Source organism: Lissotriton vulgaris, chromosome 8, assembly GCF_964263255.1.
Source record: "Lissotriton vulgaris chromosome 8, aLisVul1.2, whole genome shotgun sequence".
In the NCBI taxonomy this organism is placed as follows: Eukaryota; Metazoa; Chordata; class Amphibia; order Caudata; family Salamandridae; genus Lissotriton; species Lissotriton vulgaris.
Genome location: NC_141696.1, coordinates 588832109 through 588904197, shown reverse-complemented (window position 1 = coordinate 588904197; position 72089 = coordinate 588832109).

The window sequence follows — 72089 nt, the reverse complement described above, 5'->3', positions numbered from 1 at the left end:
GTGATGAGTCTATAAAACTCAAAAAGAGGTTCTGTGGGAGAAGTTTTCTTTTCCCTTGGGGGATGGTAAGCATAATGGGGTTGTTATTCTTTTCCACAAATCCCTATCTATTAAAATATTATCACATTGTACTGATCAAATAGGTAGATGGGAGTTTGTAAATTTTATGTTGGACAACACTCCAGTTTCTCTATTGAATATTTATGCCCCTACAACTGGTGACCCCTCCTTTTGAACCTCATTGACCCAACAAATTACGCATTGCTAAGATGATAATTTTATTCTCAAAGGCGATTATAATGACACCTTTGACCCCTTTTTAGACCGCAATTTATTGACCCCCTTTGTACCTCACAGATCTCACAAATCATTTGTACATACTATAAAACAACATAAACTCATTGACCCTTGGAGACTTTGCAACCCTGAGTTACAGGAATATTCCTTTTACTATCCAGCACATCACACACAGTCACGTTTAGATTATATTTTTGTTTCTCATAATATTGCTCAATCATTGATGAAGGCGGATATTGGCTCCATTCTGATTTTCGACCATGCCCCTGTTGCCATATATTTGGATGTTTTGCAAAAACCTAATTTACCTCGTAAATGGTGCTTTAATAACGCTCTCCTCTTAGATACTGTTTTTATCTCCTCTTTTATCTCCTTTTTTAAAGAGTACTTTGATATTAATCAAACGGACAATGTATCTTTCTATTCAGTTTGGGATGCATTGAAGGCATCAGCTAGAGATTTTATCATTTGTTTTGTCTCTAACAAACTTTAAAATGCGCGGCAAAAAACGAATGCTCTCCTCACCAAAATTAAGCAATTGGAACATTCCTATTACTCTCCCAAGTCAAAAGTTTGCTTATCCGAACTTTTGAAGATAAAATTTCAATGTAACCGAGACACCATTAATAATGCATCTAATTATCTATTAAAGTCAAGTGCAAAATTTTATGGCGGTCAAAATAGAGCCGGAAAATTATTGGCTAATTATCTCAAAACCAAACAAAACAAACTCAATATATAATCTGTATTTGGTACTGACAATTCATTGAAATTTAAAGATGAAGAGATGTTGCATGAATTTCTTCAATTTTATAAAACATTATATACCTCTGAAACCTTGTCATCTGATCTTTCTATTTCTCACTTCCTTTCTAAAATTCATCTTTCACCTGATTCACGTCCCGACATCTCTTCATTAGAATTTGACATCACTCAGAAAGAACTTCACACTGCTCTAAAAAATCTTACAAAGGATAAAGCTCCGGGGCCGGATGGCTTTACGGTAGAATTTTTTACTCATTTTGCCTCCTTATTGATTCCCAAATTGCACTCCCTTATAATTACTTTCTTGCAATCTGGAGGATCTATTGGTTCTTTTTATGATGCTCTTATCTGCCTAATTCCTAAGGATGGCAAGGATTCTCAGCACTGCAAAACTTATAGACTGATGTCTTTAGTTAATGTAGATTATAAAAAAAATTCAAAAGCCTTGGCACTACGTTTGGAGTCTCAGTTGCCCGAGCTGTTAGGAAACGAGCAATCTGGTTTCATCAAGGGAAGACTTATTACAGACAACACATTTTTTTATATTCTTTCCAAAGTTTCACATATCTCTCACCCTTTAGCTGCCATAGCGTTAGATGCAGAAAAAGCATTCGATAGGGTTGAATGGCCTTATCTTTTTTATACACTTAAATGGTTTGGTTTTGGCCCTAAAATTATTGCTTTAATTTCTATCTTTTACTCTAACCCGAGAGCTGCTGTTGCTGCGAATGGAAGGATCTCTTCTTACTTTAACCTCGCAAGGGGAGTTAGACACGGTTGTCCTCTCTCCCCATTTCCCCTTAATATTGCCCTGGAACCATTTTACTTAGATTCAGGCAAAATGCAGACATGCCCGGATTCACTTTCCAAGAGACCAGTATTAAAATGGCAGCTTACGCTGATGACATACTTTTATTCTTATCACAGCCCCAGACTTCTTTACCTGCTTTTATGGAAGAGGTGGAAGCTTTTGCTTCAGTGTCTGGATATAAATTAAATAAAGACAAATCTTAAATTCTTCCCTTGACAAAGTATACTTTTAATGCTGATTTTGCTGTTTCAGGTTTTTCATGGAGCCCTCACTCCATTGAATATGTGGGTTTAAACTTTACTTTATCTATTGCAGGGACAGTACCATACTGTATGGAGAAATGCATTGATAGGTTGTCTTCCTTGACAGAAAAATGGCATCCCTTATATTTATCTTGGTGGGGCCGTTTAGACACCATCAAAATGATGCTTTCCCCCTTAGTTTTATATACAATTTCTAATATTCCATTATCAATTCCTCTCAAGTATTTCAAGAAAATGAACTCCATCTTATCTTATTTTCTGTGGGAAAAAAAGAAGCTGCGTATGTCCATTTCTAAATTGACACGCCCAAAATGAGAAGGGGGAACAAATTTCCCTGATTTCCCTTTTTACCACAAAACTTTTGCACTAACCCAATCTTCACGTTGGCTCTCTGATCCTTCTATAAAGTGTCCTCTTTGAACAACTCTGGAATGATCTTTTATTTCCCCTTTTTCCTTTAACGAATATTTATTCTTCACGCCCAAACCACAGTTTATTTCCACCCCTATTCGTAAGTATACTTCTAAATTTATCCGCACCCCCTCTATTATATCCTTTCTTGATTTTCCTATATGGCATAATACAAGCATTCTGATTAATAATAAATCTTTCTTTTGGAAATCTTGGTGGCATCGGGGATTAATATGGGTTCATCAATTATATTATCAAAATGTAGCTATGTCCTTTGCACAAGCGAGTGCTGCTTTCAATATCCCTCCCTCCTTTCGTTCTAAATATTCTCTCTTGACATGTGCTATTCAATCTGCCTCCTCACAGCAAACATCTTCCCCCTCTGGTATTTCTCCTACACCTACCTGTGCAGATAACTTTCGCTCTCTGTTACTTCGAAATTCTAAAGCTGCTACTGTATATAAAGGTTTGCATTCTCCACATAATCCAATAGATAAAACTAAGACAGAACTGTCCTGGGAGAAGGATTTGGATATTTCCTGGAATGTGGATTTTTGGGATAAAATATGGCTTAAGCTTCGTACGTCCACAACACAGACACTCTTTTTTATATATAACAGACTCCTACTCACCCCCTCCCCCCTTAATACGTATTGTTCTAACACCTCACACACATGTTGGTCTTGCTCATTGCCACATGCTGATCTATTTCACATGCTCTTTGCTTGCAAGTTTGTTCGAAATTTTGGGATAAGGGTGTGGTCACAACTTAATTAAATTTTTCAATCTAATCACCCCATCTCTATTTTGCATAGCTCATCTCCTACTTGGAAATCTGTTCTCATGAAGATAAAAATAATTGTTCTACTACTTGCAGTAGCTTTCCAACAAATAACCAAGAATTGGAAGGATTTTACCAAACTTTCACATCAAGCATGGTGGTTTGCTGTCTGTTATAACCATAGACTAGACACTACATTTGTGTATCCCCAACATTTAGCATCCAAACGTTTAGATTTGTGGGAACCGGTTATATTATTCATTGATACTAGTGCTAGGCGCCGCCCCCTTTCTACACCTCTGCAGCAAGAGGTAGCTAATTCTCCATGACTTCCTCTATGTTATTATACAGCTTGATTTATATTCTTAGATGTTATCATATTTTATGTATTTTAATTTTTTTTCTCTCTCCACTGTACAATGTTATATGCTATGGTTATTTTCATTGTTTGAATAGAATTAATTTGCTCTTTTATTCTATGTATAACTTCCAATCCAACTGGTACAGATTGTGTACTTCTTATTATTTGTATTGTTCCTATATTCTGTATGCTACTGCATTCTTTTACCCTAATAAACATTTTTCTGAACTTAAAAAAAAGGATGAAATGCAGCCAATCACAGAGACTGGAGCTTACGTGGTGCGACAGATCAGCGCGACTGCACTAAACTGATTTCTATGAGGTCCCAGATGTCCAACGATGATCACTGCAAGCTCGGAATTCTGCTCATGGAGGGGCTGATCAAGAAAACTCCCCATGCGCAGACAATGCCACGGCTGGTGCCCTCCTGAGCTCGTGGCAGTAGCCATGGATACTTCCACTGCAGACAACGCCAAGACTCGTTCCCTCCTGAGTTCACATCGCAGCTTGCTCGTGAACTCCAACCTCACAGTTACATAGGTAAGCGGAACCGGCAGCCCCACGTGCAATAACGTGAGTGTTCCGAGTAACAACGGTGCATGCTGTGAGCCCATAACTTTTCAAACATCCACAAGCATAATTGAATTGGCAATTAGTTATATTTCCTAGGGCCCAACATATGCCCAAGGATCCAGGTTCAAAAGGCTTGAAACACACGCTGTCACATAGCGCTGTAAAAGTTGTACGCAGCCTATGTTACTAGCTCCCCATCACAGTAACATTGCTGCAAACATTGTATATTACTCAAGTTTTAGACTTGAAATGATGTACCAAATAAATGTGATATAGAAAAGTGGTCCAAGACCTCTATATTTTATAGTGACTCAATTAATCAGTAGCTTTTTTGAATCAACAAAGTTAGGAGCACGTCACTCAAGATCAACTCTATTCAAATAAATGTTTCTCATTTTACATAACAACAAACTGTAGATTAAAGGCAACAGCAACATAAAATATCTAGCCTTGATAATTTTTTAATAAACCAAGGTACACATGTTAATAATTTCATACATTAATTTGAGTTATATAGCAAAAGTTACCCCAATGGAGCGTGCAGATAGAAAAAGAAGTAGAAAAAAGTGTGTGCAATTTGAGAAGGAAAGGAATTCACAGAAAAATATTGTGACAAAATATATTCATTAATGATTGACTAAACAGCAGACGACAAATCAATTGACCATACTGTTCAACCTGGCCAAGGTGAGACACCATTTCTTTACAAGTATTAATAAATGTTCATGACTCCTTGTCGAGTACCTGATATCAGAATTCTTTATTTCCGCTGGAACCGATGCTATTCCTCTAACCCCCTACCTAGATACCTAAGTCAGAAAGACTCATGCATCCAAGGGGATTTGGAATGAGAGAGAAACACACCACTACTGCTTCTTTTTTCTCTTGACTTTGGCTTTTTCTTTCTTCTCTTATCTATTTCTGGAAGGGAAACAATTATGCTCAAGAAAGCTATTCCACAGTCTAAACTTTTCCTAAATCCTTATTCTACAATATATATACCTGTGTGTGCAGAGTGGCTAACTGTTTCTCTAGTACGGATAGTCTTGCATTGACGCTATCACCAAGGTTTGGAACTTCTACAAGAAATACACAAACAATTACTGTATGCACAACATTGAACCTTTGCTGTGTGTGCTTGTGTTTTTTACCAGCCCTAAAGGAATTCTATGTACCTTCTTATCTTTTCCTCTTTCCTCTAGGAAAACCAATGGAACTGCTGAAGTTGAGACGAGGACGTCTTCTCTAAAGATGGTAAGTATATTATATATATATAATCACACATACATGAAGAATGGACAGACTCCTCCGGAAAACTTCATATATATCTTGATAATTCCGTATCTTTGAGCTTAGTGTACAGTTCAATATTGCTTCATATCTTTTGCTATACCTCTAACTCAAATGTCTCTTTCAATCCTTTCTTCAGTTCTAAAAGTCTTCACTGAATTTGAAGGAAGGTTCAGCCAAATTCGCTATCTTATTCCCGATAACTTTTACTGGAACTCAAAACTTCTCTACAAGAGTCTCTAAATTGACTTACCGCAGAGCGGCAGAGGAATGCGCTGACTTCGTTATACTCACGACCAAAATTCCGAAGTACTAACTCGAAAAGCGCTCGAGATATGGAACACGGGCAAGGAATGCGACCTTTTCCAACAAATTCGTCAGTTGAAGTGCGTAGCTCAACTCGACGAGAGCCACCAACACAGCTGAGGAAGAGTGCGCTGCCTGCAACAACTAGAACGCTAATCGCCCTGACCTGGCGGCCATGTTGAATTCCACCCGCAACGAATGAGTGATACCTAAACTAACCAAGAGTAGATCTAGCCTTGTGATCGGTGCAAACTACAAACACTAGAACTAAATGAAAGTACTTGACTAACTAATGAACAAATCGACCCGGACCTGACACTCCTCAGTGTCAGGTTAGCAGCAGAGTACAAAGTTCCCCGGAGATGGTGTGAATGCGTGGAGATAAGGGGTGGTATAGTCAGTACTGTGACTGGAAGGGTTCCCTAGTCGGAACTTGGAGAGCCTCATACACCCAGAGTATTTGGTGTGAAACACACCCTTACTGGAGGGTATCCAGTGTCATCATCGACTCACTGCCCCTCGACAGAACGGCGCTGCAATGTCTGCCGGAGTACCCACAGGTACTCTTTTAGCGGGGTTCTTTAGTTCCTTGCCGATGGTGGGTGTGAGTGAGGAGGTAAAGAAGTGTAGTCAGTGTAAATGTGAGTGATAGTAAAAAGGGTAAAACAGTCCACACTGAATTTTATTAACGTGGCTGGTTCCCTGGTTAAAAGGGGTGAGAGGGGACCTGGAAACCGTAACAGTGTACAGAACTCTAACTCAACCCCCTGGTGTGGTCAACATGTTTCTCGCCGGAAGGCGATTAGTCAGGGCCTAAATATAGTGCTACACAGAAAAACACATATGAACTAAATGCTCGTTCAATATGTAGACAGTAGATACAACCTCTCACAGTCGGAGAAAAAGAGGGCCACGGGGTCCTGCTCTATTTAGGCGACCCTAGGGGAATTGCATAGGGCCTCGCAGCATGCTCCTGTGAGGCCAGCGCTAATAGGTTACAGGAACCTTAAATAATGTGCTGGAACGGCGGAACACCTACCCCTCACGCTCGCGGCACCTGGTCAGGGTGCGGAGCAACTCCTCAGTGTCAAAAATGTCCACACATCAATATACAGAAACACAAAAAAGGGGGTCCAGGTTTTTAAATAGATACGTCGACGTTAGACTCGTCTTTACGGCCTGACGGTTATTTAAGCCTGAGCCATGCGAGTCTTCTTCAGGATGAAAAAGAAAGAAGGGTAACTTGGGATCATGGATGGCCCTACAAAACAAGAGATAATGATTCTAGGGACTGCTGCCACAGAAATTTTTGAGAGGTAAGACCAAACTAATTTGCTTACCCTTCCACAACGATGGGGGTGGTGCTTATTCCCACATTCCCAGGGATTATTCTTTAATCCTATAACAATAAATATTAAAAACATGTCGAAAAATATTTGCTCCCAAAACCAGAATTGATAAAATTGGGAACTCCAAAAGCAATATTTACCAATTCGTCACTCCGTGGGGAATTGATAGTAGATGTAGAAAAGCGAGCAATAGCGAAAAACAAGGAGAAGCACTGCAAAGGAAATTATATCTGTCAGTGCCAGCGTGTGCTCGTAATACTTCCATTAATATACGGCTTACAGGAATTTTTGTAGTTGATGTACCTTGGTTCAATCAGGGCTCAATCTTCAAAAAGGTTCTGTATATTTGAAGGGACCACTGGTTCTGACTCAGGGCCACTCTATATTGTAGATTCCTACAAACATAATAGTGCAGAGACAAGAGAGCCTATATTATATCCTCTTCCTCTTTTTTTGTACAGTATCCATACGGTACCACCAAGATAGAATAGTACCTGTATTCAAATCTCAATTCAGATGGGTCTCCTCCTAACTCTGCATGCACCAACCGAAATGTGGACCATCTGTTCAAAATTTTAAATCTAAAAGTAAATCTAAAAATAAAGAAACAGCATTTTAATCGGTTTCTGCTCGTCCAGACTCAAACTATGAGCCTGCTTCTCACACAAGGGCAAAAACGCTTACCTAATATCAGCGTTGAGGTCTCCAAAAACATCTCAATGTCGGCATAAACCTATGCCGGAAAGCCACCTCAATTCCCTCTTGTTTAGGTATCCATCAATCGAAATGTGGACAATCTGTCCCACATGATTAGTCCAAAGGTAACAAAACAACATATAACTAGGTTTTAGTAATTTCAAAAACCGGGTCTGATTCTCTCAAGGCGGCGGAAGGGGCAGACAAACGCTTACCAGATATCTCTTAGTTATCCTAAACGTCTCAGTGTCAGCATAGACCTCATACTGAAGCCATCTCGATTGCCTCTTGACTTCCGCATTCGCGGTAGTGAAAACCAACAAGGGACTGGTTTTCCAACTAATCGGTTTACTCGAAAAACTCCGTATATGCGCCCAAATTCTTAGTTACAGAGGACGTGTTGGCATTCATTAAAAGAATTCATTAATAAGAACGCGATTTTATAATAAGGAAAAAATTCTCGAGTGATGCAGCAAAGTACTGGGTCCGCCATCTTAAAACGGGATTGTATGGTAAAAACTAAACATCTCGTTAGAGTGAATAGGCACCATATGGCATGAGGATAATTCAGTCCTAGGTTGCAAAATGTGGTGTGTTAGACAGCCTATTGGAATACACTATTGTATATATCAAAAACACCTTCGCGAATAGTTCAATTCCCATATTATTGAGGTATCATTGATATGAGCATTTAAGATGGCGGACCCGGTACTTTGCCGCAATCACTCGAGAATACTTTAATGGAGTACCAAATAAATGCAGCGTTGCTGGTTCGTTGAATGTGACAGTTCTTAGGATTATTGATGTCTGTTGGCTTGTATGACATCCAGCCACCCAAAATTAAACGTTGAAAACTTCTCAATATTATGCTGCAAGTTGATTCCAAAAGGCTGTGTGTTGGTTGGCAGGTTTCAAACATCAGGTAGTACATCATCAAATCATGAATTAGGTAGGCTGGCTGTTGTCAGGTAGATTTCAAACATCCATGGTTCGATGCCCAAAACGTCCAATGTGTAGGCTGACTGTAGACTCGCTGTCTTTAAGCCACTCAGGTCAAGCATCAAATCTTCAATTCTGTAGGCTGTCTGTAGACTGGCTGGTTTCAAGCCACCTAATGTCCAACGCCCAAAACATCCAATGTGTAGGCTGTCTGTTGTAGTAGACACTGATGGGGCATTCAGGCGTTGCTCAGTCTTCTTTTCAGAATGGAAATCTTCTTTTAGTTTCCTGTGTAAATTTTTGGCTATTCACGTGTGGTTCTTTTTCAAATCATCGCCACTTTTATAAATGAGGTAGGGTCCTTGTAGAAAATTAGTCCAGTAGCCAGTAGTGAAGAATATGTCGTTTATTCAGTTACAAGTAAGATGGTAAAGACCCCACCGGGAGCAGCATCCTGCTCAGCCCCACTCATTCCAACTGACCACTCATCTAAACCATGCACTCATGAACATTCTATTACATCACAGTCACACGGGCTGAGCAGCAAGGAACTAGGAGACACGGGATATAACACCAATGTGTGAGGTATTTGTGCAACACACACACACGCACAGTAACACAATGAATACACCAAAAAAAGACTCCACACATGTTTAGGAAAATAGAGAATGTTTATCTGACTAAAATGAGATAAAAATGACAAAAGTCCAATCAGCAGAAGCCAAGACATGAATTTTTTAATATTAAATGCAAAAATAGTGCTGAGAAGTCACTAGCGGTTAAAAGGTTACTTGAGGTGCGAGGGACCTGAACAAATCCTAAGTTCAAGCTGACCGTGATTGATAGTATTTCAGCTACGAGACCCACATAGGTCCAGCTGAAAAGTACCTTGGATGGAGCAAGCCCGGATGTCAATAGCATGATACGTTGGTTCTGATTCATCGAGCTCAATAAAGATGTGTTGTGTTCGATTCTAGATTCCGAATTAATTTTACAGATTCATGCCCTTATATAGGTACAATTCACATAGCCCATATGTAGGCATAGAAATCTAGTCCTTATTTAGGCATACCCCATGCTGCCCAAATACAGGCAAGGCCACTTCCATCCGTTCCTCTACGTCACAAAGATTTGTTGGAAAACCAGACTCTTAAGCCGTTAGGGACTTCCCCTTGTTTGAATATTGATTTCTCCAAGAACTCATTTATTATGCATGAACATCTATTCCTTAGGGGTTCATTCATGACATTCATATGCCTGAATTAACTTCGAAGCTGGCATTCCTAAACACCTTTAAGGTATAAATATACCTTCACTTGCTATAGCAAAGCACAGTGTGGTTCGATGCAGTTTGACTACCTACTTGCACAACACAGCTCACTACAGCATGTGGCCGAAGGAAGAAAACTCTCCAGCTGACGCACTGACCAGAAGCTGTAATCCTCCTGCAGAGAATCCAGCTCCAGTGTTTCTGACTCCCCTTGCGGGGTGTTGGGAAATCGAGTCATTGAAAGAGAAACCAACCTCTTTCATTCAAAGGTATGGAGCTGATTAGAACCTAGAGAAACCTTTGGCAATTCTAGGTAAAAAACTAAACCTCTTCTAAAGACAGCACCTACTTCTTTACTAGACCTAGGTTAGGTACACTAGGGTAGGCGTATTTTAGAAGCACCAGTTGAGTATTTTTAGCTTGTGTTATTTATGTATGTCTTTTTACATGTCATAGCAACAAACAATGCTATTACAGTATTATTTTATATTACTGTTTACGCTGTATGCATTATACTTTGCATTCTGTCCAACGATTGTAGCAGTTCACCTCTCTTGCATGAGAAAGAAGACTGTTCAGTAAACCCCTTGATTTGAAATGCCCGTCTCTCTATTTTTATGCAACTTTGCAGAAACTTAACATGCACGATTGACTAAGTAAAATAGTTATCTATTGTTTCCACAACGCTGAAGATATGTTTTGATTCTAGGGGAAACAAAGTTGTCATGTTTATGAGGTTGTCAGAAACTAATCCCTTCTTGTTTACTCGAGAATGATTCTAGAGACCTCTGAGTTAGCTGGCACCCTCAATTAAGTTTAGTATACTCGATAGAGACATACTGACCTCATTCCTATGTCAAATCTATAGCGTATATTATTCCAATGCACAGAGCATATTGGGAATATAGGAACTACACTACATGGGGCCCAACGGTTTGGTAAGGCACTAATTTAATGCTAGATGCTGGAGTAATTCAGTCGTGCTTTTCTCAGAGACCCCTTTTTCCGTAGTACTCCAATAGATGTCTGAGTGGATAAAAGGATAATATTTAGCTGAGTAGGACGAAAAATCCTATGTAGTAGCTTTTTGGTTTGTTCAACGTTGAAGGATACAGTGTTCCAAAACATTGTGCACCTTATCTTTGTTTCCTTGAAACTTGCTCTGCAGATTTCATCAAACAATGTCGAATAACGGCAACAACACCGAAGTCGGTGGAACTGCGGCTGACCAAGCCGATGCAGCTTTTAACTTCACAGGTTTCCAAGAAACCGACGAGGATGCTATATGCATTCCTCTAAATTTAAGGAAAGCCATCACTATAAAACTTATAAAACATGGTCTAACATCGAGAGGGGGTAGGGCAGTTTTTGTGATAGAGGCACACAAATATCACCAGACAGGTATTCTATTCATGGATAGTCTTCCCTAAAGCAAATCCAATAACACATGTGTTTCACTTCTACAAAGAAGATGATCCGCCAGAGGAATACATTCCTTTCGAGGGTATTGAAATTCCACTTACATACCAGGAGCATGAGCTCTGATTTAAAGGCGCCCTAAAATATTTAAATCACATTACCAGGCTCGGCCCACTAGGTAGACCAGGAGCAACATGGCCGGTTTTAGCCAGCTATACACCACATACTGGCAATAATGAAACGTCAGATGTAAACTTACTAGCTCAACTCAAATAGTTAATCAAAACTGATAGAAAGTTGGTTCAATATGTCATGCAGACTCTCACAGTCCAACCTGTAATAGTAATTCCACAACATACCGCTCACCAGGGGAATATACTTAAAATTACACTACACACTCTGCACTCAGTCATTGGTAATTTACCTGAAAAATGGGAACAAATTCAATTCTGGATAGCTCAAAAAATTACTCAGATCGAAGCAGTATTTCCTAATACTAGCCCTCATGAGAAACACAGAATTTTAACAATCTGTTTACCAATGGGAATCACACCATATCTGAAGGACTGCACCACTTGGGGTATATTCTTTGCTGCTGTTTACACCAAAACATACGGTGTTCCGTTTATGGCGGTAATACCAGGCGTCCTGAAACAGATTTAAAATGAATACGGGCAGAGCCTGCTTTAAATTTGGGTATGAAACTACTGAAAGATTTCAAACAGGTCTCGGCAATAATATTAGCTAATATTAAAAGTGAAGCAGCTTCAGTAGCGATCCACCAGAAATTAAGGGAATTTGATGTAAGTGAGCAACCACAAGAACTAGCCAGAATAGTTGAAAAATCCTATGAAGAATTAGGTAGAGACAGTCTGGGTGGGAAACCAGTGAAACCCCAACTGTCTGAAAGTCCTGAAAAGGTCTTTACTAAAAACACTCCTACTCCTTCTAAAAAGAAGTGCTAAAATAGCAAACAAACTTCTAAAGAGAAGCATTCTCATTCCCGAGGTAGGTCTCCCAAAAAGGAGTCCTCTGAAAGGAGGTATAACCTCAGGAATAGGGATAATTTGAGAAAAATTGATAGATATCAAGATACTGCTACACATTCCTCTCATACCTTTCAGACTTTGTCACAGAAATCCGAAAGAAGAGGATGGATGGAAAACAAGGAAGAACGTTCAAAGACAGTCAACACGTTCAGAAAAACAAGAAACCTCAATTTACAAAAAAGAAGGGAGCGGGTCTAAAAATCAGACATGCTGAGGATCTTGAAGACACAACTCAAGAACGGAGAATGGGCTCAAACAATGCTGGACAGCGCAGCAGAGATCACAATAGCTTGCCAGAACCTGAAGGATCATCTGGAGGCTGTGGACTTGAATGAATTCATTAAAGTTGAAACTGCAGATACCAGGGTTAGTTCTCCACATAAGTTGTACAAAATAACACTCCAGATGGAGGTAGACATACCAACAAAAGTGAGAGCACTCTTTTGGGAGCGACTTTCTAAGGGTTATGACATTCTTCTCGCTGAACAAAGACTGACCACCAGAATTTGTCAGGGAGGGCCTACATGGCAAAGACATCATTAAGCCAGCCTTCTCTAATCATATTCCAACTCATTTAAAATATACTTAAACCAGGAAATGGGCAGTGGCCCAAACTCCAGAATTATACAAAAATCATGTAGGATGGGATGAGGATTTAGCTCATCCTAAAATCCCTCTGAAAAAATCAACCAACTGCAAAAAGGCAGTGCCCAGTTAAGCAAGAAGCTAAAAAACAGGCCAGGGAGATATTAGATCAACTTGAATACCAAGGGGTGATTGAAACATGCACCTCGTCAATGAACAATCATTTGTTTCCTGTCTACAAACCAGACAATACATTTTGTCTAGTATTGAATTACAGACATACAAACTCTTGTTGCAAAACCTTTATAGTGCAGAATGCACACAGTACAGCATTAATGGATAACATTGTGTGTAAAAAATATAAAACAACATTAGATATTTCTAACGGTTTCTTCTGTCAAAACATTGCACCAGAAAGTAGGTATTTGACCGCTTTCTTAATAATGGGGACATAGCATTAATTCTTTCACTTCCCTCAAGAATAGTCCTGGGTTAATCTCAGCAAGGGTAACAGAGTTATTACAAATGTATGATGACGAAGCATTGTCATATGTCGATGACATCTATCTGACAGATGATGAATTAGATAGGCACTTGAACAGGGTGAACACCATTATACTTGGATTCGCCTCTGAGAAGTACAAATTCAATTTTAAGAAATCAAGAATTGCCCATCTCAATGTCCATTTCCTGTGATATGAATTATCAAGTGAAGGCAAAAGCCTGGCAGCAAACTTTTTAGAAAAGTATGCACTGCTCCAACCTCCAAAAACGCGGAAAAACTTACAGTCGATTCTAGGATTCCTGAACTTCGAAAGAACATACATTCTAAACTACGCAGAAAGGGTTAAACTTCTCTACGAATTAATTAAACCTGATTTTAAAACAGTAATTTGGACTAAAAAAAACCCAGACATTTTGCGTTCACTCCAAACAGACATGTTAGCAACTAAACATTTGCAAACCCGCGTAAACATACGCAACTTAGTGATCCAAATCATTCCAGGACAATGCAGATTCACGTACTTAACTTTTAACGAAGGTGTACAAGTACCAATAGCTTACAAATCACACTTGTACACACAAGCAGAAATGTAACTCACTTCTACAGAAAAAATTCTGACAGCTGTTCAGACTGCTGTAGCAAAAAAAAGAGCCCTAGCGCAGGGGAAACACATTATGGGCGTAACTCCTGTACCTGCCTTAGAGGCAGAGACAAAAGCGAGCATTCCTAATGCTAAAGCTTTACATCCAAGATGGATACAATGGGTTAATTCTCTTTCTGCAGCTGATGTTGAATACGTGTTTGACCCTTATTTGAAAACACAAGCAGTTCTACAATACGAACAAGAATCTCCTCTGCCTACTGAAATTCTGCCTCTAGAGCAGTATAAATGTATAATTTATACTGACGGATCAGCTCAACCCGCTACAGGGGGGTAAACCAGCTTATAGTGCGGCGTGCACGATCGTTAAGCGTCGTTGGCGCAATGGCAAATTTAGATCAATGGTCACTAAAACTCGATCCTTAGGAGATTGTACAGCTCGCGAGCTGAACTACAAGCATCCGAGATGGCTCTTAAGAATATGGAACGTGAATTTCCCACACTAATAGTGTGTTCCCACACTTATATAGCTGCAATCACTCATTCAAAAATGAAAATAGACAGTGAAATATTGCTGACTATCAGTGCTACATGCGAAGGCAGTGGGGCAGTGTTACCTAATAAGTTTCCACTCAAATACTCATATATAATTGATGCAAACAGCGTTCCTTTTGCTCGAATCCCTGGAGTGGGGGATAGGGTAATTCCAAACAGGAAACGCAGAGTAGCTTTGATATACGAAGCACATTTGGGAGATGATCTAATATATCAAGGGATCTCTAAGACAATATTAACTGTTAAATAGACGTACTGGTGGCCAGGAATGAATGCTCACATTCATATGTTTAACATTGACTCCATTGACTGCAATAGAGATTGCAGCACAGAACACCACCAGATGCCTGACTATAGCATAGCCAGCCCAGTACAGACACCATTGTTAGACAGCATTAGCCTTTCTACATGCAGACGTCCTTAGGGACAAATGCGGTCCCACAACTATTAAGGCAAGGTTCATTTGGATGTGGCCTCAGCGCTCGGCTGACGCTCGAACTGTTATAAAAGATTTGCGAGTCTTTATCGGCACATACGCAGTTGGCACGCTACATTCTGACCAGGGTCCTGCGTGAAGCTCTCGAGCTTACAAGGAGGCCGTGGCCACATTGGGCGTTGCATTGCGGTACTCTAGTCCATTCCCTCCTGAGGGAAATTCGGTAGTGGAGAGAATAAAATGGGACATAAAGCAATCTATAACAGCTAGACTATTAGGTTCGGGTGACGGATAGGTCAGACATCTAATAAGTGTCCAACGCAGTCTTAACAACTTGCCAAAGAGTTCTCTAGGGGGTATCACTCCATATGAGGTCCTCTTTTGGGCCAAGAATGCTGGTTGCGGACCTTGATTAACAAACATCAATGGTGAACAAAAAAGATTTTGATATCAAAGATCATTTGGCTGTTTTACAGGACTTAAAAGAAATAAGAACAAAACAAAGCAACATGTTCCTGAAGCCAATCACCACTGGGGAAAAACCAACCATCCCAGCAAGGGCTGTCTGGATCCCAAAGATTGGTGATCTAGTCAGAGAAAAGATCACGGACAAGAAGGAATTTGGGCCTTCTTACAGACAATAACAACCTTAATTTAGAAAAGAGGGTCCAAGAGCAAGTTTAACGACCCAAACTAGATATGTGCCCCTACTTCAATAACCACAACAATCATTATATCTAGTAGTCAAAAGCAATGAAACTCACTGTGGGACCCTCAACATGAACAAACAAGACATAAATGAATTTATTTTAAAGGTGGAGACCCAAGTTTATACCCAAGTGTGACAAAGATATTTGTGTCAGTGAGCTGAAGCCCGCGGGCAAGGTTACATTTTCCCATCAGTAGCCGCTCTGTACCGCCCTTGTTGACATCATTTGTGTTCTCCTTGCCCAGGAGACAAAGAAAAAGAAAAACAGCCTATTGATGTTAATAAGGCTGCTTGGAAAAACAAGTTGGTATAATGTGATGTCAATGCTAGAACTTAAGGATGGTATTTTTATACTATGTAAGTGGCGACTGAAAAAGCAGTGCAATAAAATAAAGTGTGAAAAAAATAAGTGATAAATATAAAAATTGGATAATACTGAGTAGATATAGAGCTTTAATTTTTCTCTCAGTTTTCCAACTCTAAAATATAAAGTGCAAAAACAGATTTAACATAATATCTGTGAGCAATATTGGTCAACATGTTTCAGCATTTTAACGGTATAGTACCAATGCTTTCTTCAGGACCCAATCTTAGCTACTGATGTTATAAAGTGAAGTTAAAAATATCACCTGTCAAATCTAGGTCAAGTAAATCCACCACAGACTTTTGTCGCATCATGTTGAGGAAACAAACGCACAGGAGAAACAGAACAACATAAAACACAAATACACATTAGCATATTTGTCAACAAATACACAATACTATGATGCAATCACAAGTTAAAACATCAAGTGTCGATATTTAAAAAAATATATATATATCATTGCGTCAACAGAAATGTACTTCCGCAAGATATCATGACCACTCACCCATTAATTGTGGTGATGGCGCTTCACCCCACCTGGCTGCAGCTCAGGTATAGAGGAGCACCGCTCTGGAATTAAATGAGGAGACAATCGAAAGCAAGGAAAGGTTGGGCTATAATTAAACATTATTCATTCGTTTTTTTTTAATTATCAACTTATAAAGTGATTGAATATACTGCATTGTGAGTCAATGAAAGTTTCGAGGAAAAAAACGAATATGAATGCCCCATAGGTTAATACATACATTTTAAGAATATATGCACCCTTTTAGGTTAAGATTATATTTGTCCATTAGTGCGAGGCAGTAAACATGTGTTTCTTTTTTCATTCTTTAATGTCTGAGGCTACTATGAGAAGTAAAACGTCTCAACGTGTTACAATTAGATGCATTCATAGCATTCGATTGCGTAGAAACCACAGGAACAGCGATATCAAGTTCACAGAATTGCGCTATTTGATAAGCGTATTAAGGGACAATCACCTACAGTTATGTCGCATACTGTCAGCGGAAGCAACTGAATATCACCCCAGTTCTCTTGATATTACATGAACACGTTTGTGTATAGAAACGAACAACGTTTTTGACAGGTTTGTCTGCGATAGCATATAAGGGGCAAACAGGCAAACACGGTATTAGTTAAGCGCATTTACCCATCAAGGACGCCACTCGCACGTTGGCGATATTGCTCAACTTATGCCAGTTTAAGAAGTAAAGCCCATTTTGCCTTACCTGCCCGTCGGTGTCTCCGCATAGGCTTCTGTGCTGTCTGGGGAGGCACTGAACGAGCGAAATGCCACCATTTTAAAACCCGATGTGTCTGCTTATGCGACCGCGGTCACGTGATTCTCGGGTATTATGGGTAATGTAGTTTAATACAACTACGTTCTCGATCGTAGCTCTAGCTACTATCCAAGAGGTTCAAACTGAGAGACTCATCACCTTTGAAGAATCTGCAGTGCGAAATTAAGAACTAAGCAACAAAGCTATGGAACTCATTCCTCTTGAGACCCAAATAATAGTTCGTCAAGAAACACCTGTCTACAACGAAGTAACACCTGTCTACAACGAAGTAGCATCTGTCTACACAAACGTAACAAGTGATCCTGTGGTTCCAGCGATTTTAACAAATCCTGATGCAATCCCAACAATTGACAGAACTGCCTCTGGCTATTTCTTTAACTTTGATACGTTTTCTGAGGATTCCAGCGAACCTGAAACACCACCAGAGAAATGAACTTTGAAAGAACAAGCAACAGACCTTTCTCAGCACCTGGAAAAGTCTTATCTGATTTAACTATAAATTGAACTTTGGACTGTGTTGGGTGTACTTTTTCTTCTACTTTGGTTAGCTCTGGTATTAACTCTGGGTATGCTGATAAATGGAAGATATGTCAAAATGGATACAGCAAGTAAGAACATCAACTTACTCCTCAAATCACACAAATCCTCCCATCATGAACAAAGAGACTTGTCATCAGTGAATATCACAGCCGTTCCTCTGCCTGGTGGTATAGCTTGGGACAAAATGGATTATGAAATTTTTGGCCAGTCCGAGCTGTTGAAGATTCCACACTTATTCAAGATTTCATTGAGTGACTTTGTTTCATCTAGTACCTTTTCTGATGATTGGGACTTCGAGACTCCTAATAATATGATGTCAGATCTATAAATGTCTGCAGTATTCACAAATCATGAAGGTTCATCAGACTATGAACAAATGTATTTTTATAATCATTATGGTCATCATTTCTTGCACAAATCAACAATGCCTAGAAATGTATTAATGTATAACCAATGGGAACATTGTCTTACGCCACTGTCACATTTCACCTTGGGCAAGATAGGCACACGAAGGATGAATAAGGAATGAATTTCCGGACTTCATCTCTCTGCCATCCTCCCAGCCATCTCCCAGCCATCCTCAGCCATCTGATGGAATGTAACCTAGGCAAGTCAGTGGCATAAGGGGTCCGCTTAGCACAGAAGAAAGGAACAGAAGACGTTATCAAAGGCTGTGCATGTATTGTGGAAAGCCTGGACATTACATTAAGGACTGCAAATCTAAAACCAAGACAATGTATAAAGACAACCAAGGAATCAAGAAGGTTCCTGTGGTAGAATATCAATCTGAAACGTCGGAAAACTAATATACTCAGACAAGACCGAGACCCCTTGTTTGAGGGAAGAAGATATAGAGGTCTTCCCTGCTTTGGCCAATACAGTACAAACCTCTGTAGCCCATATGAACGTGTGTGTTACATTAGAGATTTTGGGAGCAGAACCCATATTGTTGTATGCTCTATTGGATTATGGGGCTACAGGAAATTTTATCGATCAAAGTTATGCACATGAGCTAGGCATACCCTGTACAAGAAAGCAAAAGCCAGAACCAGTAAAGACAGTGGATGGCACTGCCATGACGTCTGGACCAGTGTGTTATCATACACACGGATACCAATGCAAGTTGGATTAATGCATTATGAGACCATACAGTTTGATCTCATTGACGCGCCGATCTTTAAACTCATTCTAGGAATGCCATGGCTTACTCTTCATGACCCTCCAGTACAGTGGACAGCTCGCACTATAAACTTGAATTCCTCGATTTGTGCTGAACATTGCACGCGAGAAAGAACCCAACCCCCAGCCTTCTCAACCGGTAAACCCTGCAGCTCTATTAGCATCTGGTTGAAGTACTCAGAGAGTGTGCCTTATCTCCTCTTTACCTGAAGAATACTCTGAGTTCAAGGTAGGGTTCAATGAACAAGAAGCGAGAAAACTACCTCCCCATCGGGAATATGATTGCGTGATAGACCTGATGCATACCCTTCAGTCGGATATATGCGCTCACAGAGGCAGAAAATACTTATCCGCAATCATATCTGAAGAAGCTATTGTCCTCTGGGTTTATAAGCCCTTTTCATCCCCTGCTGCTTTTTTTTATACTGAAGCGTGAAGGAGGTATACGGGCGTGCATCGATTAGAGAGCAACCAATAAGTGACCAAAAAAAACAGGTACCCACTGCTCTTGATCCCTGTGTTGCTGGATCAGCTTAGAGGAGCCACCATTTCACCCAACTGGACCTCAAGGGAGCATACCATCTGGGGCGAGTGTGGCGGGGGGATAAATGGAAAACGGCCTTTCGCTTCAAATGTGGATTGTATGAATATCAGGTCATGCCCTTTGGCCTATGTAATGCCCCCGCCGCATTCCAATACTTCATGGATGAAGTACTGAGGGGATTGTTGGATGTCTCCTGTATTGTCTACATTGACAATATTTTAATATACTCAGCGTCATTAGAGTAGCATGTGCATCATGTAACAGCGGTACTGGAACGTCTGCAGCGGCATGCCCTTTATGCCAAGCTGGAAAAATGTCTTTTTCATACCACCAAAGTCAAATTCCTGGGATAGGTCATTGGACCCGGAGGTCTCTGAATGGACAAAAAGAAAACGGATGCCATAGTACACTGGGAGTCACCCTCCAGTGTGAAGAGCCTTCAGCGCTTCCTTGGCTTTTCCAACTTTTACCATAGATCCATCAAAGAATTCTCTAAGATTATACAACCCATAACCCACCTTCTATGCAAAAGAACCCCATTCCAGTGGACCGATGCAGTGGAACGAGCCTTCCAAACGTTGAAAAAGTGCTTTATTAGCGCCCGGTCTTGCGGCATCCTGATCCCAGTCAAACTTTTGTAGTGGAAACGGATGTCTCCTACTACGCGATAGGAGGAATACTTTCTCAGAGATATCCAGACACGGGACAGCTACATCCAGTCACCTTCTTCTCAAAGAAACTATCTACATGCGAGATTAATTATAGCATCACGGACAAAGAGTTGTTGGCTGTAAAGAGAGCATGCGAAGAATGTAGACATCATTTGATGGGGCTAGACATACAGTGGAGATCTACACTGACCATCGTAACTTACTATTTCTAAAGAGTGCCAGAGCCATGACGCTGCAACAACTTCGCTGGTCATTGTTCTTTGCGGACTTTGACTTCATCATCAAATACTGACCAGGGCCACAGAATGGTAAGGCTGATGCACTGTCCAGACCTATGCCAAGTCCATAAACCCGCATGGCAGCAGTTGAAGAGCCTCCCATCATTCTTCAGAAGGCTTCATTTCAAACTGAAATCATGACTGTGACAACATCGGAAGCATTCCTAGATGAGGTGAAGAAACAATACAACAAGTTAGATGAACAAGAGTGGGTGGACAAAGATCTCCAACATTGATCCCATTTAAACCATTTGCTGTTTCACGACAAAAAGTTATATGTCCCACAAGGACCATTACAACAACAAGTTCAGCAATGGATTCATGATCCCCCCTTGGAGGTCATCTGGGGCAACAAAAAACCCTGCAGAACCTGTCTAGGTATTTCCGGTGGGATAACTTGAGAAAAGACACTGAAAAATATGTCACAGAGAGTTCCATATGTGCACAAGCGAAGACTAGGCACCAACTGCCCAGTGGATTTCTAAAACCAATACCCTTACCTCCAGCATCTACGCATACTGTCTCTATGGACTTCATCGTGGAGATGCCCCCTAGCTTAGGATATAACACCATCCTGGTAGTCATAGACCATTTAACTAAAATGGGGCATTTCATAGCTTTAACCAAGTTGCCCACCTCTGGAGAATTGGCAACTACATTCCTGCAACAGGTTGTGCGGTGACATGGTCTTCCTTCAGTCCTAATTACGGATAGGGGAACGCAATTCACTCAAAAGTTTTGGAAAGCTTTATGTATTGTCATGAAGATTGATGCCAGATTATCGACACACTATCATCCTCAGACAGATGGCAAAACTGAGAGGCTGAATCATACCTTAGAACAATACCTCAGATGCTTCACCTTACAACACGGCGAGGAGTGGAGGACACTTATGGACTGCCGAGTTCACTTATAACAACGCAGTCCATTCCTCTTTAGGATGTTCTCCTTTCTTCTGTCTTAATGGATATCACCCAAATATGATGCCATTTGAACAGCCGGCTACTTCCACACATCCTACCATACAGGAGCATCATGCACATCTTAAGGCAGTATTACAGGAGGCTAGAACACATTTAGAAACATCCAGAGATAAGCACAATGCAGATAGGAAGAGAACACCAGAGGCGGGGGATAGGGTGTGGCTTGACACGAAACAAGTTTACGGGGAACACCTGGTTCCAAGCCAAGTTTGTAGGGCCTTATTCCATCCACAGTATCATCAATCCAGTAGCCATGATGCGTGGGCTCCCTACCACTCGGCACATTCATTTCTGAAACCCTGTCTTCCTGCTACTAGGTTGTCAGTTAAACCCTTGCCTTTGGAGATCGAAGGCGATGAGGAGTACGAAGTACAAAACATATTAGACTCCAAGCGTAGTAGAGGGAGGGTGCTCTACCTCATAGATTGGAAGGGGTATGGTCCTGAGGATCGCTCTCGGGAGCCACGTGCCAATCTGCATTGCCTAGGCCTTCTGAGGCGTTTCCACACACATTTTCCTGGGAAACCTGGTGCACCGCCGAGACGTCGGTAGTGGAGAGGGGGTTCTGTCACATTTTACCCTGGGCACGATAGGCACACGAAGCATGAATGAGGAATGAATGTCCGGACTTTATCTCCCAGAATACTAAGGAGGAAATGTCATCTCTCCCTTTCCCTCACCCGTCTACTTAAAATCCTCCTTTCCTATTCTCAGGTGCTTGTCACCTAATTTCGTAGTTTGTTTTTCATCACCGTCATGCCAAGACTTTGCTTCCTATGAGAATGAACAAGCGTTTGTCCTGCCGTCCACAGCACTAAGCAACTTCCCCGATAGCGCTCTACCGTGCTGGGATCATGGAGGTGACGTCTTTCTCGATCACGCTCTTGCCGCGCTGAAGCAGGAAGGAGACACCCTTCCCGATCGCGCTCAACAGCACTGGAAGCAGTTTTTTTATTCGCGTTCAGACGCATCCCTCAGAGCTGAGCAAACGCGAGGAAGTGTTTGCTTTTGATCTATTTGTTTCTGGTGTGTGCTTGGAGTACAACACTTGTCTCTACAGCGCTCAAAGGCGTTACTATAGAAAATTCCAGGAGTTCACCCTGCATTGAAAAAGCGCATGGCAGAGCTGTTCGTTATTTAACAATCATCTTGTACTACGTGAGTCTCTGGTGTTTACCACTGCGTGAGGGTGCTGTATGACACTTAATACAGACACTGCTTCTGAGTGAGAAGAGGAGCCATTGAGAGGCTTGTAGAACCTCAGGATTACAACTGCTGTAAGCAATGTTTTTATGCAAGCCATTTTGGAAACGTCAAAACTTCTACTTTTGACTGGTTAAAGATACAGTCACCTTTAACCAGTGGACTGCCTGGTCACAGATAAGTACTCGGATATCTCTATGTGTGGTGACTATAACTATTCTTTGTGCTTCAGAGTATCTCTAATCACTGAGGAAAGTGATGAAACTTTGCTTAGTTTCTTTTATGCTTTATTTTTACATTTTGTGCCTTTTTTACAAAGGATATCTGTGGCAGCTTAAACTGTAAGTGTATATTACTCACATAACATATTGATCTACATTAGAGAGAGAGAGAGTGTAAAGTATATGTGACTTCTTATATCTCTTCTACAGGAATCACAGGCGTTATAGAAGGAGGTCTATACAACTCCCCATCAGCACTCTGTTGATCATTCAAGCTGCTGCAACTTTATTGTTTCGTTTTTTTTTCCCCCTTCCCCTATTGTGGTATAGTCTGTTGAGTTCGGTAGTACTCGCAGGTGGTTCCTTATAAGGGGAAAAGGAGAAATAGCATTGTTCATCGCTCCCGCTGTATCCGGCTGATCAGGTTAGTGGTAACCTGTATTCAAGTCATGACAGCCACCAAAGGTTAGCTCATAAACATTTGCAATGAAATTTCCATACTTTTCAGGGTTCAATGTATCCAATGCTGAATCATTTTACAAAGGTAAACAAAACAGGAATGAAAAGTATGTTGACAATTACCAAACTGATTTATTCTGCAGTCTTTTATGCCCAACTGTCTGAACAAGGTTTCGACTTTTGGAAAGATTACATTGAGACAAAAACTGTCTGGGGCACAAAAGATTAGCAGGTCCAGTGTATAGAAGATTGGTTTAGAGCTTGTATTATCACTGAGCAAATTTTGTTTTTGAATAACACTGTCCAACAGACGTTTTGCCTAGGGTTAGCCAAGGTCAAAGACATGAACAATCCATTCATACTGACACCTACACCTGATAGTAGTAACACTTCAGAGGGGGAGGTCGACATACATACTAGTTTACTTCACTACAGAACAGATCCAGATTGGAATACATGGTTAATCTGGCCCACAGACACAACAACTGTCAAGATTGATACCTGAACAAAAACACAGGGTTTCACATTCAATAGGCCAGACCCAAGATATGTTCAAAGACAGCATCCTGGAATAGTAACAACATACAGTGTAGGGAAACTGTGCCTTGATTGGCTACATAGATCTACACTTAAGGATGTAAAACAACACGTATCTTTGCTTAAAGTTGGCACTGATCTTAGGGAATTCTTGCTAGGACCAAGAACACCACCTCAGAAATGTTTTATATATGCCGGTATCCATGCTGTTTATAATGAAGCATGGAAGATTACGCAAGCCGAGACTACAGAAAGTATACGAGAAATTGATCGTATTAATTTAGAGAAAACTCTCTCTGTGGTTGACAATGGGTTAACAACTCTCATTGGACAGCATAGTATTTTCTGCCATAGGCATCATGGAACAGGACTTGGTCATGCTGCAACATGGTCAGTCGCAACTACGTTCTTTCATGCTATTAGGCTGGAGGTTGCAAAACCTTCATTCAGGCTATGTGCCTTGGCGTTTAATCAATATCACGTCACTGTTTTCAGAATTCAATCTCACTGATAAACATATCAAATTGCCACAAAGGGGAGCAGACTATACGGTGCTGAGCATTGAAAAACTGGAAAGATTGCCATTTACAGTCACTTAAAAAACAGCTACTGAATGGAACAATCACTCTGCCTGTTACAATTTTCCATTTTCAGTATTGCCTAAAACATATGCCTGCAGGCACATATGAAAGGTTGGGTAAAGAAAACATAAAGACATCCTGGGAATTACCGTACACACATAGATGTTGGAGTGGGGGACGTTAAGTGTTTATAAGTGGAAAAAACTGAAAATGCACTATGTGGTTCTCTCCTTTGTCAGGGTATAAACTTACACGGGGCCTGCGATGGTTCCTCTAACAATTTATCCTGCCACCTGCAAGGTTCACCATCTGCAGTGATTGTTCCAATATTTGGACAACTTTCAAATGGGAGTTACCTCATGTTGAATGATCACGGCTGCTGTGGAATGTTGCTAGGAACACCATATCTAGTAACTGTGTCAGCCAGGGTAACTTGCTGTATGCAAGTATTTGTTTCCTAAAACTAAGACAGACAGGAAGTCGCCTTTATGGCCTTCACTGAACATCTCTTCTATACAAATTGATACTTTAAGCAGAATGAAAGCCATTCTTTTGCAAAAAACTGTGCCACTGACCTCGGCCAAAGAGACCCATGATCTGCAAGTCTCAAGGACTTCTGCCAAGATACATGCTCTCTTAACTACAAACTGCCCTACACATTTCTCAGAAATGTTAAGTCCTATCTTAAACATGTCTGATAAGAGCGGTATTGTACATGTATTTAAGGCCGTATTTTCTGTACTGTTAGCACCTTTTGAAGCAGACCTAGGAATGTTTCCAGACTTCGTGCACTCTGTGTTTGGCGGACTGCCCCTTCTTTTGGGACTCATTGCAGGGATACTATTTTTGCTCCTACTGCTGCGATATGGCAAGCCAATTCACCAGCGACACCCAGTATTCCATGGAGACATCTCTACTGCGATGAAGTGTTGTGAGCGCATCGTCCAAATTTCAGACCAATCTGGCCAGATTGCTTCTTACCAGTTTTAAGCTGCCTTCTATGCGGAGAAGAATGTGTGTTAGACACATGTCTCACACTCCCATCAGTCATGCCAACGGATGTTGATACTTTGCTTTAACCGATAACGGCCCATGCTCTGTGTTGTCCCCAGAGGCTACCAATTCTGATGACGGCATACATTGAGATCTCACAGACACAAATTGCAACTGCTGAGGTACGAGAGGAAACAGGCGCGTAGGTACCATCCATTATGAACATTGCTAATGCGACCACTGCTGATGGCGATGCTTCACATCTATGTGTGGTTAATCTTGTAAACGAGGTAATCCAACTTTAACCTACAATCGTAGAGGATGTTTTGTGAACAGACTTAGAAAATTTCATGTTTTCTCCAAGCCCTAACACTGACTTTTGATTTTGTCACACAGTGTTCTGAGAGACTTTGAATTTGACCTTCATTTTTTCAAAACAGTGTACTATCTTTGGAACTCTTTTTCCTATGAGTAATTTTTTTTCTCCAAATTTGAATTTTTCATTTTTTGGCACAAGTAATCTGCTTATAGTAGAACTATTCATTGAGAACAAGATTTCTTTGAGTACTTCCAGAGACAATATTTGACCTTGTCCACATACAAACAGTTTTATGTAATCTAACGTGAAATGGTTACGGCACCTTTTTCTTCTGTATTTATGAGCCATTTCATTACTGTATATTTTCATGATTCATTCAGTTAGCATTCAAATATCAACGACTATGCTTTGAATGAAACATTGCTTTAAATGCCTACAGCCCATATGCTTATTTTTGTGTACAACCGGTACCAGTGCATTTTTATATGTTTGGGTGGGTTTTTACACTTCATGTGTAGATATGTTTTAGATATGTTTCAACATGTTTATAATTTAGTATCTTCTTACATAAGAAAGTAGAGTGGGTGTTGTGTTCGATTTTAGATTCTGAATGAATTTCCCGATTCATGCCCTTATGTAAGTACAATTCATATTGCCCATATATAGGCATAGAAATCCAGTCCTTATTTAGGCATAGCCCATGCTGCCCAAATACAGGCATTGCTACTTCCATCCGCTCATCTACGTCACAACGATTTCTTGGAAAACCAGACTCTTAAGTCTGTTAGGGACTTCCCCTTGCTTGGATATTGATTTCTCCAAGAACTCATTTATTATGCATGAACATCTATTCCTTGGGGGTTCATTCATGATGTTCATATGCCCGACTTTACGTCAAAGCTGCCATTCCTAAACACCTTCAAGGTATAAATATACCTTCACTTGCTATAGCAAAGCACGGTGTGGTTCGGTACAGTTCGAGCACCTACTTGCACCAAGCAGATCGCTACAGCAATTGCCAAAGGAAGCCAACTCTCCAGCTGACGCACTGACCAGAAGCTGTCATCATCCTGCCTAGAATCCAGCTTCAGTGTTTCTGACTCCCCAAATCGAGTCTGTGAAGGAGATACCAACCTCTCTCATTCTAAGGTATGGAGCTGATTAGAACCTAGAGAAACCTTTGGCAATTCTTGGTAAAAAACTAAACCTCTTCTAAAGACAGCACCTACTTCTTCCCTCGTACTAGACCTAGGTTAGGTACCCTGGGGTAGGCATATTTTAGAAGCACCAGTTGAGTATTTTTAGCTTGTTTTATTTATTTATGTATTTTTACATGTCATAGCAACAAACAATGCTATTACAGTATTATTTTATATTACTGTTTACGCTGTATGCATTATACTTTACTTTGCATTCTGTCTAACGACTGTAGCAGTTCACCTCTGTTGCATGAGAAAGAAGACTGTTCAATAAACCCCTTTAATTGAAACGCCCATCTCTCTATTTTTATGCAACTTTGCAGAAACGAAGCATGCACGATTGACTGAGTAATATGGTTATCTATTGTTTCCACAACGTTAAAGATATGTTTCGATTCTAGGGGAAACAAAGTTGTCATGTTTATGCGGTTGTCAGAAACTAATCCCTTCTTGTTTACATCAGAAAGTTTCTGTTAGCTGGCACACACAATTAAGTTTAGTATACTCAATAGAGACATACTGACCTCAGTCCTACGTCAAATCTATAGTGTATATTATTCCAATGCGCAGAGCCTATTGGGAATATAGAAACTACACTACAGAAGAAGGCACTGCGATATCGTTAAGCTGTGCAGAGCATTGTCGCCGGGCCACACAGGTCGGTCAACCACAGTCATCAAACAGCCTCTGCATCGAAAGGTGTTGCATTGGATCCGATCGTCGCAGTGGTAACGATGCATCAGTGTTGTATTAAACCAGCTGCAGAACCCTCTTCTGAGGACCAGGACCAGAGCGGGCACCGTAGGCAATGGTAGGACTCACAGATGGCAGAGTTCAGCCACACCAGCACGATTGTGTCCCTGAGACCTCAAAAAACATGAAGAAAAGCAGCAAGCCCTTCGAGTCACTCTGGGTTCAAGTGAGATATGTACAGTCCTTGTCCTGAGCAGGGCAGAGATCAGCATGCAGTAGGGCAGTTCAGCAAAGCAGAGAAGCAGCTCATCAGAACAGTCAGTCAAGACAAAGTGGCAATCCTTACAGCACACCAGTCTTTACTTCAGCATAGTTCTTCCCAGGTCTAGTAATGTACTGATTTGGCACGGTCAGTGCCCCAGTACTTATACCCAAAATGCCTTTCATGGTGGGGGATGAGTTCAAAGCAACTCTCATAAGTGCACAAGAATCCCTTATAACCCTGTGGCTACTCATGTTGATGGCACCACCAGTGCTGTAGGCCCACTAGTAGCATTTAATTTACAGGCTCTGGGTATATGGTGTAGCCCTTTACAAGGGACTTGAAAGTGAATCAAATATGCCAAACAGGTATAAACCAATTATACCATATTTAGAGGAGAGAGCATGTGCACTTTAGCACTGGTCCACAGTGGTAAAGTGCCCAGAGTCCTAAAGCCAATAAAAAGAAGGTCAGTAAAATTATTGGAGGAAGGCAAAAAGTTTGGGATGACTCTTCAGAGAGGGCCATTTTCGAACAGGGTGCATCTCAGCTGAGTGAGTATACTTCGCAAGTCGGATGCGACTGGAGTGGTGGACACTACCGCTTACCGCTGTGCATGTGGGAGCTAGTAGCGTGGCTCTCGGGCACCCCGTTGCCATGGACCGTGGGAGCGCAGCAGTAGGAGAGGGAAGTTTGACTGTTGTTATGGGGAGAGTTGGAAGGATATCATGTCTGTCGATTGTGGAGGGCAGGTTTGGGTGGGCCACACAGGTGGAGGATGGGGACATAGCATGAGTAACTGGTTTTGTGAGGGGAGTTCGTTCTTGGTTTTCGAGGAGAGAGGTTTGATCTACACACACTGACAGGTCAGGGGACAGGAAACACTACACAATGTGGAGGATAGTGTTATCCCAGCATGTAAAGGGGATACAGAACCCTATAAAAAACGATGGATCTGTTCATACGCATGTAAACGCTGGGCAAGTATAATAATATTACAAGAGACACATCAGCTGCTGGAAGAACATGAAACAATAGGAACCAAGTGGGGGGGCAGATTGAGGTAATCCTGCTTTACTTCTTCGGCACACAGAGTATTATTACAGGTGGCTGCTAGTGTGCCCTTTAAAGTGGACATTGAATTGCAGGCGGCGGATGGCTCTATAAAGGTATAGTGGGGTAAATTTGTGGTAAGCCCACAGTGTTACTGAACATGTATGCTAAAAATGTAGCCACACCAGTTTTTTGGGGGAGAGTCCAACACCTTTTAACCCCTCCTGCACATTATGACATTATCTGGATGGGTGATTGCGAATGTGTACTAGATAGACATAGAGGGGTTCCACTTTTTATTCGCCTCCACACAGAACCTTTTTTAGAATAGGTTATATGATCACTCACCCAGAACAAACTGCACATTTCAGGACAGCCCAGTATTTAGATCGTACCCTGTTGGATCATGCCTCACTCATGGTGGAACTGCAAGGCCAGGACTATATGTTACCATTACCCCAGTGATTTTTACAACCCCAAATGATGTTGGATCAGGTATTTTGGGGTAACGTTGGAAAGACAGTACAGGAATACTTTGATATTAATGCAACAAAAGTGACATTGGCAGTGGAAGTTTGGGAAGCCTTTATGGTCACGATACAGGGGAAATGCATGGCCATGCCTTACAGGGTATGGAAATCCCCACAAACCAAAGTCACAAGACTGGAACAGAAAATAGCTGAAATAGATAGACAGGCTCCAAACACTGATGCGGTATGGGAGACACAGCATGGTTTGCAGGGGCTGTTGAACGAGGTCTTGACACCCTCAGGAAGCATGATTTCAGAACATACATGGAAGTGCAACATGAACAGGGATCTCATCCTGGTCGACTGTTGACCTGACTAGTCAGCAGGTGGAAGGGTGGAATGCAGGTGGGTCCATTAGAGATGCGAGTGGGATCATCATGATGGATCAGGAGAATATCCTGGCCTGATTTGCAGAATTCGACATGGCACTTTATGTACAGAAGGCCCAGAATGACAATGCAAAAACCAAAGTTGATGGACAGAATGCAGAACAATGTCATACATTCACCCCAGTACAGAGATCTGGGCCTAAATTCATCGTTTTTTTGCACTCCACAGCACCCCAGTTCAGACATGGCCATATGCAAATCAGTCTGACTCTGTGCCTCATGGGAACAGTCCAGCTCGAACTGCGAAGCCATGCCTGCCCTGGACCGGAAACAAGCTTCCGAGGACCGGTTTCTGGCATTCCAGCCATCTTCAGCCCGGCTTGCTTGAATCCAGTGGTGTGGAGTGCATGGGACTCACGTCTGAGCATACCCATCCCACTCGGGGTGACAAATGCAAAAACCACAGTTGATGGACAGAATGCAGAACAATGTCATACATTCACCCCAGTACAGAGATCTGGGCCTAAATCCATCGTTTTTTTGAACTCCACACCACCCCAGTTCAGACATGGCCATATGCAAATCAGTCTGACCCTGTGCCTCATGGGAACAGTCCAGCCCGAATTGCCAAGCCATGCCTTCCCTGGACCGGAAACAAGCTTCCGAGGACCGGTTTCTGGCATTCCAGCCGTCTTCAGCCCGGCTTGCTTGAATCCAATGGTGTGGAGTGCATGGGACTCACGTCTGAGCATACCCATTCCACTCGGGGTGACAAATGCAAAAACCACAGTTGGTGGACAGAATGCAGAACAATGTCATACATTCACCCCATTACAGAGATCCGGGCCTAAATTCATCGTTTTTTTGGACTCCACACCACCCCAGTTCAGACATGGTCATATGCAAACCAGTCTGATCCTGTGCCTCATGGGAACAGTCCAGCCCGAACTGCCAAGCCATGCCTTCCCTGGACCGGAAACAAGCTTCCGAGGACCGGTTTCTGGCATTCCAGCCATCTTCAGCCCGGCTTGCTTGAATCCAGTGGTGTGGAGTGCATGGGACTCACGTCTGAGCATACCCATCCCACTCGGGGTGACAAATGCAAAAACCACAGTTGATGGACAGAATGCAGAACAATGTCATACATTCACCCCAGTACAGAGATCTGGGCCTAAATCCATCGTTTTTTTGCACTCCACAGCACCCCAGTTCAGACATGGCCATATGCAAATCAGTCTGACTCTGTGCCTCATGGGAACAGTCCAGCTCGAACTGCCAAGCCATGCCTGCCCTGGACCGGAAACAAGCTTCCGAGGACCGGTTTCTGGCATTCCAGCCATCTTCAGCCCGGCTTGCTTGAATCCAGTGGTGTGGAGTGCATGGGACTCACGTCTGAGCATACCCATCCCACTCGGGGTGACAAATGCAAAAACCACAGTTGATGGACAGAATGCAGAACAATGTCATACATTCACCCCAGTACAGAGATCTGGGCCTAAATCCATCGTTTTTTTGAACTCCACACCACCCCAGTTCAGACATGGCCATATGCAAATCAGTCTGACCCTGTGCCTCATGGGAACAGTCCAGCCCGAATTGCCAAGCCATGCCTTCCCTGGACCGGAAACAAGCTTCCGAGGACCGGTTTCTGGCATTCCAGCCGTCTTCAGCCCGGCTTGCTTGAATCCAATGGTGTGGAGTGCATGGGACTCACGTCTGAGCATACCCATCCCACTCGGGGTGACAAATGCAAAAACCACAGTTGGTGGACAGAATGCAGAACAATGTCATACATTCACCCCATTACAGAGATCCGGGCCTAAATTCATCGTTTTTTTGGACTCCACACCACCCCAGTTCAGACATGGTCATATGCAAACCAGTCTGATCCTGTGCCTCATGGGAACAGTCCAGCCCGAACTGCCAAGCCATGCCTTCCCTGGACCAGAAACAAGCTTCCGAGGACCGGTTTCTGGCATTCCAGCCATCTTCAGCCCGGCTTGCTTGAATCCAGTGGTGTGGAGTGCATGGGACTCAAGTCTGAACATACCCATCCCACTCGGGGTGACAAATGCAAAAACCACAGTTGATGGACAGAATGCAGAACAATGTCATACATTCACCGCTGTACAGAGATCTGGGCCTAAATCCATCGTTTTTTTGCACTCCACACTACCCCAGTTCAGACATGGCCATATGCAAATCAGTCTGACCCTGTGCCTCATGGGAACAGTCCAGCCTGAACTGCCAAGCCATGCCTTCCCTGGACCGGAAACAAGCTTCCGAGGATCGGTTTCTGACATTCCAGCCATCTTCAGCCTGGCTTGCTTGAATCCAGTGGTGTGGAGTGCATGGGACTCACGTCTGAGCATACCCATCCCACTCGGGGTGACAAATGTAAAAACCACAGTTGATGGACAGAATGCAGAACAATGTCATACATTCACCCCAGTACAGAGATCTGGCCTAAATCCATCGTTTTTTTGCACTCCACACCACCTCACCCCAGTTTAGACATGGCCATATGCAAATCAGTCTGACCCTGTGCCTCATGGGAACAGTCCAGCCCAAACTGCCAAGCCATGCCTTCCCTGGACCGGAAACAAGTTTCCGAGGACCGGTTTCTGGCATTCCAGCTGTCTTCAGACTGGCTTGCTTGAATCCAGTGGTATGAAGTGCATGGGACTCACGTCTGAGCATACCCATCCCACTCGGGGTGACAAATGCAAAAACCACAGTTGATGGACAGAATGCAGAACAATGTCATACATAGACCCACGTACAGAGATCTGGGCCTAAATCCATCGTTTTTTTGCACTCCACACCACCCCAGTTCAGACATGGCCATATGCAAATCAGTCTGACCCTGTGCCTCATGGGAACAGTCCAGCCCGAACTGCCAAGCCATGCCTTCCCTGGACCGGAAACAAGCTTCCGAGGACCGGTTTCTGGCATTCCAGCCGTCTTCAGACCGGCTTGCTCGAATCCAGTGGTGTGGAGTGCATGGGACTCACGTCTGAGCATACCCATCCTACTCGGGGTGACAAATGCAAAAACCACAGTTGATGGACAGAATGCAGAACAATGTCATACATTCACCCCAGTACAGAGATCTGGGCCTAAATCCATCGTTTTTTTGCACTCCACACCACCCCAGTTCAGACATGGCCATATGAAAATCAGTCTGACCCTGGGTCTCATGGGAACAGTCCAGCCCGAACTGCCAAGCCATGCCTTTCGTGGACCGGAAACAAGCTTACGGGGACCGGTTTCTGGCATTCCAGCCGTCTTCAGCCTGGCTTGCTTGAATGCAACGCAGGCGTGACAACTAAATTGGATAGGGAAAATCTTCCCAGGGCGGATGAGGGTGTGAGGGTCATACTGAATGCTGAAAGGGGATATGTGTGGCGCCACAGCCAGGGCGACTGACGCGGGAATCTGGGATCACAGTTTGATCCCCGGCATGGGCGGCAAAATAGCCCAGCACCATGTGACTCTGGGCAATAGCTTGCTTAATCTTCCAGACGGCCCCCAGCGCTTGGAAACCCTTACGGGTGATTGTTTGCGCTTTAGAAATGTGGGTTATTAATATTATTATTATTATTATATAATGCACCGCTTGAGGGGACAGATAAAAGGTGGGCCATCAAACATATGAATACAGGGAAAACACCAGGTATTGATGGGCTCAGTGTTGATTTCTACCAGACATATGTGGATTTACAGCAGGCGTCTTTGCTGGTCATGTAAGAAGGAAGCTTTTGAGACAGGGATGCTACCAGCATCACTTAAGGAGGCTAATATTGTAGCGCTGTTGATTGTGAATCTTACTGTCTCCTCTCAATGATGAATGTGAACGCAAAGAGCCTGGGGAAAATATTGGCCCAACGACTATCAAGGGTGGCAGAGGGAATTATACATACAGATCAGGCAGGGTTTGAAAGTGGTCATACCACCTCAACTAAGATTTGAAGTCATTCCTTATACTGGAACAGGCTATGAAAGGGGAGGAGCCATGCATGATTGCCCATTTGGATAGCCCACAAGTCTTTCAACTCCGTTAACTGGAGATCCAGCATATGCTCTGGGAACAGAATATATGAGGTAAGTGAAACTGCTTCACACTGACAGCAGAGGAAAAGTGAAGGTGACAAAGGGTCTCAAACAGTTGGCTGCTGTAGAGGGGGACCTGTCAGGGGTGGCCCCCTCCACTTTAGTATTTGCGCTGGTTATTGAACGGTTAGCTCAACTCATGCGCACTAGACATGAGGATGCCGACATTATGGTAGGGTCCAAGCGAGAAGCCATTTCGCTCTATGCTGTTGACCCTGAGGAACCCAAAGGACACATGGCTTGCAGTGCATAACACACTGGTGGAGGTTCACTCGGGGCTTCGACTGAATGCTGGTAAGCCAGTGTGGGCACAAGACTACATAATATAAACCTTTAGACATTTCCGGTTAAGTACTTGGGGTTGTGTCTGAACTTCGACATGGCTGAGACCTATGACTCGAATGTGGGTACCCTCCTGGATGGATTGGAGAAGAGTATGTATAAATGGCTGCGGTTCCCAATGTCCCTCATGGGGCACATAGCCATAAGTAAAATTATCATGTTGCTTCCAGTACTGTACGTGCTGCAAAACATGCCCATGAGTACACCTTGGACCTGCCATTTTTGCAGGGTCATCCCAGAATATTTTGCCTCCCTCCTTCATTTTTTATGAACTGTTTTTGTTGGTTTTATGACTCTGTGCACTTTGCCACAGCTGATGAGTGCTAAAGTGCATGTGCTCTCTCTTGTAAACTTGGTAAGATTAGTCTACACCTGTTTGGCATATTTAATTGTCCTGTAAGTCCCTTGTACAAAGGTATACCATATACCCAGGGCCTGTAAATTCTATGCTACTAGTGGGCCTGCAGCCCTGCTTGCGCCACCCACAGAAGGATCCTTTCAAACCTGTCTCAGGCCTCTGCCTCAACGGGGCCTGCCTGCACAGTTTACTGCTGCTGTGATGTGGCATTTAAAGTGAGTGCCACATCTAAAACTCCCCTTTTACTACATATAAGTCACCCCTAAGGTAGGCCCTACTAGCCCTATGTGCAGTATGCCGTGCAAGTAAAAGGTAAGAAATGTGCCTTAGCTGTGTGGCATGTCCTGGTAGTGACAAACAGCCTGTTTGGTTTCTCACTGCTGTGAGGTTTGCTCCTCCCATAGGTTTGCATTGGGAATTCTCTGATATGTTTCAGTGGTAACTTCTGATCTGAAATCAGTAGTGCCACCATGTTTGGTATGTTTGGAATAGTAGTGAAAAGTCATGCCTATTGATGTGAGTGGGGTTTTTATTACTTTTTTAGAAATGCCACTTTTAGAAAGTGGGCATTTCTCTTTTCCTATTACTGTATGTCTAGGGCAGGGTGACAGCTCAGCTTGTGCATACTTTCCAGACAGCCACCACACAGGAAGCCCTGGGTGTAACAGTGTTGCATCTGCATTCATCTGCATGTTCATTGGTCTTCCTGAGAGAGAAAGAGGCATTGGCACTTTACATTTGTATAGGTTTTGTCCTGCACTCACACAATGGGCTCATTTACCCCCTGCTGTCTTGAGTCAAGGCAAGGCTGGAAGGAAACTCCTGGGAGTGACCAGATCTTGCTGGACCCTTCTACCACTTTGTAGAAGAAGGGTATCAGAGTATAACTACAGGGGCTCTGTCCCCACATTTTTGGTACACTACTGGACCTGCAAGAAACTCTGCTGGAGTAAAGGCTGCAGTGCTAGGAGGATTTGCATGCTGCTGTGACTAACTGTTCCCAGGAAAAGCTGCCCTGCTTTGCTGTGCTACCCTGCTACCTGCAGAACTCTGGCTGCAAAGGAGGACCCAAGGACTACCCCAGAGTGACTGCAAGGGCTTGCTGGCTTTCCTGCTGTTGTCTCCTGAGGTCTCAGGAACATAAAAAACCTTGAGAACTGCTTGGACAAATTTTTCTTTTACACTGCTTGGGAAACGAAACACCAGCGCTCCGCTCTGGGCAGTATTAATCAACAGGTGTCTCTGGGAGACTCTCCTACTAAGAAGGTATGTCCTGTAGACTTCCCCTACTATAGGCATGGGACTGTGTGGATGCATGTTTCTTCAGACAGCCGGTGCGGAGAATGTCACCCAGCGCTTATAACGCTGCATCGCCTCCTTTGAAAACCACATGAGTTCTGGGCTACTGCGACCACTGCACGCAAAGAGAAACTGCTCAGCAGGGTTGCTATAGAGTGCAGCTCCCGGACTACAGCTGTCCCAAGCGGGCGCCTGCTTGAATCCATGGGCATGGGCGGCCCTACGACAACATAAGGCGTGCCGCGCCTGAGTAGTGTCAAGTGATGCGGCTGGTGGCAGAAGCAGGGAGTGCTTTTCACTTGTTCTACTCGGGTGGCTGCCACAAGCCCTGAGCTGCTGGGCACCGTGACCCTGTGGCCACAGATGAGAGGGCTTCACAGCTCACCGTCAGCTGAGGTGTCACCGCAGTACCGCTCACCATGGCCCGTTGTTGTTGCGTTTCCTGGGCAAAGCCAGGATGCGCCCGTAGGCCGCAAGAACTGAAGGCCGCATTGGAGGCTCCCTGCAGGTTGGAAATCTATTGTGTGTATGGAGCAGCTGTGTTTGATGATCATGTTGCCTCCAGTACTGTATGTGCTGCAAAACATGCCCATGAGTATACCTTGGACCTGCCCTTATTGCAGGGTCATCCAGGACATTTTGCCTCCCTCCTTCATTTTTTATGAACTGTTTTTGTTGGTTTTATGACTCTGTGCACTTTGCCACAGCTGTTCAGTGCTAAAGGGCATGTGCTCTCTCTTGTAAACTTGGTAAGATTGATCTACACCTGTTTGGCATATTTAATTTTCCTGTAAGTCACTTGTACAATGGTATCCCATATACCCAATTGCCTGTAAATTCAATGCTACTAGTGGGCCTGCAGCGCTGCTTGCGCCTTCCACAGAAGTAGCCTTTCAAACTTCTCCTCGTCCTTTTAGGTCGTACCTGGGGCACGCTTGCTCCACAGGTGACTTACGAGACAGGAGGAGCCCTAGACAGAGGTGTCCCCCATCTGGACCTTGCCACTCACAGAGACTGGGAAGTACTGGGCATACTGTTTTAGGAGCGCATGTGCTTCATGCCCTAGGTCCATACTTTCACGACCTTTCGCTTCCCAATTGCTGCATTGCCTTCCTAGTCCCAAGGGGCCATAATCAAGTGCTAATTAGGGAAGTCAACCCCTGAAATTCTCCCTGGTTGGAAGACAGCGTCTGTACAATAGTGCAAGGGCTCCCCCAGCACAGAGGAAACATTATCATATTGCTGGTAGCAGGTGCACAGAGATCTATGTCCTACATCTTCATGCTGAATTATCGCATTACACCTAATCTGAGAATGTGTGTCTGGCACCCTATGGACTGGTAGGGATCTTGAGTGACGTAAGCCTATATTGTTATTCATGTTTATCCCTCCTCTACCTTACCTGGATTACGCTAATGTGGTAATTCATATATATTAAAATCTGCTGCATTTTTATGCCCTGGTGGTAGCACATGTGTGGCCTTGCCTTATATTGCCAGGATTTGGATTGTCTGAAAGGCAGTTATGATCCAGGTGCCTGTCTATCTGTTATAACCTAACTGCTCCATTTTATGCCCTGATGTTTAATTTATGTTGCTCTGTGCCTTGCTTTAACAGAGTAACAAGTAGCATTTCAGGATCTGCACATGATGTACAGTGATGGTGTGTTTATGACGTGTGTAACATGTAAGTCTTTACCTTCTTGCACTAACTGATGTTGGGACAACTGTTTGGTTGGCAAAGTGATTTTTGGTTTATGGTGTTTTGGTTTGTGTTTGTATGCAATTCAGATAGGTCTTTTTATATACTACTTTGCGATGTCTCTTTTGTGGTGTATTTACTGTGTCACTGGTGTGATGTGTTGCGCAAACGGTTTACACATTGCCTCGGGGGATAAGCCTGACTGCTCTGTGCCAAGCTACTGGGGGCCAGCAAAGGTTATCTATGGTGTGTAACTTACTCACCCTGACTAGAGTGGTGGGTTCTGCCTGTCTTATGTGCATATTCTAGCCAACCAGAAACCCCATTTCTCACAACATACCAGCGTCTGGTATACTAGGGGCATGGTAGAACAAAGATCATCTTGGAGGTCTTGGAGCTTCCATGGGACAGTGGAGGGCTACTGGCCCCGAATTTTAGGGCTTGATACTGGATGGCTCATTTCCAACATACCATCACTGTCGTTTCAGGCGGGGAACACTGACCCTGTTGCCGTGATCCTGGCTCATCTGACTCAGTCTCACAAGCTCCTAGCGTTACCTCTAGTCCTGTGCAAGAGAAGAGCAGTTCAGACAGAGCAATTTAGGACCCTGTTGGATATATGGGAATAGACAACAAGGAGAGAGGGTGAGGAGCATATCTGTAGACAGAACTGTTTCCCTGACACAGTGGTATCGGCCCCACACTACCCATGTTCCTAAGCCTCAAGGGGAAGAGAGATGCCCAACGCTGCCTAGGGGACCTGTATGAGGATGGCCGAATGGTGGGATACGAGGATTTCTGCACTGGATTGGGTGTCGCTGGTAGATGTTTTCTTGCTTTTACTGGTCTAGCTGCGGCTATTCGTAAGGCCTGGGAGGGATTACTGAGATGCATGTTTTTAAACAAACCATGCCGAACATGAGGGGAGAGGGAAATCTCATCATGCGACTCTATGCCATGCTATCATCACACCCAGCCACATACGCATGGCATTGAAGTCCCAATGAGAAGGTTATTTAGTGAACATGAATGGGCATCCATATTGGGCAATTGTACACGGGTAACCTGCAATGCACACATGAAACTGATATACAAGTGCATTCACATGGATTATGTCACGCAACAATGGCTGCATACGTTAGACTCTTCCAATACAGAGCTTCGCCCTAAATGTAAGTCAACTGTGGGGACTTATATCCATATGTTGGGGGCGTATCCACGCGTGGAAGCCCTCTGTGGGGAGATTTCTCAGGTTTGCAGATTCTGACTGAGATATCACCATTGCAAAAGATCCACCTATGTCTATTGGGCCTAGTAGCACAAGCTAAATACACTAAATGTGCAGAGAAGGTATTGGAGCTAGGCTTGGCTGTGGCTAAGAAATGCAGAGCACTGAGGTGGATGACTAATCATCTAGCCACTAATAAACAACGTTTGTGGGAACTTGCTTGCTTGCTTGATGGGTGCTGAAGGAATGTGGGGTGTGACACTGATTAGTGTATAGTGGGACAGGCCAAGGGGGCAGAATGGAATGGGATCTAGTGGAGGTTCGACTGTGCCAGGAATCTGAGGAGACAGTTGCGGAACAGGAGGAGGGACCTGAAGAAGATTGATACATGATTTCCAAAAGGGGGATAATGGGATGAAACATCTCTTAATATTGATGCTTTTAGATGCATTTTTCCTCCTCTTTACATTGCCTGGGTGCCATTCACAGGTTGATAGCAGAATATGCTTTTTGTGGCACGCTTCTCTCTCTGGGGCTGAGGGGGGTGGAGGAGGGGATACCATTATTGACTGTACTGTTTTGTTTGGATTGCTAAAATCAATAAAATAAATATAAGAAAACAAAATTATTGGGCAAACATTTCTCAAATGTTTGTAATCAGTGCCTTATAGTTTGTGTACCTTTAATGTGCTTGAAGAATTAGCTGTCTCGGATGTAATTCTACTTGGTCCCCTTGTCTTATGGCTTGGTGTTTCACTCAAGAATGAACTGGAGCTTAATCATGCAATTATCAGAGATTGTTTAAGCCTTGACTATGACTACAAGATTCCGTGGCTTAAATATGTTATAGAATGTTTCTTCGAGTTAGGGTTACCAAATTGTTTCTTCAATCTGAAGCTATTGTTAAGTGTGACATTGCTTGAGTTAAGAATGCTTTTTTTACTTTTATGTCCGATTAAAGGGAAACTGGAGCTCTGTACTTGCCCTCAGTGAGATTCTTTGTTTTAGTTCAAGCTACTTTGTTCTTGGAACCTTATTTAAATTTCGGTTTGTCAAACCAAAATCTATTTTCTTTTATGGACACATTTTAAGTTTAGTTTAATTCATCACCTGTTGCATGGGCCAAATGACCAGACGGCAGAAGACATTGGTACTCCCTGCCTTTGTGATGATTGCTTGGTTCAAGATACATTGCATTTGGTACTTGCTTGTCCTTTTTATTCTTATAAGCTCAGAAGATTGTTGAAGACACTTTTCATTGGGATAAACTTTAGGCAAGCCAGGACTGCCTTGCTAAACCTACAGATGCTGACCGATCTACACACTTGCATTCATGTTGCCTGTTTTTTAAATTAATTGTTCTATCAGAATGAGGTATACTATTAACTTGTTTTTTGTTTTTGCTTCTATTTCGATGTTATATTGTGCAGTATTGTATTTGTTTTAAGATTTACTTGATTTAAACAGAAGAGAGAATTAATGATTTGAATTGACATGAGACCCAGATATATTTACCTACAGAAAGATACCCAAAACTAAAATTCATATAGTCTTCTAACTTCATGACTAGGAGTGGATATTAAATAACACTACACTACTCCTAGTTTAGCCAATGAACAGTTAACCCCTTGGATGCTGATGATGAGCTCAGCTCGTCATCAGCCACGGGGGGCGTGTGCGGATGACGAGCTGAGCTCGTCATCTAACGCAGCTTTTTGAAAAAAGCCGCGTAGCGCAAAAATTACCGCCGCAGCGGTGAGGTTAAATGCAATATGTTTATATTTACACAACATTAGAAGGCATTAAAAAACCTTTTTGTTTAGCAGTGTTTTCAATCATAGGTTTATTATTAATGAACTAGTCTGAAATTTCATTTGTTTTTTATTTATATCTTAAGATTTTAAGCAAAGGGAGACCAATTTGTTAAACTATTAATACCCCCCATATCATTTTGAAATTTCATCCCACATTAGATTTTGTTTAATGGATTGTGGGGCTTTATAAAGCAAATATGACAATGGAACCATTTAAGAGAATCCTCAAACACTTGTTGCAATCTATCCCATGTTAAACCTTAGCATTTATAGTGGGCTTGTATAGCGTAGACCAAAATAAGCCTTCCACAATTTAGATTCTACTTTCTTGAATCTTCCAATCCAAATAAAATCAAAGTTTTACCTCAATGCAATAAAATGCAATTGCAGAGATATTGGTGATCTAATCTTTTATTAGGAAAGGCACACCACTTTTACCATGGGTCTTGAAAAATTAAAGCAAACCCATGCCAACAGAATTAGCTTTTGCTGGTTAGTTTTTGCTATAGCTGGACCAAAACAAATTATAAGTCATAGTAACTTTGAAATAAAAATCTATTTTTCATGATCTCAAGTTGAAATTAACAATTAAAATGCCATTTCCGCAAAGCTGACAATTGGTAGACCCCACCATATTCATTATCTTAGTTTTTCTTCAATGAACAATAAATTGTGTCTAGATCATACAATACTAATGGGTCTAATGGTCTTTGTAATCACACTGGAGTTAAATCCATTAAAAACCAATCATCTGCATACATTGTAGTGCACATTTTTTGTTCACCTAATTTTGTCGCAAAAGGACTGATTGATTTTATATGATTTGCTGGATCTGATGTCTGTTTCAGGCCATTTTGCATAGCAGAAAATTAATTTGTTGAGTCTAAAGACAAAAAAGTGGACTCCAAGGGTCATAAGGCTGACATCCTGTTTGGGACACAGCAAATTTCAAGAGGCCTTTTCCTGTATTCCCAGCTGACCAGCTTCAACTGGACCTTCCCTGGACCCTGCCACTGTTCTCTGCTGGGGAGAGTCTTAACCCTGAAATGCTGTCCCCAAGGTCTTGGACCTTTGGCTGGTGTCAAAGTGTTCTCCTCTTGAACAAACAAATCCTGAAACCAAGGACTATTTGCTAACTTTTTGCTCCAAGAAGTGCTGGGGAACTGATACCAACCTTGCAAACTGATTCGAAGAAAGTACGTTGCAGCTGGGCCAAAGATTCAGGTGCTCCAATTATGTTTTTCTCCGCTGCAGCAAACCTGAATCAGTAATACCTTGTGCGGAAGGTATTCGGCCTTCTGGAACCCTCTTTGGCTGCAGCCTATAGCCTTACCCTGTTGAAATAATCCATGCTCCAAAAAAGTGACTAAGTTCAAACGTAACATCTTCACCAGATGATTGCGCAAATAATACCCGACTGGAGAGGGCCCTTCTAAGGTTGCGAAATTCAAACTTTTCCGATTCGTACCTTTGTTGCCAAAAGTCAATAGCTTCAAGAAAATTTGTCCAGCAGCTGTCCAGCAATGTGTAGACCTCTTCTGCCACATCATGCTGCCTTGCAACCCAGAGGATGTTTGACTTCCGTTGCAAGACTAAGGTCTCAATTCAAATGTTGGCAGAGAGAGACCTTGTTGCAGTGGTGACGGAGTTCCCTCCTAGCCGACATTATGGTTCTCCCACCCAATTTTGATTTGGGTGAACCATAGTTTGACAACAACACAGACTACACTGTCTATGCTGTGGTGAAACTCCTCCAATAGGCCAGGTGGAGTATGGGCCATCAAAGTTTGGGCCACATGTCCGCACACCTAATTTAGATTAAAAACCTGATGGTAAGTGTCAATTAAAAGTGCTATATGCCCCCCTCGCTATGGGAAGAAATTCCAATGGCAAGGTGAGCATTGTTTATTTTTATTTTCCCACTTTAGTTTTTTTTTTTTTTTTAGATAAAAAATGGTGAGTTTTCCGTATAGCTCCGTCAAGTTGATGGAGCCGTCTATCAAACGTACACTATATTGACAGGAACTGCCATGACGGTGGATCGGCCAATGCAATAAATGTCCGTTTTGGCCAGTGGGTATTTCTAAAGGTGGCAGGCAGGGACTCCTTCAGGGCAACCGTGTCCACGAAAATATAAATGATGCACCAGGTCCCTATATCCGACCCGTGCTCCATTGGGGTCTTGGAAAGAAATGAATGACGGGAGGAAGGTAGGAAGAGAGTAGAAAACATAAAGAAATTGTTGCAGAGAGGAAGGAAGGAAGAAAGATGGAAGGAAGGAATGTGCAAATGCTATTGAATAACACGATTTGTTAAATAATAGAATCAGATTAGACACGTTCTCTGTTATCATACACGGAGTAGTGTTCACAGCATGGAAGAAAATATTTTGGTTCACTGGATGTGTAGGACAGTGTGTTGCAGGCGCTTCGCAATCTCACTATGCTGTTCACTTGTGCTAAGAAAGCTTGAATCTGACCCTTAATATACGTTTCTGAGGTTCAGCGTCATACACGAGCGGAGCGAGAAATGTCATCCAAGTAACCTTTCAAGGTTCAATGGGCACTTGGATTATTATCTCAATGCCAGTGATAGAAACTGTTCCCAACTTTATTTAATGCAAATGTCATTTTGCGTTTATGGAGAAGAGTAAAACGAAATAGCTAAATAAACGTTCACTAGGCGAATTAGTACAACTGGAAAGTGGAAGCCATTTTAATGGCTGAGCATATTTAGTCATCAGATTGGTTTTTAATATTTTATTTATAAATACTCTGGTACATACCGTAAATGCAGCCGAGAACCCGCGGATCACTAACTAGGAATAAATGTGTTGAGAAATGTTTGTTGTCTACAAATCTGGGAATACATTAAGTAGGTTGATGTTCCAAAGAGTGTTTGTGTACATTAATGACTGCATCATCCTTCCAACACGAGCCCTTTGTCTCCAGTGAATCTTTGAGATCTGAACAAAACATCTTTCCTTATCCAATTTAGCTTCATTGATTTAAAAAGTCATTAAAGTATTAGTATGGAGGAGATTGGGATTTGGATTAACTGCTCTCAGCTGCTGCCAGGAAGTCATTCCTCTGGCACTAATTAACCCCAGAGTGAAAGTTACAGTATTCCTTTGTAATACAGTAAATGCGAGAATCATTATTGGCTTACAGGATATTGAATGGCTGGTGTTCGTTGTAAGTGCCTGTGAGGTACGTTTTATTCTCCCGAGGAAGGTGCCCGAGGGTGTGTTTTGTAATTGTAGAGTTTAGCGCAAATAATTAACATGGTCATAAATTCAGTTAAACGACAGCCCGAAAAAAACAGGAAGGAAATTGCAGTTTCCTCCTCATTTTAGCGTCCTTAGGAAATGCACCTTGACGTTTTTCATTTCAGTCTATTCACAAGAAGTAGAGAGGTGGTTTGACGTTTCCCTTGGATGGTCCTGCGGCTCAAATTGGTCATGAACACAAGGGTATTCAACTGTGTGTTGCCGCAAACAAATAAAAGCATAGACATAACAAGAGAAGGTGTGCTCCTTACAGTGCACGACATCAAGAGAGATAGCGGAGCAAACCACAACAGTTGTTTCTACTTAGGTTTTCGGTAGAATGTATGAAGCACGATATAGGACACGGCATTCATTTAAATAGGAATAATTAATTGCTAGTAAATATGTAAAACCACTTGACAGCATAGATTATGCCATGAGTGTAGAATAACCTTATTATTTTCATTTATGAGGCTGAGCAGATCTTGCCAACTCTTCATGCCATCCTTTTCGAAGTGTTCTTTGTCTTACTTTAAGACATATGGACATATTTATGAAAAACTGGTGCAGCACAGCACAAGTCACCTTGCTGTGCTGCGCTGAATCACTGGGAAAAGGCAATAGGGCGCATTCCAATCCTTTCCCCTGCACTGGCGCACAATGGGCTGCCTAGCGCCAACGCAAGCACCCTTACACCATGTTGCAAGGAGGCCTGCGTTGCATGCAGGATTGTTTTTTGTGCAGGAAGGGGAACCTTCCTGCACAAAAAACAGTCCAGAGAGGCTTTTGAAGGCTGCAACACACATAGAAAAGAGGAGAAAATGAGGAAAAATAAAGATATTGCTCCTCGTTACGCCTCTACCTGGGAAGGCACATCTATTTGGCACATTCCTAAGATGACCTGTTCTTGTAAATATGGGAATATGTCAAAATCCATGGATGTTGCTGTGGAACACCTATGAAAATCCTTCCCTGGCGCCGATTAATGCAACCCAGTGATTTGTGCTGTGTTACATTACTCGAGATTGGGCCTCGCAAGGTGGCCTTGTGTGGCTTCATAAACCTAATACTTAATTTGCGTCACTCTTGCACCACGCAAGAGCGAGGCAAAGAGGCTCATAAGTGAGCCTCTTAGTTTAGCTTGTTTCAAAATATTGCATAAGTGCTATTCAAGGGGTGCTGCAAGACTCTTTGACATATTAAAAATGTAGGGCTTTGTGTACTATTATTCCACTTGCAAAAAGTGGTGGCAAATTGCACATCAACCTTTGACGAATAGAATTTGCAAATCAACCTATGTACTAACAGATCGGATGACAAAATCCTGACTCACAGTGGGTAGAAGAACGACATACACAATTTACATTTATTAGGCAGGTTACAAGTTGCGACTCCCTTTGATTTACTGCAATCAGAAGAATAGTGGACTTCAATGGACAGCACACCACAATATCTATGACTCCATTCCAAAATACCAACTTTTTTTTTTAAACTGCAGTCTGTATTCCTTAAAGGAACTAGAACTGTTTTTTTTGTTTTATTAAAAGAAAAAATAAGTTTTGGAAAACTTCAGAGGGAGTAGGCAGTGGTCCCTTGCACCACTACTCGCTCCTCCCACCTCTCGTCCTCAAGGCTAAAAACACATTCCCAAAGTGAAGGGGTTCTAACATGGGAGTTGATTACCGGTGTGCGACTAGTAAACTGCGGCAGCAAACCATTGATATAATCTTTTCCGATTCAGAAATAGGAGGGGAGATACCCCATTCACGCCGCTTCCTGTTTGGAATTCGGACATTATTGCATAAGTCCTTTTACATATTTTGTAGTAAGTTTGGGTTCTTTGATTACCTGATCACACCTTTTGTAATCTTCATTGGTCCTTCAGAATTGTAATACTTTGTTAATACAGTGTTGTAAAGGTTGTTAAATATGTTTTATAGCGTTTACGTGGTTGATATTTTGACTTTTTCATACTCCTTAGGAAAACTTTTACAACAGGTTAGGGCAGTCTGATAGCAATGAATCCATTGAACGTCCAGTGGAATAATACAACAGGATTCTCCTCAAGAGCTGGAGAGCTCATTCTAGGCCTATACTTGTTGCAGAGATTCTCCTTGGAAACAAAACTATGCCCGGGACCACAGAACATAAGTATGTAGGAACTGACTCACCATACAACATCAATACCTATGGGCCAAAATCCAGACTAACTCATAATGGCTTACCTGCTCTCCTAACCTTTCCAGAGAAACAAGTACATTGGCACCCCAGAACACAACACTCTAGAACTTCTCAGGGATTGCAGTAGAAGGCCATCACCTTTCGTTCCCTCACTCATAGGTATCCACAATGAACTGGAAAAAGACACGAAGAATGATTACAATGAATATTTGTTGAAACTATTGTGCTCTATTTTGTAATAACTGCACTGCAACTAAAAGACATATACTGGCCAGAAATGTGATTATCATAATCAGCAGACTGTCCACATTTAAAAGCTCAGTCATATTGTGGAGAGGTGTGGTGCAGCCGCCAGGGCAGCTGACTTAGGAGCACATGGTTCATGGTTCGGTCCCCGGCTCCAACGGCAGCTCAGCTCAGCACCATGTGACTCTGGGGAATAGGGTATTAGGCGTCACTACCCTCGAGAGTGACGTCCCTCCAGCGCACTCAAAGTTAAATGCTTATTGGATTCATTCAAGAAAACAATTTCCTTCAAGTTTTATCCAGTATACAGTTTATTTTCTGTGGTACTTCTATCTGTACATTATTTCTTCATAATGTTTCGAATGCATGTATTTAATTCCGCCCAATGCATTTCGGGCATTTGCCCTTCTTCAGGGGACTTGTTCCTACAAAGTAACCAGTGGTAACACACATTTAATTGAGGTGTCATAACTTTGAAACAACTATATCATCATGTCAGAAACACACACGCGGTGGACGTGAGAGGGGCAGGTCTTAAGTTAAGGTTTGAGGAATAAAGGCGAATGGAAGCTAGTCGTAGTGCCACAGTGATGGGGCAGGCCCCTGGTGTGGGTTGGTGAACGGGACGAAACTTAAAAAACTTGATCATGCCTTAAATAGATGTACGGTAACGGAAGGATTTGATGGTGAAATTTAGTAGAAATAGTGCGGGATGTGCCCGACATGCAAGATGGTGATCTAGGTATCGCCGCGTGAGGGAGCCGTGTTAAGGCGTTGCAAAGTTGTATGCCATACCGTTGACCTGTGATCAAAGCGTCGTTTTACGTAACATTTCCTATAACGGTCCGGTCGTTTAGCTGAAAAAACAGAGTAAATGTAATATAAATGCCGTGCTAACTATGCGAATTAGGTTCTTTAGCACTGTAACAGGGTTTCGAGACTGTGCTTACCAAGAGTTGGTTTGGGGTGAACCGGATAAAAGTGCTTCCTCTAGCTGCGTTGTGCGGCTGTATTCCGAGAATACCTGCAACGATGTGTTCGGTTCGTTAATAGGGTGAATACGGTCATGTGACATCTCACGAGGTTAAACTCTCTCCGATAGGTGGTTGTTGGGTTACTTCTTTGTGCAGACGGTGTCTGTTTTTTTTTTACTAATGCGAATAAACTTTATGTGGTGTGGTGCAATCGGAGTGACACGCATGCATAAATGAAAAGTACGTGGGGGAATACCTGGGAATGTGAGAGAAACGTGTGCTCGAATGGACAATGTCCCAGATTTGATATCACGTTCATAACATTTAGACATAGTTAAATAAATCATAAAAAATGTGTCCACATTTAAAAGCTCAGTCATATTGTGGAGAGGTGTGGTGCAGCCGCCAGGGCAGCTGACTTAGGAGCACATGGTTCATGGTTCGGTCCCCGGCTCCAACGGCAGCTCAGCTCAGCACCATGTGACTCTGGGGAATAAGGTATTAGGCGTCACTACCCTCGAGAGTGACGTCCCTCCAGCGCACTCAAAGTTAAATGTTTATTGGATTCATTCAAGAAAACAATTTCCTTCAAGTTTTATCCAGTATACAGTTTATTTTCTGTGGTACTTCTATCTGTACATTATTTCTTCATAATGTTTCGAATGCATGTATTTAATTCCGCCCAATGCATTTCGGGCATTTGCCCTTCTTCAGGGGACTTGTTCCTACAAAGTAACCAGTGGTAACACACATTTAATTGAGGTGTCATAACTTTGAAACAACTATATCATCATGTCAGAAACACACACGCGGTGGACGTGAGAGGGGCAGGTCTTAAGTTAAGGTTTGAGGAATAAAGGCGAATGGAAGCTAGTCGTAGTGCCACAGTGATGGGGCAGGTCCCTGGTGTGGGTTGGTGAACGGGACGAAACTTAAAAAACTTGATCATGCTTTAAATAGATGTACGGTAACGGAAGGATTTGATGGTGAAATTTAGTAGAAATAGTGCGGGATGTGCCCGACATGCAAGATGGTGATCTAGGTATCGCCGCGTGAGGGAGCCGTGTTAAGGCGTTGCAAAGTTGTATGCCATACCGTTGACCTGTGATCAAAGCGTCGTTTTACGTAACATTTCCTATAACGGTCCGGTCGTTTAGCTGAAAAAACAGAGTAAATGTAATATAAATGCCGTGCTAACTATGCGAATTAGGTTCTTTAGCACTGTAACAGGGTTTCGAGACTGTGCTTACCAAGAGTTGGTTTGGGGTGAACCGGATAAAAGTGCTTCCTCTAGCTGCGTTGTGCGGCTGTATTCCGAGAATACCTGCAACGATGTGTTCGGTTCGTTAATAGGGTGAATACGGTCATGTGACATCTCACGAGGTTAAACTCTCTCCGATAGGTGGTTGTTGGGTTACTTCTTTGTGCAGACGGTGTCTGTTTTTTTTTTACTAATGCGAATAAACTTTATGTGGTGTGGTGCAATCGGAGTGACACGCATGCATAAATGAAAAGTACGTGGGGGAATACCTGGGAATGTGAGAGAAACGTGTGCTCGAATGGACAATGTCCCAGATTTGATATCACGTTCATAACATTTAGACATAGTTAAATAAATCATAAAAAATGTGGAAAAAACAATCATCCTTAACGTTCCAATAAAAGCGTTCATCAGTGTATAGGGTTCATATGTGTCAACTACATTCTAAACGTTCATTCATGAAAAAAAAAGGAAAAAAACAATCATTCTTAACGTTCAAATGGAAGTGTTCATCAGTGTATAGAGTTCATAGGTGACAACTGAATTCTAAACGTTCATGCAGCCCCTTGGGCTGCACCGAGGACAAACGGTGTATCCAGTATAATTCTCGTCTGAGTAGGTATTGTGCATTGTCTCTACCGGGTAAAATAGGTACCATTTCTAAGATGCAGTATCTTAATTGACTGGGATTGTGGTTGCACTCTTGGAAGTGGGTGGCCACTGTGGATTTGATTGAGTTCCAACGAATGTTACTCTTGTGTTCCACTAAACGTGTCTTTATTTTTCTGATCGTTTTGCCGACGTAAATCAGGCCACACGGGCATTTTAGCATGTAAACCAGGTTTATACTGTCACATGTTCCATTGACGTTTAGTTTGATTTTAGTTCCGTGTAGTGGATGCATGATTTCGTTGCCTTGTATGATTGAATTACAATTTCCACAATTGTAACAAGGTAATGTTCCTTTGAATTCTTTCGCTGGAATATTCGTTTTCCGATTGAGTAGTTCTTTGTTTTTTTTTGTTCGTTCATAGGCGAATATAGGATAGCTTGCGAATATCCCTTTAAAATCTTCTTCCAAGGCCAGTAGCGGCCAGTGTTTCTGAATCACTTTTTTAATGGTTTGGCTTCTGGTGGAATATTTGGATACAAAAACTGCCCTACTTTCGTCATTTGGTGTGTGATAGTAACAGGAGTTTCTCTGTTCAAGTCCTGTACTCTGGTTGCGGCCTGTATCAACGTGGTCCCAGGATACCCACGTTTCTTGAATTTTTCAATCATGTTGATTTTGTGTTGTTCACACAACTGTGAGGAGGAGGCGATCCGTTTGATTCTGAGTAGTTGTGAAAAAGGAAGGTGTTTTTTCAGAGATGGTTGGTGAAAGCTGTGAAAATGAAGCAAATTGGTCCTGTCAGTGGGTTTTTGGTATACTGTGGTTTGTATGACGCCTTGGTGATGTATCACCAAGACATCCAAGAATGGTAATTGGGTTTCACTGATGTTGGATGTGAATTCAATACGGTCGTTGATCTGATTCAAGAAGTGAATAGCTGTTTGTAGTTCTGGGATTGATCCCTTCCATAAGATGAAAATACATGCATTCGAAACATTATGAAGAAATAATGTACAGATAAACGTACCACAGAAAATAAACCGTATACTGGATAAAACTTGAAGGAAATTGTTTTCTTGAATGAATCAAATGAACATTTAACTTTGAGTGCGCCGGAGGGACGTCACTCTCGAGGGTAGTGACGCGTAATGCACACATCCCACCCCGGGCCCAGGGGGTTAACTCCAGCAGCACCACCAACACCATGAACATATGATACTTAAACACCCCAGGAGTGCGTTTTCCACATCCCAATTTTGACTCTGGGCAATAGCTCACTTAATTTCCACGACGGCCCCCAGCGCCTTGAACCCGTAAGGGTGAGTAGTTCGAGCTTTACAAAATACGGTTTTGGATTTAGATATTGAAAGACAGATCTGCCTAAGCCTACCCTGAATATAGAAACACTTTGGTATAATATAGATCTCTAGGTTTATTGGGGGATACCATATCTGGCATACATAGGTGGTTTTTCCTATAATTCTGGCAGCGGAGATCTGTCTCGCGTAAAGACCTTTTACTCTGTGAAAATTAGTCCTCTCTGTTTTCAAAATGACAAATCCCAGTTTATATAATAAGAATTTTATGTTCAGAACAGCAGCTGGATATTTCTATTTTGTGTAGATGTTAGTGTCCTACCACAGAGTTTTTAGACCTTGTATGAAATGTTACATCTGATTCCCAGCAGAACTAAATAGCAAAACATGTGCAGCCTATTTGTTAAATATATGTGTAGTGACAAATTCTGCCCCTCCAAAAGGGGGAAAGAGTTGCTCTGAGATCAGCAATGATATTACCATCTCAGCTGTCAACACCCCTTGAAAGCCTGCTACAGAGCTTCCTGCGTCACCAAAATCAATATCTAAATTAATTATGAACCTTATTTTATAAGATGAAAAGGGGACTCCAATACACAATCTGGATCAAATATCAAGCTTTCATGCAGTACAATAGTTTATAATGTTAGCTTGTTGGGTTGCAAACTACTAGCTAAAACAAGGCAGACCGAGATGGAGATGCCAGACAAATCAGAGAAGCTGGAGCTAAGAGAAGGGCAAATAGCTAAACAGGGGGCAGAACGCAATGTACTGAGTGATAGCCAGGACCAAATCGAGAGATCCCAAATGAAGCTTTTTAACGCAGCAGATCATCTGAGTTTTAATGTAAAAGAGAAAGATGGTAGTGGGAAGGAGGAAGCTTTTCTACAAGATTTACCTGGGGCCTGTACCCATGAACTAGTTCTCCAATTGGCTATGACTATACCCTCCCTGATGTGTTTAATAGACATGATCCAAGCAAGGAGATGTCTAGAATGGGCACATAAATCAGAGTTGGGGCATTAGTGCACAAAGAATTCAGCAAATCGGCTAAGTGTTCCCTAGGAAACAGTAAACGTAGCTGTAAAGGGTTGCAACTAGATGATTCTATTTTCTTGAAGATACCTGCATACACTCACTTGGCTTCAAATACCCAATGACTGAAAATTGGCAAGAATATATCCTTTCGGAAGTCTTAAAAACACTACATAGAGTCTTGACCACCATACTTGAATTTTTAAGAAATCCTTGTGAGGGACAGAACATAAAACATCAATTTTGAGTACGATTCTCCAGACATTAATCAATGCAAGATCAAGAAGTAATGCAGCTACACAGTTAAAAGGAGTACACATAGAGCCATTAGTAAAGAAGCTGAAAAATTGCACAAAGTCTCCTAAAGTAAGAATATACAATGAGGTTGAGGACCTGTGATGAAATTAAAGCAGCAATTAATGAATTAGGCACTAAGGTCCCAAGAGAGAAGACTGGGAGAGGTGAAAGAAAGTCCTGAATTATTCCAGAGCAGTCAATGCTGAGAAGAAAAACAATCCCCCAGAATGTAAGGAGGGTATTGTTGGATGGGATAAAGCTGGAAACAAGAAAAGATGAAAGACAAAGATCTGGAAGAAGAAAAAGGAGCAAAAGGGCAAGAATCCCCCTGTATATTTATTAAGACGGTTGTTATCAGGTTAAAAAAAGGGGTGACTCTGGGTCTATATCCAGAGGTGTGGCAAACAAAATCATTATACCAGATGAAGGCGAGCAGACAACTGTCCCCACTTACCCCATCTTTAACCCCAGGGTTATCCGGGCACCGGGGAATAAAGTTACTACAGAGCAAGAAGGTGAAGACCCAAAGAAAAGAATGTGGAACAGAAAAAACGCCAAAGAAAAAAGAGTACTGAAGAAAGTGCAGAGAAAAAAACAACTCTATAGAAGGAAGAAAGGCTTGGAACCAGCAGAGGGGTCAGTGGCATGTGAGGCTTGCTATGGCTACCACAGAAGCTAAAATCATTGATGTCTCGAATGTACATATTCCAACTGGGAAGTCACCTGAGATGCTGAAGGTGTGGGGGAAATTTGTTGAATATGTCGAAAGAATAAGAGAGAGGGGTGGAGGGGAATGTATTTATTATTGGTATGTAGCGATTTTAATACTTTCCTGTCTGTTGCTTTCATGAATGAAGAGGTTCTGACAGGGAATTACTGGTTAGCTATTCCCAAACTAGTCATGTGCTTGCCCATGGCAACGAAGAAAGGGGAGTTCTTGTTATCATTTCTTAAAAAACACTTGTTGCATTTTTGAATGTCTGCAGTCTTTCAGACAGCCCAACAAGAATGACCTATAATAGTGGCAGAAAGGCAGTTGACCACATTTTAGTTGACATAGAATGCTGGGGAAATGGTATTGATATGGATGGTGGTTGTTAAGAGATTGAAAATCGACCTTGATCCCCTGATAACTAGAATAAAGACCTTTCCTGTTGCAAGTTGAAAGTAGTATGTGATATGGCAAAGGCGGCTTACCATGTAGTTCTAGCACACTACACAAAGATGGACCCTGGGTGCTCTCTCAGGACATCTTTCTCTCAGTCCTGGTAGAGTGGTTTAGAGCAGACAGGCTATATAGAGGAACATGTGTTAAGCATTTCACATCAACAACATGGATGATAAGAAATTGACAGAACTTGAGAGAAATAAGATACCGAGTTACAAAATTAGCTTTGATTTTGATATATTTTTAGACACCAAAACAAAATGAATACATACAGTATGACAGGAGTTATCAATTTTAAAGCATTCTATAAATCAGTTAATGTGAAAACATTAATGTTGCGGTCAATGGGAAAAACACACACACATCTAATTGGTTACTCAACAGAACCCACTTAAAGTTAAGGTCTCATGAGTCCCTAGACCAATTCACAACAGATAGCACAATGTTACCTGGCTCAGGGGAGTGGGGTGCAGAGGTGCACTTTAGCTGTCAAACAGGCTTGCGGTATTGGAATGATTACCTTAGCAAAAAGGTACTTGCAGGGCGAGTTGAGCAAAACCCTTTAGAAACAAAGCAACAAACTGGCCTTGGATCAAGACTCTCCTGGCCACTCCGATTTACCTGGCTTTGGGGACTCGGGTGAAGAGGTGCTCTGGCTATCCATGGTGCTGAACCGGATCCATGGCCAGAGGAGATAGCAGGTGTGCCAAGAGAGGGCAAAAACAAATGCAAGGTCTTTCCGATGGAGCCACAGGGTGGCTGATCATCTATGCAGGTGAATCTTTTCTATTGAAGCGTCAAGTAAAGCAGGTTGTAGTCAGACTCACCACCAATAAGCCTTGGTACCTGTAAGCACTTTGGTTGAGGAAATCTTTATCCAGAGGAGCAAGAGGATGTAGTTGAAAGATGAGCCTCAATGAGGGTCAGGACTATAATTTCTAGAAGCCACCTGCCCAAGGACTTTGAGTGGAGATGCTGGATGGTTCGAGGAGCAGGACTTTGAGGTAGTGGACTTAGCAGTTTGTGCCTCAAACTGTAGAGGACTAGTTCCTCTAGTCCAGGGGAGTTCTTTTGAAGTCTGGAGCTTGCAGAGGGGTTCACGTTTCTTGTGGAACCAGTCTCTTGCCTTGGTCAAGTCGCAATCCTGCAGGTGCAGGGTGGGTACCACAGGTGAACAGCTTAGCACCTATCTTTGTGGAGTTCTGCCTTGTAGTGAACGCTGGTCTCTTCTTGATATCACATTCAATTTCAGGTGCTGGTGTCTGGGGTACCCCTTAAATCCTGAATTTAGGATGCATTAGTGGGTGTGTAGACTAGTAGCCAATTGGCACTTAGTCATGTGGCTTACCTGCCCCATTAGTGATGATCACAATCTGTGAATGTATGTTACCACAAATGTCTAGAACCTGATTTTAGGACTAAATGCAAGATTGCCAATACTGTCCTTGGTCGTGCACCTCAGCTGGCATCCCCAAGAGGTGTGGTCAGCCTTGTTGAAGTTGACACCTCCTGCATAGTGATTGAGGATCACGTTTTACGATATAATTTCCCAACATAGCATTCTGTTCGACCCATGCAGCATGAAGGTCCCTGTATGGGCCCCACCACCTAAAATCTGGAAATATACTATCTTGACCATTTTTACCATACACAGTTAGTAAATGACGACCCGCACATCCCTTGATACCCCTACATATAGGACCAGACCCAGAGCCCACTGCCTCATGTTATGATCTTCAATAATAAAATCTTCCAAGCCCAACATTCACAAACATGAATTTCTCGTGTTCACAACACGGCGATGCAGCTTGGGTAACCACAGAACCACAGACTCTTTCCATAGTTACAAGAACAGCGTATCCCACCCACACACGGGAACAGCTGGTACATCTTTGACATTTCATAAGTATTGTTTGCTTCATTTTTATATTATGAAACTTTCCAAGCTTGCTCAAACGAAACCCAAGATGGCACCTTGCAATGATAACACCTGTTTTAAAGTTCCGCTCTCACATATACTTTCCGAGACATTTACACTAGAAAGGTTCTTTGTTTATAATTTGCGATCAAGCATGGCCGACCACTTGCTCAAACACCTGACCCACTGGGTTACCACTTCTGTGTTCTCAGAGTTTTAGCAACACCACTGTAGGCGTGCGGTCAAACACCTGCGCTAGTACATACGTTAATGCTGTTTAACCGTTCTGCTTTGAACAGCTATATAAGTCCTGCACCCCACTTTGAGCTCAGAACTCTTCTGCAGTGCCAAGCACAGCGTTGGTTCCCGCCCGGCCGTATATCTAATTTGGGGTTCTTAAGCCTGCTCTCAGGTGGTAAAACCCAATCTAGATAACTCTTTACCTTTTTTGATCTCTTCATTTACTCTCTGGTTTTTTCATCCTCACCCAATTCATTGCATTTAGCGTACCTTAAAACTGTAACTGTTGCATGGTTGATTTTCTCATTTAAGGTTTGCCTTCAAGTCTCTTGCACATTATAAATGTGTACATATGTTTTATTTCTGACGGATTGAAGTCAGTTTTTCTAAATATTCTTGCTACAGATAATGAATTGATGAATATATTTTCTGCTGTGTTTACGACTAGGTGAATAAAAGTGCCACTTCAACGTGATTTCTGAGTTTCACACCTATGTTCATTATTCTTAGATAAGCAGTGTTTCAGTAGTCCGTGACCACACCAGAAGGGACATATTTACCCTTTATCAATAGTTGATTTCCCACCTGCCCATCGAAAAACAGTGCCAGGGGCAAGAGGAAGCTTTGGCCTCAAGTGGAGGACAGCTCCTTTGTCCGGTGGCCACACCAGTACTATAATACAGATACTGAATTGCTCTTTTAAGCCTGTAGGCAAAAGTATAAATTCTGCTTAAACTTAAGAAACAAGCAGCACAGAACGTCTTGTGGGTAAAACTGAAAGAAGGAACAGAAACAAAGAATACTAAGAGGTTCTGGGAAGTTGTTACCCATGAAGAGAGGGGAATGATAAGCAAGAGTGGCACATAGGTCTTAAGGAGTAGGTGAACCATTTTAGGAACTTTTATTGGACCATAGCCTTATTTCAAGTAATTCACTGACACTGAATGCAAAATATTGTGAAAATGATTCTTCAATGAGTATTCTAACTCCAGAAGTGGAAAGGGCACTGGCTAATGTGAAAAAACTCAAGGCACCTACCAAGTAACCCCTGATCTTTTCCAGGAAGATTTGCAGTTGTGGGCCAGAGTACTTGCAAAGGAATTCACTGCATCTATAGCTAAAAATAACATCCCACATTCTTGGCTTTCGGCTACATTATTGCCTATATATAAGAAAAAGCATCACATTTCCCTTTCTAGTTACTGACCAATCTCTCTCTTAGAGGGGACATGTAAATCCTACGTAAAGTTGTATTAAACCAGCTCTTTTTTTGGGTGAATAAAGAAAATTTCTTAACCGATGTGCAAGATGCTTCATGTCAAAGGTAGGAACCATCAACCAATCTATTCAGTTGTATATGATTTGTTTAAATATGCTGTAATAAAAACAAATTGCTGTGTCTTATTGACTGAAGTCAGCATTTGGCCTTGTTGATCACACAAAGTTAGGGCAATCGCTTAATGAGCAGGGAGTAGAGGGTTGTGCATTACAAGTGATAATGGTACTCCACACCGCCAATGTTAGATATGGACTTAGGGGGGAATGTAAAGAGACATTATCTGTTAAAAAAGCTGTACGACAGGGATATGTGCTAGCACCTGCACTTTTTAATATCTTCTTAAATTATTCTTGGAACATTTATTGCAGAATCTTATTGATTCTCCCCAAATAGCTAGCAGTAAGGTCCCAATCCTTTTCTTCACAGATGATGTGGTTGTGTAGGCCCATCCAGAAAAGGCAATGTACAGATTGGCGAGTAACTTTTTAAACTACTGTAATGAGAAGGCCCTCACCACTAACTGCAATAAGACCAAGACTGCCCCCAATACTGAAGAGGAAGCTACTGATAAATTATATGTGCTTTGAGCACATAACGTTTTATGACTATTTAGGGATACAATTCACTGAACAACTTAGCTGGAAGGATCAGATAACAAAGGCCAGAACAGCTCTACTTCAGTTTCTGGTACAGTACTAAAATTTAGATATAAATCAGGTGCTCAATTCATAAGTACCTTACTCCAAATACATAAACAGAAAGCGGTAGCCACTGCACTTTAAGGTGCCTAGCTGTGGTGGTATGGTTATTTAAAACCGCTACAAATGGCAGAAAACAATTTTTTAAGGCCACTGTTAATGTTAGGTCCAGATACCTACCTGCTATCACTTTACATGGTACTCGGACTAATGTTTATATCTGATCTAGCAGCAATAAAGCCAGTACTGTATTGGATCAGAGTGGTAAGGAATTTGAAAACCTCATTATATCTGCTTTCATTAGAGGATGCAAATAGATGTGGTGGTGTAGGTCGCAGTAACTGGTTGGCCCATGTGAGGATAATATTAATTGAATTGCGACGGGGGACTTAAGGACCGACCTAAGTATGGAGGAGTATGATACCTTAGAACTTCAGAAGAAACATTATTGTAAGTACAGGAGGGAAACAAAGTTAGCCACAGTAAGACCACATAGTATAATGTGAGTCTATTTTGATGATAGATCAGGCCCAGTTGTAAGATTTATCTAGACCAGATCCAACCCAAACTGAAACGCATGGTATGGGTTGGATTCATTTAGTTATACTTTATTCGGTTCTCAAAATAAAAACCATAAAAGTTACATTTTTATCGATTTAAAAAACAAGGCGGAAGAAATATACACGATCAAAAAAGTACAATTGGCCCATAAATCAATCAGAAGTTTAAAGGAACAGTGTACATCACAATTTTATAATAAAATCCATTCTTAAAAATACGCATCATCCAGGACAGTTAAGAATCCAGGCATTTCCTGTACCTTAAGGAGCATTTTAAAAAGGGAACAGTAAGCGATATATGTTCAGGCTTTAAAAGTTGCAAATAGAAAGGAGCTGGGCGAACCTGCGAAAAGTTTAGCTTTTTTAAAAGGGATTTTAAAAACAACCTTCGGGGGGCTTCATAAAAATGACAAAAAAAGACAAAGTGTAGCAGGTCCTGAGGAGATACATTGTCGCAGCCACAGGGCGTTAACACCTGGCCTTTGTGGCTCCCCTTAGGTATTGCTAATAAAATGTGGAAGTAATCCATTCTAAACCTGACCAGCAGGAATATTTCATGCATTGACAAAGGTCACGTGAGATATGGCTCCATAGCAAGAGAAGTTCTAAGCATTAGATGTTTACGGACACCATTTTTCAACAGTTCCTGCTCCTCGCGTTTAGCCTGCTTGTGCGTTATGAAAGATTCCTTCACAAGGGCCACGTCTGCCTTGGTAATGAAGTCAGGTGTTAAAAAAAGGTCCAAACGGCCCAGCTCACTAAAACACCCCTTTAGGTAATTAAGCCATGGTATTGCAGACATGTGTTCCAAGCCCAAGAACTCTTTCAATATTTTATGAGTAAGAACAAGATCTTTATTTAGCCAGCTTTTCAGCCAGAAAAGCAAGGGGCGCAAACCCAAGGTGTCACTGATGTATGCAAGACCGGTTTCTTCATAAAAGGAAAGGTTGGCTGCCCCTTGCGGGACCCCAAGCAACTGTTTAAAAAAGCTGTTTTCGGTCACCTGGATCCCTTCCACTCTGGTGTATCCCCACATCTCGCTCCCATAAGTGGCTATGGAAACATTCCTGACTTGGTAGATTTTCAGCATTGCAGACAGGGGACGGTTGCCCATTTTCGCTGTGACACTGACAATCGCTGCATTACAACTAGACACCTCCCCTCTCTTCTTCTTAATTAGGGCATCCCAGTTCAGGCGATCATCCATTAGGACACCAAGGTAAGAGAAAGTGGGGAATATTGGTACTCTCGCTCCGTTTATCATAAAGGGATACTGACGCTTTGGCCGGGGCCCTACCTGCATCATACATGATTTTGCATTATTTATGTCCAGGTCTCTCTCTGCCATAAACCCTCAAAATGTATCAAGCAGGATTTGCAGGCTTTTGGGGGTACGCGCCAGGAGAACTGCATCGTCTGCATATAGCAAGACGAGCAGTCCCCTGCATCCCATGTACGGGAAATCAGCCCCAGTTTCCTGCAGGGTCCGGTCCAGATCAATAATTTATAGGTTAAAAAGAAAGGGGGCTAGGATACACCCTTGACGTACCCCCCTTTCTGTATTAAAATCCCTTGTGACCCTTAGGTCTTGAGAGTACCTTATATTTGCCCTGGTGTCTCTGTGTAGGTCCCTCAGGAAGTCCACCAAGTTAACTTCAACCCCCATGGCCTCCATGGACTGCCACAGCCTTTCCCGATTAACACAATCTAAGGCACAGAACATGTCCATGAAGGCCATGAAGATCGTTCCCTGGCGGGCAATGGTGTACTTTCTGAGGGTAAGGTAGAGGTTGACACATTGTGCCACAGTTGAGCATCCTGGTCAAAACCCAAACTGCACATCGGATATTATCTTGTTCTCTTCCGCCCAGGTGCTCAATCTGTTCAGCACTACTCCTCCTACAATTTTTACCACGGAATCAATGAGGGAGATTGGTCTATAATTTGTGGTGCAGTTGCGATCTCCCTTCTTAAAAACTGGTACTATTGTGGACCTTCCACAAGATTCCGGGCACCCAACCTTTGCGGCCTCGTTCAACATAGCCTCCAATACTGACGCCCACAGCGAGGGGTTCGATTTAAAAAGGTCAGGAGGGACACCATCAGGGCCTGGAGCCTTCTCACAGGTAAGGTTAGTGATACCACCCTCCACATCTTGTACAGTAAATAAAATATTGTTCCCGTACTGAGGACTTAGCTGCAGCTCCGACTTAGATGTTAAACTTTTTAAAATGGGGCTAAATTGGGCCCCCCATTGCTCCTCTGTTATGTTTGTACCTAGGTCCGCAGGATTATCTGTTAAAAAAAGTGGGCTATTAATAATGTTCCAGAATCTGGAACTGCTAGATAAGGTCAGAGGGTCTAGAAGCTCTCACCAGGTATCCTCCTTTAATTCCCTTTTGCGGATGCTTATCTGCTTTTTATAAGTGGCACGTGTGGAGCGGATCAAAGCATTGTCCCTAGGAGTGGTTTTTAAAGCGGCCTTAAGTACTCTGGCGGCTTTAGAGCATGAACAGTCAAACCATTTCGGGCTGCCAGAAATCTTGCTCTGACTTGGGACAGGTAACAGGGTCCCTACTTTGACAATTATTCCTTTAAAGGCATTCATAATGCCCTGGGCTGTAGAGTCTGAGTTCAAGCAGTGAAAGAATTCAGCAGTACAGGATTCCTGTAGAATTTTGAAAAAAGAGATGGTGTTACCTGAGTCCATTTAATGCGTCGCCTACCAGTGATAGTCTTAAAAGTTCCCACCACTTGTACAGACTCCTTCCTTTTTAATAAGTTCTCACCTAATCTAACACATACGGGGTTATGGTCACTAAAAGAGCTTTCCATGATTGTGTAACCTAATACGTGGATATGGAAGTTAGTAGAAGTTAGGATGTGGTCTATAAATGATCCACCATTACACCCTTTAGAGGTCGGTATATTTTGTGTGCTCAAAGGGGGGGAAAAAGTTCATAGTTAAGAAAAGATCAAATATCGTTTAGGGCATCCCCTTGTGTAGAGTGCTCAAAGTGTAGCCCCTTAAACCTCGGCCAACCCAGTTCACACAATTTAGAAAGTCCTGGGTCACCACATGGATGGACATTAAATTCCCCCACACTCATTATGCTATTTCTTTGGGGACCACAGTGCCACTTAACAAATTTGTCCAGCTCAGCTATCTTGCAGCCCTCTTCTCTATTAACCGCATTATAAAAATTGATCAGGCATAGGTTGAGATTTCCTCGTTCAATAACGATGGCCTGTAGGTCTCTATTTGTAGTGGAGATGGACTTGATCCTACAATTCAGAGACAGTGTGGTAAAGATGACCAAGCCTCCCTTTGCTCTCCCTCTAGCTTCAGGGATTGCGGGAACAAAAAAGGCTTTATACCCCTCTAAGAAGAGATTACACTCAACCAGCCAAGTCTCCTGGAGGCATACAACGGAAAAATTACTTATAAACTGAACCCAAACTGGGTCAGAAATCTTTTCGGCAAATCTAGCTATGTTCCACGATAGTACATTGAAATTATGGATCTTGCAAGGGGCTACTAAGGGATCTATATTTATGTCCTGGGGTGATGTAGTCTTAGAAATTCTTGGCAGTTAACAGGCTGTTGCCCTTTTAACCAATGCTTGATCTGTTGGTGTTACACTAATTGATTCCACCAATACTGTGGACGGGGACTCAGTACCCGACGGAGCTGTAAAAATGTTTACAGATGGCTGGGCTAACTGGACTGGTTGGGCCATACTCTTACATAGTCAGTCACAATCATTTAATCCTGATAGGGCATCAAATCTATTATGTCCCTGGGTAAAAAGACCCCAAGAGTTAGCCCTATCTCTCCAGTGGCTGGGTTGGCTCGAACAGGCTGTACCGCTAAGTTAGAGGAACCACATTGATTATCATTGTTCTGGTAATACTCCCTGCTCTTCTCTACCCTATGAAAGTATCCTAGGGGTAGTACCTCTATTCCTTGATCATTATATAAAGGGCCAGCTGCGGCCTCCCCAAGGATTCTCCTGGCATAAGCAGGATTGCTGAAGTTCACCACTATGCAGTCCCCCCTACCCAGTTTCCTGGTGCCTCCTACCCAGGCAACTCGTCCAACCCTTGATGATGTTATGAGCAATATTAGGACCCACAGATGTGTTCTGATTCAACCAATGCATTACTTTGTTTTTTAGCTGGTCATGTTCTTCTATAGCCCCTTTCATGAGTGGCGGGACGTTTCCCAGGATTACCACCAGTGGGGTTGATTGGGGGGGCAGGTCAATGGTTACTAATTTATCAGGGACAGCGTTGACTTGTACCTGGTGCAAAACTCCTATCTTTTCCACAATTTTAATCTTTGTTCCCGCCCTCTCTACTAAGTCTGTTTGTCGACCCCCCGGGGTTTTGTCCCTCAGGTCTGCTTCTCTATTACTTCTACTGTGATCCGGGACCCTTGAGACACACGTGTTTTGTCTACTTAAGTCCTCATCCCGCCTCATAACAGGCTTCCTCAAGGCATCTGCGGCATTTGCGGCAGACGATACAGCTACAGCTATACCTCCCGGTTGAAACAAGGATTGTATATATTTATGCTGAGCGGCTATTATCTGTTCAATGTTATGAAGCTTCGTGAAAATGGGGCCTAGTTTCTCCTCTATTATACTGGTAAATGTGGATTTATAAACTTCTATTAATGAGGAGTTGGGCACTGTCTGTGCTACCCCACCTGGACATGACACGTTGATTTTAGATTTTTTAGCTTGACTTCCCATTTCTATACCCTTCCATTTGATGCCAGCAGCAGAACGCCGAACCCCCCCCAAATGTTGTGGTGAGTTAGGCCTGGTGATAGCCTTGGTGATACTACGGGTATTAATTACGGAACTTGTCCCCCCTTCCTTATTTACCGGGATCGGTTGGGTCGATTGAGCAGCCCCTTGTTTGTTGGATATAATAACAATGGGGATTAGGGGAGTTGGTGTAAAAGCCATTTCTAGCTCAACACCACCACGTTAGGGGTGCCGATTACAGTGCCATGCGTGGGAGTAGGGTTTTCTGATTCCCCGTACGAATAGTGGACTGGGCCAACTCTCCCTCTGTTAGCAGCCCTGTACAAGTGGGTGGAGATCTTGATAGCTGCCTATTAACCAACTCTATTTCCCTATCTATAGCTGGACAGGTATGCGTCTAGCGTGGTCACAGGAGTTTTAATATTTCCCACTGCATCGTCCCGGTTTGCCTGTGTTTTGCGCCTCCCCATCTTTTCACGGTGGGCTTGTCAGGCACCTCTACAATACAAATTGAGCCCCCCTTGAGAAAGACAAACTTAACACATATCTAAAACAGTCCAGTTCTAGATCAAAATCAAGTTCAGGTTCAAATTTCAAAAAGAAATTTCCACAATCACTGACCCACAATGGTTTTGCTTCCTCTTTCAAATAGTCAAGGGGGTGGCCCAGCCCAGCCTCTGTCTGACGCTGACGGGCCCAGACGGGCCTGCCCTTGGCCTGGGCTTTGCCTGCGTGCGTCCCGTGCTGCGGTAGTGGGCGTTTGAATTTAAGGGCTCACTGTGGTGTGCGCCGCGAGGCCCCCTGGGTGTTGAAGTCCGGGGCCTCGCATATCACAGCACACCACTTGCCACACGCACCTCCGCCTAACAAGCAGGAAACAGAAGAGCCCCACAGCATCCAGGAAGAAGGAGTCCTCACAGAAGTCAGGTAGGGGCAGTAAAAACCAAGTTCGTGGCCAGCAGCGTCCCGCGCTGCGGTAGTGGGCATTGGAATTTAAGGGCTTCAGTCGCCCTTTGCTCCCGTCACTGTGGTGCGCGCCGCAAGGCCCCCTGGGTGTTGAAGTCTGGGCCTCGCAGATCACAGCACACAACTTGACACACGGCACCTCCACCTAACAAGCAGGAAACAGAAGAGCCCCACAGCGTCCAGGAAGAAGGAGCCCTCACAGAAGTCAGGTAGGGGCAGTAAAAATCAAGTTTGTGGCCAGCAGTTGGATTCATAAAGGTCCTCTACACTTTTTGCGAGGGTCCTGCCACAAGAGCGGGGCCCCGTCTCGATTGCGGGGCCTTCGCCACGAATACAGAGGCCCTTTTGAAATGGGGTCTTATTTATCAATTTTACATTGGGGATCCTCCCCACTAGGGAATAGCTCGCTAGGTGTGCAAAGCTGCAAAGGGGAAGTGAATGATGTGATTGTATGATTGGGGGAATGATAACATTTTGCACCTTTTGCTTTTTTGCACAATTCTTTTAATGCACTTAATAGATGACTCTTACTCTTATTTAAACACTACAGGATTGGCTCCAGTACTACCGTCCTAGCTATCTGTTGTAGGACAGACGATGAAATAATTTTTAATCCTGCAGTTTCATATATTTGGACTGTCTGGCCAAGAGTGAGAGATGTTTTAGACACTTTTAACTTAATTTCTGGAGTTACTGTGAGTGCCTAGAATACTGTGGTTCATAATATTTTAATTAGTTTATGGAACTGCATGTGACATGAATTACATATGGTCTTGCCTTTTGTTGTATTCTATAAATTGGATGTGAATTTCTAGCACGTGTTTAACTAGGGCGAATAGGATTAAACCTTGGCCGTTGCTACTAAGCATTCAAATAATAACTGTACTTTTTATCTTGTAGCATGGCAGTAGTACATGAGCTAGCTGAGGCACTGTGCAGTGAAACGAAGGATAGAGAAACGTTCCCTGAATTATCACTGATGCTAGACCTAATGGAATTACTTAGGTGTAACTTTTAATTTTATCTACAAAAGCACTTCCATGAAGTCTTTGGCAATAATAGTGTTTGCAAATGTTTTATAGTTTATTTGATATTTCATGTATCTTTGTTGAAACTATGCTCGGCTAAGACTCGCCTTGCACCAAATCCCATACCTGCTCAAAAGAAAGCTAAGGGTGAATATCAGGGGCGTAATCTTTTGATGTAATAATTTCCAGAAAATAATTGAGATATCTGTTAAATTGAAAAGGGTTTTGTCCTCATGCACATACTTCAGAAGCCGCTTGTAATCTTGATACTCCACATTTGTTATATGAATTTTGTGCAAGATATCCTGACAAACCAGGGACTTCAGCACCCATACGGTGGCCATTGGGGAGCTCCTTTTTGGCATTCACCCACGGTGATGAGTTTTAGCTCCAATATATTGGGTCTAGACAGAGCAGGACATCCTTTGTCTGTTTTGAAATATGGAACCCTCATAAAGTGTAAAGTTAAAAAGTTTATTAAACAAAAACACATTTAGTGGCCCTTAGCTCTAACGGAAGACCTGAGCCACAGTGGAATGCTCTTTCCTTCCAGCTAAGGGCTACTAGATGTGTTTTTGTTTAATAAACGTTGTAACTTATTTTTTTGTTTTTGTGTTTTTTGTTTCTTTTCTTTTCTCTCTCTGCCCTGCGTCCTATGATTATGCTGTTAATACTCTTCTGGCTAAGCAGTTTGAGGTCAGATATAATGGCCAATTATCAGCAAAAGCCAACTAGCCTTTGAGCTTGGTAGAAGAGGTATCTCAGTGGTTCCTTCATTTGATACTTAGGGTAGATCTGGTACTAGTAGGCAAGGCTCCATTCCAACTGCCTACTTTCCTCATTGTTGAGAGTACAGATGCCCAGGGTAGACATTGAAGTGAGATAGATGACGAATGAGGACATAAACAAAATAACATTAAACAAATAAACGTGTAACTTCACACTTCATGAGGGTTGCAAATTTCAAAAGATTTCAAAGTTGGGATTTGACAAATTTAGCACACCCCATGCTCTGACTTCTGGACTTGGTGTTTTTCAGTCACTTCTTGAAGCTTTGAAATGTTGTCGTATTTCTCAAATATTTTGGACAATTCACAGAATTTGTAACCTCATTGTTTTAGGAATTTGGGGCCATATGTATCCAGATTAGTAATTCTGAGCTCCAATTTTCGATTATTACCGAGCCTCAATTTGGAAATTGCAATTCCTAATGAAAGTTTTAATTTGTGATTTTTAGTGGGTTAGAAATCGACGTACTTCAAGAACATTAATGATGTATGTCTCAAATTGCGACTCACTTTGAATCAGTAAATAGCAAAAAAATGGGGTGACCCAAGGAGTCAGCAGACCTGGGTAATGATTATCATACAAAAACAATGGTCTCTAACCTTTCTTTTGACAAGAACCAGATTAATCAGGTACTTAGTTAGACTTTCACCTATTCAATGGGCCTGTATATCCGAATTAGCCCGATCCACTTAATGTCAATTTTATCCACAGAGAAACAAAGTAGAAAAGCAACAGCAAAGTATTCAAAACGACATAGGGCAGTTTTAATTCACTTCATTGTATGTCTGTCTCATAACAAACATTTGTGGTTGCCCAAAAGAAGGCGTGCAAAAGAATAGAATTTCTAAAGTGCTTAGTAGAAAAAGTTAAGAAAACAACAGTAAGGAGAGTGATATTTACAAAATCATGTGTATAAGCAGTACATTTGTACAAATTAATTCATTAGGTCCCGGTGTGTATTTTGCAGTTCTAAACACAGTTTATCTCAAATTGGAGACTTTGCTTCCAAATTTAATGTTGCACACACAATTTTTTATATATACAACAACATCCAGGACAAATTAAAGCGTCGACGTTTCGACTCGTCTGGTGGCCTAGAGGTGATTTAAACCGTGGCCGTGCGAGTCTTCATCAGGACTGCAGATTTGGGCAACCAGAAAAGCAGCACGGGGCCCTAAAACATAATAAATATATGTATCAAGCTGTTGCTTTTGAGAGAATGCGGTCACTGTGGTGTCGCATATGTCCATAGGTAAGGATTTGCACTTACCAACTGGAAGTAGGGAGAGCACACTTGGGCTCTTGGCTCTGTTCCAATGGTAATTTAATTGCCTAAAAACATAATGGGGAGGGGAGGGTCATTAGACCAGTTCTAAATGGGATCGAGGTATTTAAGTTTCAACAAGTGTACCTCTCTTATTACCTTGAGGTAGGTCGTGGATGAAGTTAATTATCCTCCAGTGTTGGGCTTGAATTCAAACGGACCCTACGGTTTAAAGTGGGGACATTATAAGTTCCATGACATTACTGATGTTATTCAAATGCCCAATCTCAGGTCTGGGGCTTACCTCAAAGAGTGATAAGAGTATGCCTGCAAGTCTGCATCAGTTGCTTAAGATTGGACTTGCTTCAATCCAGTAAGGTATGTACTTCCCAGGCGTACTTGGCTGCCTAAGGGGAAAAAATGAATAATGCCTGGGTGCCCAATTCAATGGGGAATATATTGTCAAAGTGAGCGCGTGTCAAGGGATACCCAGCACTAGAGTTCCACTCACCTCGTAGGTGTTGGAGAGGGACTCGGTTCGGTGAAGGTATCCGGCGCGCTTCGCTGCCTAAATAAATAAATACAGCAAGATTGGAATAATTCCAAAAAACGCCAGAGTTAGGGGGAGGGGGGCGCAGGGCCAATAGTGAGGTAGGCGGGTTCCGCGCTCAGTAAGCACTCACCCCGTTTCCCGTTCGGCGTTCTGTTCAAACGTGGACTCAACTCCTGGAGCCCCGGCGGCCCGATACAAAAGAAGAAGGACTGCGTGTGAAATCAATACCGCCTCCAGTCCAAAAGTGAAAAATAGAGAAAGGGCTTGTGTCACAATGGTCTCGCTGTAGAGTATGGGCGGCCATGTTGGAGAAGGGGTTTCATAGCAGTCTTAAAGCCTGATTGATTTGTTTCAAGGTCTACCCCTTAGTAGTTCTAGTTGATACATCAGGATTTATATACTGACAAAATTAAATTGTGCATAGATGTACATTCAATTAAAGATATATAGAAAAATATGTATTTAGAATCATATCAACAGAATCAGAGTAAAATTACTGTACAATTTTCAAAGAGTAAATGCACAAAGCCAATTCATCCGCAGAATCAGAGTGAGATTACTGTACAATTTTCAAAGAGTAAATGCACATTCAACAAAGCCAATTCAATAAATGTATCCACATACATCATGATGATACGAACAAATCAATGTTACGTTGGAATTAGCTAAACTCTGAGGAGAGACACCTGTCTATTTATCTCCTCCTGTTCATTTAATCCTTGATTCACAGTGTTCAGGGAATAGATCCATTTGCACTCTCTGAGGTTGAGTACATTACCAAAATCGCCCCCCCGAACATTGATTGCCACTCTTTCAATGACCCACCATCGTAGGCTATCACAGTCGTGGTCGAAAGAGGTAAAATGTTCAACCAGGGGTGCACCCGGTGTTTTACACCTGATGCGGCTGCAATGCTGTAAGATTCTGCATTTAACTCTTTGGGTCGTTTGCCCGACATACAAGAAACCACACGGGCATAGGATGGCATATATAACCCCGGTGGTATTACAATTGCTTTGAATCAGTGCCATCAGAGGAACGGTTGCCCGCTTGAGTCAGCAAGCCAACATTTCTGTGATAGCTTTTTTAATCAAGCATTTTTTTTATGCAGCCCGTTTCCCTTAAAGGAAACAGGACTGCGTTTAAAAAGAAAGTTTTTCATCCATTCTTTTTTTTTGTTTGTTTAGGAAGACGCAATGGTCCTGTGGACCACTACCTCCTCTTAAACAAAAATGTATTTTACACTCACAAAGGGGAAGGTGTCCCCAGTGGACCCCTTCCCTTTTGCAAATGGATAACTACCACATGTTTGTTTTTCTTACATTTTTAATGTAACACGTCCAGAATTCTGTCACAAAACATTAATACATACCATTTTAAAGCAGCTTTTGGAAGCGACTTCCTTTCCAAAACCGAATTTGTATTTAGTTCCAAACCCAAATTTTGATTCGGTAAAGTGTTGGTGAACAGCATTTTGAATTTCATACTTGACAAAATGCTTTTTGGGTGTTGCAAACGAGCCAATTCGGCGAACCAGCCCATTTGTGAATGCAATAAAGCTTAATACATCTGGCTCTTGGTACCCATTCTCTATATGCAATATTCTGTCAATCGTAGTTTAAAATCAGCTTTGGTACACAGCTGTCTGGTAAGTTGCCAGGTCTACCTACATTTTCATAAATAGTAGTAGACAAAATGCTTATTTTATCAAATAGATTAATTGTGCATAAATCTCTTTCAAGATTAAGGCCCCCGTTAGGATGGCGGGCGGACTTTGCCCTCCCGCCATCCCTTTGGAAAACGGGATGGTCAGTGACGTGAGCGGCGTTCCCGCCATGCCAATTATGATGTGCCCGCCAAACTGGCGGGCGCATCATGCATTCTGCTGAATGCACCGCCCGTCGCAATGTTAAAAATGCAGGCATGCATTTGCATACACCGCGCGCTGCCTGCCGCTTTGTGTATGCAAATGTGCACCTCCCCTCTCACCTTCACCATGGAGGGCCGCAGGGGAGCCCCAAAGTAAAGGCATTTGCATGAGGCCATCCTAATATGGCTGGCGGTGTCTGGAAGACACCGCCAGTCATATGAACCCATTCCCGCCCTGGCCGCAAGGCGACCGGGGAGGAAAGCAGCGGACGGTGTTTCCATCCGCCACGGTCCCCCGCCATTGTAATATGGCGGGGGGAAATAGGTGGCCGTCGGGGTCGGATGTCGGCGGATCGCCACCCCCTGCATGACGGTGGCGATCCGCCCGACATCCTAATGGGCCCCTAAGTGAGTACAGCTCTTGCTACCTCTTGTCATGTGAGTGTGAAGAACTTCATATTTTTGCCACTTTGTTCCCAGTTCTATTGATTTTGGCATGTAGTGGTTTGACATGTTGAAGTGGCATTGGCTTGCTGAACTGTCTTTGCAACATGTGATCTGATGAAAAGTCTAGAATTTTTTTACTTATAATTTCCATAACTGTCACTGTGTTTATGTCACTATCATCATGCACGAACCTCTGCTCAGCTGCACAGAGTACTGATAATGGAAGCAGGAGTGAAGGATATATTGGCCCACCTACTCCTAAAGCATGGCATGTGAATTAAATACTTCTTCTAGTGCTCTGATGCAGGACATATATTCCGGCTATATGACACGTAATGCACCTCAGATCATTCCATTTTTATGGAAAGGTTCTATCAAAGCAAAAACTGCAGAATCAAAGTAACTTGGGCTGAAACTACCCTTGGTGAATTAAATTCATCTTTCAATTCACCTTCATAACACTTTTGGCATGTGCAATACTTTTTGCTCCAGCTCAGCTAAATTACATTGGAAAAGACATACACATTTCTGTCTCTGATAGCAGTCCATTTACACCTTTTAACTGGCTTTATGTGTCAGATGTTACTTCAGAGGTCAGGCCACACATTGTCTAGGATGGGAGTGAGTAGGTTGCTATCGCTGCCCAGGAACATCTAAGTTTGGAGAGATTGTAGTAGCACCTTTCAATTTCATAAAATTAAAACAGAAGACTTGGGGCCAAATTTATGAAAGGTGTTGCATCGCCCTGCACCACTGAGGTGGACACAGGTTGATGTAAAACCTAAAATTAGATTTACCGAGCCAATGGAAGGCCGCCTTTCAAGGCCCTGCGTGACTTAATACATCTCGTTTTATGCAAGGCAGCGCAAATAACTGCCTTGTGTTACTCTGCAGCAGGTAGGTGTTCCATGGATGTAGTATGGGTGTTCCCGCACATCCACCCATGAATTCTGACACATTCTCAGATTAACCAATCCTGGTAGACTGGGGAATGCATCAGAATTGTATTCCTTCCCACCAGAGGCGTAAGAAGGAAAAACATCTTTATTTTTCCGAGTTGCTTCCTCTTTCTAACTGTGCTGCATTATGCAGCACATGTTGAAAGAGGAAAGAGGAAGGGGAATAGTTGTTTTTGTGCATGAATGGGCCCCTGTCCACACAAAAAATCCTGCCTACAATGCAGACACCCTTGCACCATGGTGCAAGGGTGCCTGCGTTGGGGTTAGGCAGCAGTTTGTGTGGCTGTGCAGGCAGAGAGCAGGAATGCACTGCATAATATTAAATACAGGGCATTCCTACCTTCTTCCTTTCACTCAGCACAGCAAAGTGGCTTGCTGCGTTGCATTGAGTGCATATTTGTTAAATATGCTCCTAGGTCAACTTCAATTTTTACCTATCTTACAGAATAATATTGAGACCTTTTTCCAAAAGGTTTTCTATTGGGTGTTGTTTCTTTTCTCTACAATTCTTAAACCTCATCTGACCCTTTTCATTTTTGTGCCATTTACCTTCTGCATGTTTTGATTAGTACCTTCATGTTCTATTTTACATCTGGATTAGAGAAAGCCCTAGCTGTCTGCGAGCTCCTTCTATTGGACCTGGGCGAAATTTGATTAACACTTAAGTAATCAGAGTAATTTCTGAAATTTCATGGTACTCTTTTGACACAAAATTACCCATATTATACAATTGGAACTGTTTATGTAATAATGAATAATTTGGCTAAAAAATCCCACTATAAAAGCACCAGAACAACATACTTAGCGACCATGATTCTCTGCTGCTGACTGTGTTCTATTGCAGTTAGGTCTATTACCTTAGTGTGAGGTGCATCAATAGTTCCATTCTAGACACAAGGATGGATTTTGTGATATGAGAATAGCGCTAAATGCTGGGTTAGGCTCCTTGCATAATTCCATTTAATCTTCCATAAATTTGCAGCAATTATTAGAGTTACACCCACCCCACTTGAAAACATAAAAAAAAATAGTACATAAATATTTATACAATATGAATTGATGGAATTTGCAGCTTTTCCTTTTGAGCCATTGTCCATTTGCAGTGTCATTCATATATTGGATCAGTCGTCCAGGTCAAGACAGCTTTCCGAAGGTGGTTGTGGTTCAATCCCCTTCAGCCATCGTTTTTTTTTGCTCAGTTCATTCTCATTTTAGACCAGTGCACGAAACTGCCAGTCATCCATTGGAAAGTCACTACTTGTAGTAGTGCATTTTTCATCTTTCTCTTGACATCTGCATCTGAAAACACAAGCATTA